Source organism: Copadichromis virginalis, linkage group LG3, assembly GCF_057382275.1.
Source record: "Copadichromis virginalis isolate Kocher_CV1m ecotype Utaka linkage group LG3, C_Virginalis_male_GT1.1, whole genome shotgun sequence".
NCBI lineage: Eukaryota > Metazoa > Chordata > Actinopteri > Cichliformes > Cichlidae > Copadichromis > Copadichromis virginalis.
The window spans coordinates 27,111,804-27,182,124 of record NC_140620.1 but is presented as its reverse complement, the minus strand read 5'-3'; the positions used below and the strand labels follow the sequence as shown (position 1 = coordinate 27,182,124).

The 70,321-nt window shown below is 43.1% G+C and overlaps 4 protein-coding genes across 7 annotated transcripts in view; 3 read left to right on the top strand and 1 right to left on the bottom strand.

Moving 5' to 3' along the window:
• The window catches only part of teni.1 (thiaminase I, tandem duplicate 1), a 14,743-nt gene extending 8,304 nt beyond the window's left edge, over window positions 1–6,439 (top strand). Inside the window, 7 exon segments of the mRNA XM_085439025.1 lie at window positions 1,864–2,008; window positions 2,011–2,084; window positions 2,204–2,287; window positions 2,394–2,557; window positions 4,739–4,843; window positions 4,917–4,961; window positions 5,099–6,439. Of these exon segments, the coding sequence (XP_085295151.1) occupies window positions 1,864–2,008; window positions 2,011–2,084; window positions 2,204–2,287; window positions 2,394–2,557; window positions 4,739–4,843; window positions 4,917–4,947 (603 nt within the window). The 3' untranslated portion in view covers window positions 4,948–4,961; window positions 5,099–6,439.
• Window positions 6,440–15,077: 8,638 nt separating this feature from the next.
• Window positions 15,078–34,563, top strand: LOC146713766 (uncharacterized). Of its 4 annotated transcripts, none has more exons than XM_085450199.1 (10): window positions 15,078–15,463; window positions 17,362–17,563; window positions 21,153–21,338; window positions 22,803–23,483; window positions 23,803–23,880; window positions 24,036–24,096; window positions 24,191–24,264; window positions 27,423–27,477; window positions 29,852–30,028; window positions 30,610–34,563. In XM_085450199.1, the coding sequence occupies exons 2-10, from the start codon at window positions 17,365–17,367 to the stop codon at window positions 31,283–31,285; spliced, it is 2,187 nt and encodes a 728-aa protein (XP_085306325.1). In that variant the 5' UTR covers window positions 15,078–15,463; window positions 17,362–17,364; the 3' UTR covers window positions 31,286–34,563. The 4 variants fall into 4 exon arrangements, with proteins under 4 accessions (XP_085306325.1, XP_085306310.1, XP_085306317.1 ...); XM_085450184.1 differs by having other exon boundaries at window positions 17,114–17,563; XM_085450191.1 differs by lacking the exon at window positions 15,078–15,463 and adding an exon at window positions 15,910–16,900 and having other exon boundaries at window positions 17,114–17,563.
• Window positions 34,564–40,734: 6,171 nt separating this feature from the next.
• Window positions 40,735–62,546, top strand: otud4 (OTU deubiquitinase 4). Its single transcript, XM_085450166.1, has 21 exons — window positions 40,735–41,117; window positions 41,518–41,601; window positions 45,041–45,091; window positions 45,174–45,220; window positions 47,132–47,204; window positions 47,479–47,560; window positions 49,432–49,594; window positions 49,927–49,978; window positions 50,056–50,152; window positions 52,150–52,214; window positions 52,304–52,404; window positions 52,489–52,589; window positions 52,667–52,832; window positions 53,052–53,184; window positions 54,134–54,205; window positions 56,097–56,775; window positions 57,485–58,135; window positions 58,705–58,745; window positions 59,144–59,810; window positions 59,916–59,992; window positions 60,528–62,546. The coding sequence occupies exons 1-21, from the start codon at window positions 40,977–40,979 to the stop codon at window positions 60,951–60,953; spliced, it is 3,969 nt and encodes a 1,322-aa protein (XP_085306292.1). The 5' UTR covers window positions 40,735–40,976; the 3' UTR covers window positions 60,954–62,546.
• Window positions 62,547–63,845: 1,299 nt separating this feature from the next.
• The window catches only part of abce1 (ATP-binding cassette, sub-family E (OABP), member 1), a 10,355-nt gene continuing 3,879 nt past the window's right edge, over window positions 63,846–70,321 (bottom strand). Inside the window, exons 6-19 of the mRNA XM_085450176.1 lie at window positions 69,975–70,112; window positions 69,817–69,886; window positions 69,340–69,436; window positions 69,128–69,217; window positions 68,933–69,054; window positions 68,682–68,806; window positions 68,203–68,299; window positions 67,775–67,834; window positions 67,642–67,700; window positions 67,291–67,401; window positions 66,717–66,859; window positions 66,169–66,291; window positions 65,978–66,089; window positions 63,846–64,228 (exon numbers count right to left, since the gene is read on the bottom strand). Of these exons, the coding sequence (XP_085306302.1) occupies window positions 64,181–64,228; window positions 65,978–66,089; window positions 66,169–66,291; window positions 66,717–66,859; window positions 67,291–67,401; window positions 67,642–67,700; window positions 67,775–67,834; window positions 68,203–68,299; window positions 68,682–68,806; window positions 68,933–69,054; window positions 69,128–69,217; window positions 69,340–69,436; window positions 69,817–69,886; window positions 69,975–70,112 (1,395 nt within the window). The 3' untranslated portion in view covers window positions 63,846–64,180. The remainder of the gene's footprint in view (window positions 64,229–65,977; window positions 66,090–66,168; window positions 66,292–66,716; window positions 66,860–67,290; window positions 67,402–67,641; window positions 67,701–67,774; window positions 67,835–68,202; window positions 68,300–68,681; window positions 68,807–68,932; window positions 69,055–69,127; window positions 69,218–69,339; window positions 69,437–69,816; window positions 69,887–69,974; window positions 70,113–70,321) is intronic.

Genomic DNA, 70,321 nt, shown 5'->3' with positions numbered 1-70,321 from the left:
GGTTTTTTTTTCGCTGTAAAAAGTTTTCTTCCCACGCACAATGCTAATGGACGCTAATGTTTTTGTCACTTTTTATGGAATCAAACTCAAAGTAAGGTCAGTACTTCCACGCTTTAAACGCTGCACGCTCATACTCTCTCCCGCACTCGATATATGATCCATTGTTGATCTGCACACAGCTGTTGTCACGAACGTCGCACTGGTTTACATTCTCGCAAAAAAAATCACGGTTTTAGTAACGCAGTAACGCAGCGTTCCTACGGTAAAGTAACGGTACTCTAATTACCGTTTTTGCAATAGTAATCCCGTACTTTACCCGTTACTTGAAAAAAGTAATCGGATTACAGTAACGTGTTACTGCCCATCTCTGCTCCTCCCACACCTGAGTTCTTTGCTTCAGCCAACATGTTCCTTGCTCGTTTCTCCTTTTTTCTAAACTGAGCACCTGATGGCTTTGAACTTTTCTTGTCCATCTTCCATTGGTTTTAATTTTGGACTCCAGTATGAACACAAATCCACCAACTTGAGGATCGCCACAACATAACCTAACAGACCTACACCTTAGTTCACAGATTCACTTTGTCTAGGGTTCTGGGATTTCACACAACCCAGGATTCAAATCATGATTACATAATGGGCTTGGATTTACAACATTATGAACCCCTTTCCACGGGTTGTGTTTGAGACATTAAATCATCAAAATATAAAATATAAATTTTAAATTGTTATTGATCCCTTTACCTCTAGTCCTAAAGTGTATATTTATTTTCTTACTCTTCTTATATATATTGTTTGTTTACTTGCACTGCTGTAACTGGAGCCTCGTCGTCTCGTCTCTCTATATACTGGACTGTATGTAGCGGAGTTGACAATAAAATTGACTTTGACTTAGGCAGCGAGCAGGCGCACCGAGGGCTCTCGCGCTCACTTTTCGCGTATAGAATTTCGATAAAACATCGGTGCAAATTATAAGTCTGTATCATAATGTCTGGTGTTTTCGTGTTTGTTGTTTTGTTTTATTTTGCGAGTTGGTTATTAGATGCTGCTCCAGCCACCAGTGAATCCCCCGCCGCCCCGCCCTCTCCTCCGTGTGCCGGTGTTGTGCCAAAAAGTGATTTCCAATGTTTCCGTGTATTTTTTATGTGTAATATCTTTACGTATGTTGGTAAATAGACTTCGGTGAACAGCGTTTACAAAGGGGTTATATATAGAATTAAAAGATTATCTGTTTTTTCAAGTATCTTTATAACTCTGTGTTATTGTACTCACATTATAACCAATCCGGTCCTTTTCCCCCACTTACAATATTTTTACTGAACTATTGTAATATTTGCTGCCATTTCTGCTGTCTTACTCTTACAAAAGACATTTTTAATGTTAATGAGATTTTTTTTTAACTGCATAAATAAAGGTTCTATAAAAGTCACCGCCAAAAACTGATTGCGGCTTCTACCTTGTTACACGAATGTTGTTTGTGGCTCAATATGACTTTGTGTCATCCATGAGGGATGCATTTGACATATGTTTCACATATTATAGGCCATCAAGTTACTTATAGCAGTTTAAATACGAGCAATCAGTTTTTGGCAAATACCGGAAATCAGTTTTTGGCAGACAATCACTTTTTGGCAGGCGCACCTCGCAAACGGAGGGCGCCGTTACTCCCAGCAAAAGGGCGATAGAAAACCAATCAGTGCCTGTACCATTCCTAATATGCGCTGGCTGATGTCGGGGCAGCATGAGAACGAGCAATTCCCCCCCTCCCCCCGATGCCCGTGATGCCGCCCCGGGCAACCGCCCGTGTCGCCCCTATGAAAAACCGCTACTACACACCTGTGTGTTCATGGCCCTAGTGGCCATTAGAGGAACTGCAGCTTTAGAAGTACGTTCACTAGTGTCCCGCCTGCTCACTCAGATATTGCCCCTGGCGTGGATTTGTTTGATGTCCTTTGGAGCAAAAGCGATGCACTAGCAGAGGAGCTCCACTCGTACTCCTTCCTCAGAGAGCTGTGACAGAGCAGTGCTACTCCAGCTTCATGCAGCAGGAGGCGCTGTATTTGACCCGAGTGAGAAGCACTCTGGAGGTATGAGGTCACCATGTTTATCCCAGAATCAGCGGCTGTGAATGTTCTTACAACCTTTTCCAGACCAGCTCTTTTCATAGACTTTCAGACTTCAGCTCCTTCTTTGACTTTTCTTGCAGGTCCTGATTCGTAATCGAGAGGAGACTGACGACATTAGGCCACTGCTGCTGGACACACTTAAACGCTACAGCAGCACAAACCAGGTGAAACCATTTTCCTGCAGCAGTCAAAAGAAAAACACACCACTGAAACAACAGATCATGCAAAATGAATTAAATTAATTGTGATTCACTCTGTCCTGTCCTTCAGAGCCTCCTGGCTTCACCTCCCCCACAGTGGCTCCATTGTCCTCTCCAACTGTACCACTCTGTGGTTTTGGAGGAGCCGGTTTATTGGTTAGTGGCTCTGTCGGCCCGGCCCTGTCTACGTTGCTTCCTGGCTCAAGAACTGCTTGAAGAGCTACTGATTTCCAGGTCCATGACTAACAGCTTCTTCTACCAGGAGTGGAGCAAAGACAGTCTGAAGGAGGTCAGACATATATATGTATGTATATATATGTGTATATATACATATGTATATACACATGTCTGACCTCCTTCAGTATGTATATGTGTATATATATATCTGACAATACTATAATATTGGCCATATTATATTTACATTACCACAGTGAGATGATTTTAGTCTCATGAACAACATTAACTAATTGTTATTTACTAACTAATCTTAAATGACTGTTCAGCACAGAAATGAAGCCCAACAATCATGTTTTACAGTCCCGTGGTCTCTGCCTCAGATACTCAACTAAAGTGATGTCATGACAACAATGAATGACCAACAAAACATTTTTCTCCTTCATTTCTGTCAAACAAAGCTGTATGTAACGTTTCTCGCGATTAGTATCATGGTTGCTAGGCAACCTGAACAGCGCGACAAAGGCTAGACCGTCCCATTTCACAGGCCTCTCACTTCCGCACTTCTCGTACTTATAGTACGCACCGTACGTAGTATGCATAGTGCGCGTCCTTCAAGCGTGCAGACCCTGAATTGGGACTCAGCCTTTGTGTATTTAAGTCGTGTCTTGTGTTGTAGTAGTTGCTGGTCCGTCTGTGTATCCACCATGCTTCATCTGTGTGTTCTCCCTGCTGTCCGTCGTCATTTACCGCTGCTCATCCTCCTTCGTGTTCAGGTCCTGGTTTGTGTTCAGTAGTTTAGTAGTCCTCAGTTTAAATAGTCTTCAGTCCCGTTTGCTGTTTCTCCATTTGCATTTTGTGTTCAATAAACCACCTCACCTTCACGAGTGCCTGCGACTTGATTCTCCTTTAATATTTCCACACGACTCACTCTACTCGCCGTGACAAGTACATGGTTGTGAAGCAGGTCATATAAAGCTTTTACTAATTTTCATATTTGGTGTGACCTTGATTGATTTTGAACTGATTTAAATTGAAGTTAAAATGCCTCGAGCTGTTATTGGTGTCTGCCATCCAGCGTTGGTCCAGTTACTTTTAAAAAAAGTAATTAGTTCCTGAGTGCTTATTACTTCTCCAAGAAAGTAATCCTGTTACTTTATTGATTACTTATTTTCAAAGGGAATTTGTTACTTACTTACTTTTTTAAAACATGATACACAACCTGGATAGGTAATAAAGCAATAGATCCTTAAGCTCAGTTCTATTTTTTCTGCATAATCCGTCATATAAAAGGTAATGAAATGAAAAAGTCTCCTTTTAAAACTTGTTTTAATCTTTTAACTTTATGCACATTGCATAAATATTAAGTTATATGCAACATTTTCCGACTGGAAGAAAATCTTTAACATTTAAACCAATTCTCTGCATATTCCAGCAAATAAAATAAAATAACTTTTATGTTTACACTCATTCTTTCAAACAGATGAGAGTAAAACACAGCAAAAAATAAAGTCAAAGATTCAGCGGCACTAAATTCTGTCACTCTTAAATCTACTGTCACATGTTTAGCAGGAGGTGGAGGTTTGCCCGGTGCCACAGAGGTCATGTCAGTGGGAGGATCTGTGTGAATTTCACATGCCCGTGGCAGTGCTTGCTCAGATTTGAAGTTTAATTTTTCTCTGTAAAAAGAAGTTTTCTTCCTACGCAGAGTGAACAGCGGATGCTAACGTTTTTGTCACTTTTTATGGAATCAAACTCAAAGTAATGTCAGTACTTCCACGCTTTAAACACTGCACGCTCATACTCTCTCCTGCACTAAGACACTCTCACAAACAAAATCACGGTTCAGTAACGCAATAATGCAGAGTTCTTACAAGAAATTAACAGTAATCTAATTACGTTTTTGCAATAGTAATCCCTTACTTTACTCGTTGCTTGAAAAAAGTAATCAGATTATGTGTCACTGCCCACCTCTGCTACCATCACACAAAATTTGGACATGATGTCTTGAAAACTGTGGACACTAGACAGACAAACAGAGCTGATTATATCCCTCGTCCTTTAGAAGGGTGAACAATGATGCAGAGAGGAAACACAGTGAGATCCTAAATGTTCCAGTTTTCCTTTTTCTTAGTGTACCATCTCTGCTTATCAACTTTTGAGCTTTTGTGTTTTGCTTTTCTTCTTGTGATGACAACAAACAGCCTTTTTTTACTCCCTCTTTCTCTCTCTGTGACACAGGTACAAAAAGGTGCTAAAGGAGAATCAGGATCATATGGATGCATTTAAAGCCATCAATATCTTCAGAGAGCACATGATGGCCCAGAAGGCTTTCTACAAGGCTCTGTAAGAACATATCAGTGCGCGTCTCTTTGTTTTCTGTTGCCTGGAGTTTCTAATGTGTGCGTCTCTGCTGCAGGGTCTGTTCATCTGAAGAAGGCAAACAATGAAGAAGTAAAGCAAGGTGGGTCAGCTTTACTGTAGAGTCGGCAAACTGTCAAATGAATTACCTTGATTATTCTTGTTTGGTTTCAAAGCTCAGCTCAGTCTTTCTGTTTTCAGCAGTTTTATGGACAAGTGCATGTTTTTTTTTGCCTGCAGACAGACGTCACTGCTGGGATGAAGGAAACAACTTTAACTCTCTTCAATCAAGAAAGCTTGATGCTGCGTACTGAGAAGCTTGGAAAGAAAAGCAACTGGACTTCTTTGTTTCACGTTTCATCTCTGAGGTGAAACATCTTCAAGAAACTCAAAGAGGTCCAGTCAGTATTCTTTTCAAGCTCTTTGGATTACCATGACCTGGATAACTGAGAACCTACACAGGCAATAACTACATTGTCAATTCTATTCTATTGAATTGCACAGAATCAGAACAACAGTCCTCTCGAGTCACTTTATTTCGTAAGGCAGACTATCTCACAGAGGTGTGCATCTGTTTACATTCTGGGTCCTTTTTCAGTATTTGTCCTCTTTTTGCATTCTGACACATTCAGGGGTGGTTTGTTGTTCTTTGAACTCTTCTCTATCCTCTTTTCTGAAATTCATGAAAAAGGGAACAAAATGTTCAGAAAGAGATATAAAATTACAGATTCACATTGATAGTTTTGGTATTATCCTACCTACAGACAGTCCTGGTAGACGTTGTCAAACCCAGTAACCTATCTCACAAATTTAAAGAACATGATCTGGGAATTAGATTCTTCAAAATGTTATGTGTTGTTTCTCCCCCCTTTGAACCAAATCTTCTGTTTTTTAATATACCTTGCCCAGGTTGTTTTTGCTAATGAGCAAACAGATTATGTATTAGATTTGAGATATGAAACATTTAATAAAAACACTGTAAAATGTTTAAGTTAAAACACAGTAATTTAGAAGGGAAAAATGTGAAGCATGAGAAAAGATAAAATCTGTTATAAAATCTGTTATGGGTTAAAGCATGTAAACCTATTCTAACAGAAACCCTAAATAAATAAAATAAAAATAAAACCCTCAAATAAAATAAAACCCTCAAATTCTAAATTTGTGCAAAGCGTTGTGTTGCCATTTTAATCCAAAGGGAGAAAAACCATTGAAACTCTTTATTCATGTGTGTTTATGTTTAAAGAACCCTGCATCGTAATAACAGACCATTTCAAACGGCTGTCTTTGTCTCCCCCTGCAGGCTTAAATAGGACATTGCACCCTTTTAAAGATCTGTGCAAAGTAATTGAGTACTACTATTAGTACTACACTTATCCAACTTTACTACTACCTTACATTATTACCAATGCTACTATTTAGGAATACTGTCATTGCTTTCATTTCTAATACTGCTACTGCTTCTACTCTACATTTGCAAAAATGTTTGAGCAAACACAGACAAAAGAGGACACGAAAGAAACAACTTTGAATCTCTTCAAGAGTATTCAAGACTGTTAAATTTGATGCATATTTTTAGTTTGAACTGCAACCTATGAATTAAATTTTATTTTTTCTGATATCTGTATGTCAAATTTTCTACTTGACTCAAAATTTGGAGTTCGGTATCTCGAATTTTCAACTTAACTATAACTAAACAATAACTAAAGTTGAAAATAAGCTGAAAGTTCATCATACTAACATTGTATTTTGAGATAACTTTCAACCTAACTCTGCCTGATGTTTTAATATATTCACAATGTTGTTGTTTTTTGTTTTGTTTTGTTTTTATCATCGATGTGATCAGGTCCTGGCCTAACATTTTTTATTTAGGGTTATAGAATTTGAAACATCAAGCAGGTGTTACAGAACACCAGAGGATTATCGCCGTTCTCTACTGTAGGGAAATACTCGATAGCTAATTAGCATTCTGCGTCAAAGATTCTGTTGGCAATAACATAGTGTGATTTAGAATACAATTATTTGGCAATAGCTACTTGCAGCACTGGCTGTTAAAGCGGTTTAAAAATGGACAAACCCTGGATATTTGCGTGAACTTGCTTAATATTAAACGCAGAAGTCAGGGTTTTTCTATTGGATGAAAGGCTTACGTTAAGAGACAAGCTAGCATTACCTAACATTGAATAGAAAAAACACAATTTAGGGTTAGATTACCTAAATTAAATTATCCTTTTTGCTAATGTTGATCATACTTTCCACTGATGGACATATTCCAGTTAGGGCAGATGAGCTTCATTAGATGAAGCTGTTTTTCTTCAAGCTAATCATTACAATTTGGATGTGGTTGAGGCAGAATAGTGGCAATGGCCTTTACTGATTTCTATATCTACTTCACTTCATGCAATACTAACATTAAACCATTGTACTGTCATAGCAAAGATTGAAAAAGAACATTGTGAATACCTTATTATTAATAACATAAGATAACTTTGACATAATTGCTCTGTTTGAACCAGTTATTTGCAACTGTTTACTTAAAGCGGAAGCCTTAGTTATACGTATTGAATATGATACATACGACAACAAAAATAAAATGTATTCATGGCCATTTTGTAACGTTATTGCGATAGGGCCCCCTTCTGATGTTTTTACGTAATTTGAAGATGTCAGAGACATTACATTACATTAGGGACCCCAAGCAAATGTTATTTCCATGGGCATCCTTTGTTGGTGTGTGGTGTCTATTTAAAGTTTCATACTAAGTAGTATTAATACAACCATCAACAACCAAGTATGGTGCAATGAATGTTTGTATAAGTTTCTTGTGAGACATCGTGTACACATTGCTCAAGAGTTGTCACTGAACGTGATAGAACTACAGGTCGTAAGGGGAAAATCTGCGTTCCCCGACTGGTTAGCGACTAGTTTATGGAGGTTGCTCGCTGTCCCAGGGCGAAAGTGATAGCTAAGAGGCTGCTGCACCAAAAACTTCATGGCTATGGTGACATGGTTTTCTGTGTTTGGATGGAAGATGGTAACTTGCTTGCAAAACTAACTACAAGCCAAGTGGTAGAAAACTAGAAAAGTTAACTACCGCAAGATGGTGACGTGAGCTGTCGCAGTGGTCCGCGGGCTGCACAATTTAGCAGCTTTCTTTTTTATTTTGAGTATTTTTATTTCACGTCTCCTCTGATTAGCAAGAGCACATGTGTAGTACAGTAAAACTGAACAGCTCATGGTTCTAGACCACACAAACCTGCACACTTTCTACGACAATGACTGGGACTCAATCCCCCCTGATATCTGAAGGAATACGGACTCCAACTTCACCATACAACCGCTGAAGTGGCACAGGCAATGGAGGCATAGGAAACAGAAGATGGGGAAGAGAGCGGGGCTAAGAGCTAAGCTAAGTGCTAACCCACACAGACCTGCTATTCCGAGTCTCTTCCTCATCAACTCACAGTCACTAAACAACAAGATGGATGAGCTACAACTGCGGACTGCCTCACGTTGTTTGGATTACTGTGCTATGATCACAGCAGAGACTTGGCTGGACTCTTTTACCCCAGACACTGCAATTGAGCTAGCGGGCCCCACTACATTCAGACCGGACAGGAGAGTGTAACAACAACAAAGACTGGTAAAGTGTTCCTGAACCAGAAGCCATGGCTCAACAGCGAGGTGCGAGCTCTACTAAGAGCATGGGACAGTGCCTTCAAATCAGTAGACCAACAAGTCTACAAAGAGGCACGCCAATCTCTGCTTAAAGCGCATAACAGAAGCCAAGCGCAAATACAAACAATGCACTTTAACACAAACAACTTCAAAAACATGTGGCAGGGGATCAAGACACTTACTGGCTACAAAGACAGTCACATACAAACAAACTCCATGGACATCACCTTACCTGACACCCTAAACCAGTTCTTCACCCGCTTTGACCAACAAAACAGGGACACCATCACCTATCCTGCTGTTTCAGAGAGGGACAAGGCCCCCATCCAGCTGGAGCAGCATCAGCTCAGAGCCGCACTGCGCAGAGTCAACGCGAGGAAGGCAGCTGGTCCAGACAGTGTGGCAGAAAGAGTGCTTAAAGCATGTGCAGACCAACCAGCAGAGGTTTTCACCACCATCTTGAACCTCTCACTGTTAGTCTGTGGTACCATCCTGCTTTAAGTCAACTACCATCGTTCCAGTGCCCAAGAAGAGCTGCTTGAATGACTACCGTCCAGTTGCTTTAACATCCGTAATTGCTAAATGTTTTGAGAAACTCATCATGTTGTACATCAAAGCTGTCATCCCTGCAAACCTCGATCCATACTAATTTGCAAACAAGGCAAACAGGTCGACAGAGGACGCCATGATAACAGCTCTTCACACAACCCTCACACATCTGGACAGTAGTAACATTTATGTGAGAATGCTGTTTTTTGACTTCAGCTCTGCCTTCAATATAGTTCAACCCCACAAACTGATTAATAAAGTAAGCTACTTAGGACTCAGTAGCTCACTGTGCACCTGGATATTGGACTTCCGGAGCGATAGACCCCAGAACATCAGGATGGGAGAGCACACCTCCTCCACCCTCATTCTGAACGTAGGTGTCCCACAGGGGTGTATCCTCCATCCCTTAATATACTCTTCACCCATGACTGTTCTTCAATTCACACCAGTAACACCATTATAAAATTTGCAGGCGACACCACCATCATAGGAGTGATTGACGACAACAACAATGAATCAGCCTACAGAGACGAGGTTCAGCATCCGAAACAATGGTGTGACAACAACAACCTGCATCTGAACACAGCCAAGACCAAGGAGATGGTCTTGACTTCAGAAGAACAAAGCGATCAGAGCACTCAGCCCAAGGAAGTACAGGGTGGGCCATTTATATGGATACACCGTAATAACATGGGAATGGTTGGTGATATTAAAGTCCTGTTTGTGGCACATTAGTATATGTGAGGGGGCAAACTCCTCAAGATGGGTGGTGACCAGTGTTGGTCAAGTTAATTGAAAAAAGTAATCAGTAACTAATTACTGATTACTTCCCCAAAAAAGTAATCCCGTTACTTTACTGATTACTTATTTTCAAAAGTAATTAATTACTTAGTTACTTAGTTACTTTTTAAAAACATGATTTACAACCTGAAGAGGTGATAAAGCGATAGATCTTTCAGCCCAATTCTACTTTTTCTACATAATCCATCATACAAAATGTAATCAAATGGAAAAGTCTCTCTTTTTTTTAACTTCTTTTATCAGTTTTAATCTTTTAACTTTATGCATCAAGCAAACCTGTAATTATATGCAACATTCTCTGACTTGAATAAATTAGTTTAACATTTAAACCTATTTTCTGCACATTCCAGCACATAAAATAAAATGTTTTTTGTGTTTACACTCAGTCTTTCAAATAGATGCAAGTAAAACACAACAGAAAATAAATAAAGTCAAAGACTAGCGGTCCTCTTGCTCTATTTTCACCTGTAAAGCAGAAGTGGGTTAGGCAGATGGGGCGACCGTGGCTCAGGGGGTTGGGATGCGTATCTGTAACCGGAAGGTCGCCGGTTCGATCCCCGGGCTCTCTGTCCTGGTCGTTGTGTCCTTGGGCAAGACACTTTACCCTACTGCCTACTGGTGTTGGCCAGAGGGGCCGATGGCACGATATGGCAGCCTCGCTTCTGTCAGTCTGCCCCAGGGCAACTGTGGCTACAACCGTAGCTTGCCTCTACCAGTGTATGAATGTGAGAGTGAATGAATAGTGGCACTGTAAAGCGCTTTGGGTGCCTTGAAAAGCACTATATAAATCCAATCCATTATTACCCATCTCTGGTGGTGACCATGGTGGCTATTTAGAAGTCGGCCATCTTGGATACAACTTCTGTTTTTTCAATAGGAAGAGGACCATGTGACTAGGGATGGGTATCGTTTAGGTTTTATCCGATACCGGTGCCAAATCGGTACTTTTGAAACCGGTGCTTAAACGGTGCTCGAACCGGTGCTTAAAGAATGGAGAACACAAACTTTGTCCAAAAACCTCTCATGTTCAGCTGTTTTTTGTTTTTTTTTTGCAAAAAGATAACAATGTTAGCCTTTTCTGCAGCTATGGGGCATATATGGTATCACTCCTGGCTGGAAGCAGTGCTTAAACAATGGAAAAAAAACACAAACTTTGTCCAAAAACCTCTCATGTTTAACTGTTTCCCACTTTTTCTTTGGTCATTTTAGCCTTTTTGTCCAGGGTGAAGGGAGTATCTGCCATCAAACAAGAGGACAGCCGCATGTAGCTATGATGATGTTTGCTAGTTCACCTTACATGCATTAATGTAATAACGTGGTTAGCCTACTCAATGTAAATTACACACGAACAACATTAAGCTACTCACGCAGAGAAGAACGGCTGCTGCTGCCATCATCATCCTCATCATTTCTGCTACACTGGCAGGGCTAGGGGCCAGGACTCTATTCTTCGTGTTTTTGGGGGATGTTGCTCCGGGTCCGATAACTGGCAACCCACCCGACGTGCACAGTGTGAGGTCTCGCAGCAAGCTATCAAATACGGCGCATTTCTCGGCTTTTAAAAAAAACGCTATGCGTCGCCAGGTGTTTCATCGGATTCGAGGTGTTACCTCCTTTGACAGTATCACAGTATCAGCTTAAAGCACTTGTTGCAGGCTGCTGAGTTTGCATATTTTGCTGTGAAGTACAGCCAGACTTTTGACCGCTTCGCCTTGGACATTTTTAATCTGTAGCTCTGCTCTAACTGAACGTACGTACCTGGCCCCGCCTACTATCCTCGGAAACGTAAAATGATTGGCTAGAAGTGTATCACAGCTCAGGAAAAAAAAGCACCGAAATAAAGCACCGAAATGTGCGCTGCTTTTCGGTCTGGTTACTACCGTTTATGTCAGAACCGGTGCCATCATGGCACCGGACACCGGTACCCATCCCTACATGTGACACATCAAAATTATTGGTAATGTCACAAGAAAAACAATGGTGTTCTTGGTTTCAATGTAACTTTATTCTTTCATGAGTTATTTACAAGTTTCTGACCACTTATAAAATGTGTTCAATGTGCTGTGTGTTGGATTGTCAATGCAATCCTCATCTCCCACTCTTCACACACTGATAGCCATCCAGTATCCGTAGTTTCCGTAGTTTCAGGTGCTGCACATCTCGTATCTTCACACCATAGACAAATGCCTTCAGATGACCCCAAAAGTCTAAGGGGGTCCGATCGGGAGACCTTGGGGGCCATTCAACTGGCCCACGACGACCAATCCACTTTCCAGGAAACTGTTCATCTAGGAATGCTCGGACCTGGCACCCATAATGTGGTGGTGCACCATCTTGCTGGAAAAACTCAGGGAACCTGCCAGCTTCAGTGCACAAAGAGGGAAACACATCATCATGTAGCAATTTCAAATATACAGTGGCCTTGAGGTTTCTATTGATGAAGAATGGACCCACTATCGTTGTACCCCATATACCACACCAAACCATCACTTTTGTTGTTCCAACAGTATTGGAGGGATCCATCCAATGTGGGTTAGTGTCAGACCAATAGCGGTGGTTTTGTTTGTGTCATGACCCTGTGCCTTCTCGGCTGACTCTGTATGGCTACAAGTGTTTTTGTTGTGCTGCATCTCTCTCTCTCCCCTCCCGCGCACTGCGCTCTACCAGGGCGGAGTCGTGACGGCTCCAGCCCCTGGCTCGGACACCTGCAAGCAATCATCTCACCCACTTCTGAAGGCGGCTGCTGAGAGTGCTTCCTCGCTGGATTATTGTGTAACACTCGTCAGTGTCATCACCTATCTGAGCCGTTTTTCGAGTTTCTGTCGTGCCACTACTCACCTGCCTTTCCTCTCTGTGCCAGAATTCTCGCCAGCCTGAGGACCGCCGTTGGTGAGCTAAAGCCGGAGTCCGAGCTACCTGAGCTTCAGTGGATTTTGTACCTAGCCCTCTTCTTCCCGTGCCTGTGTTCCCCGGAGACCCTCTTCCTGTGCCCCCTCACCTGTATATAGTCGCACCTGGTGTCTGTGTGTGTAAATAAATCACGAACTTTAGTGACGGTCTGACTCCGAGTCCCTCCTGAGCCTGACAGTTTGTTAACTTCACCGTTCACATAAAAGTTTGCCTCATCTCTGAACAAAATCTTCTGCGTGAACTGAGGGTCCTGTTCCAATTTTTGTTTTGCCCATTCTGCAAATTCTGTGTGCCGATCTGGGTCATCCTCGTTTAGATGCTGCAGTAGCTGGAGTTTGTAAGGGTGCCATTTGTGAGTAGCTAATATCCGCCAAAGGGATGTTCGACCAATGCCACTCTCCAGTGACATGCGGCGAGTGCTACGCTGTGGGCTCTTGCTGAATGAAGCTAGGACAGCCACTGATGTTTCTTCATTAGTGACAGTTTTCTTGCGTCCGCATTTTGGCAAATCCAACACTGAACCAGTTTCACGAAACTTAGCAAGCAGTTGGAGCATGGGAGATGGGTGGTCTCGTATGGTGTCTTGCATTGAAATCTGCTGCAATGACCCGGTTACTGCGTTCACCAGATATCAACACAATTTCGATCCGCTCCTCACGTGTTAACCTCTTCGACATGTCAATGGCTGTTGAAAGGCATGTATTTCAGAAAGAGCAAGTCAAAAAGAGAAAAAACAATTGAAACCTCTATTAATTCTCACCGCACACACAAGAAATTGAAAAAATAAAACACCAGCAATTATTGCTGGACTGTGAACAAAGAGAAACTTGTAAATAACTCATGAAAGAATAAAGTTACGTTGAAACCAAGCACACCATTGTTTTTCTTGTGACATTAACAATAAGTTTGATGTGTCACATGGCCCTCTTCCTATTGAAAAAACAAAAGTTGTATCCAAGATGGCCGACTTCTAAATGGCCAACATGGTCACCACCCATCTTGAGGAGTTTGCCCCCTCACATATACTAATGTGCCACAAACAGGACTTTAATATCACCAACCATTCCCATGTTATTATGGTGTATCCATATAAATGGCCCACCCTGTAGAAAGGGTAGAAGGCTTTACGTTCCTCGGGGTCCACATCTCGACCAACCTTAACTGGTCCACAAACATTTTCCACCAGGTAGGAGAAGCACAACAAAGGATGTACTTCCTCAGGAAGCTGCGTTAGGCCCAATTACCCCAGAGACTGCTAATTAACTTCTACCCTCTGACCTACTGCTCCACACTCTGGTTCAACTGCTGTACTGTGGAGGACAATAGGAAACTGCAATGGGTGGTGAGTGCAGCAGAGCGGGCAACTGGCATTTCACTAACCCCCTCAGAGACATTTATACTGGCAGACGTCAGCAGAAAGCTAGCATCATCATCAAAGAACCCTCGCACCCTGGACACTCAAAACACTCCCAAACTGTGTTTCATTGTTCTGGTAACAGTGACAATAAATATCTTATCTTATCTTATCTTATCTTATCTTAAACAAACAAAAAATGGACTTCACAGTTTCACCACTGCTTGGAGAGGAGTTGCCAAGTGTTTGCAGACATGCAAACTACAAGCACCAGCAGCGATCTGCTTCCAACCAAAGCAGTCAGCTATTTTCCTTGTGACCAGCAGTTTCCAGAATGGTCACTGACCACTCTGGAGCTTTAGCAGTCAGTTTCACCGCAGCTGGCATCAACCACTCACCAACCAGTCAGGGAGTGCAAATTTTTCTCTCTAGCAACCAGCGGTGGTCTATGGCGGCCCAGTGTCACAGGTCCAAAATGATGCAAAAGTTAATGTCACATGGTTAGTAGTCAGGTTACTGCTAAAACATGTGGCTAAACAGTTATGGCCACGTAGACTTGCCAAAATTTTAGGTTAGGTATGTAAAAAAGAAAAGAAAAGAAAAGAAATCCAAATTACTATACGTCTAAAATTGGACACACCTAAATAAAATCTTGAAATGCTGAGATAATAAATGAAAACTAAAACATTTTAAATAATAACCTGAATAATAACAACCTAAAAGTTCATCTTCTTTTGCAAACATTATCACTATTTGTATTGGTGCCAGCAGTTCAAGTATCGGTGTGTAATCTGAGCTGGGGAAAAGTTACTGCTGTAATACTGCATGCAGCCAACCTGATGCAGTATGTGGAAACAGGTCTGTTAGATCAGTGTTCAGTGAGACAGTGGAGCAGTTGCAGGATCATGTCCCCCTTAAGAGTATCCAACATGCAGGTTTCTCCTCATGGTTCGTGCTGATGGAGGCTGTTAACATGTTATGTGCCCTGTGCAGACACACGCTGCATCTCCCTCACACAGACACACACACAGAGAAAGAGAGAGGGAGAGAGAGAGCAGGAGGAGGAGGCGGAAACCTCCATCTGCCCTGCTCGGTGACCGACCCGTCATCCTCGGGCTCGGGGAACAGACGGATCGTCTCCTCGCTGTTGTCATTTTTTTAATTTTAACTTTCACATCTCTGGATGAGGAAACCGCGGGGAGATGATGTGACCACGGGAAAAGCGAGAGGAAATTTAACACGGAGCAGATCTTCAGTCTATATATAGGCTATGCCCCGGACTGCACCACCACCACCACCTGCCCCCCCTGGTGCCGGTAAGTCACGGAGGGAAGAGGAGGTGGGAAGCTGGGAGAGAACCGTGGTGTCCCGGGGCGGGTTGGTGCTAGCCGTGCCTGGGTATCGTTGGTAACTGACCCGTGAAAATGACTTTTGAGGTCTCGTGAGGTCGGGTTACCGTTCAGCCATGTTGCAGGAGATCGATAGGCGAGGGAGGGAGGGAGGAGGTGTGTGTGGGGGGGCCGTTGGACTCTTGACACCTGCCCTTGTTCCCCATAACTGAAGGCAGCGCGAGGGAAAACCGTTAAAAATGTGTAAATTGGCAGTTAGGCGGCTCTAAATGGCGTGATGACTCGGTGTGGCGGGGAGTCGGAGTGCCGTTCAGCCATGTTGCGGGGGGGGCTGTACAGGAGGAGGAGGGAGGTAACTAGCTAACAGCGGGGCTCCGGGGGCTCTGACTCCGACCGACCGACCGACACCGAGAGGGACGTGAGGGGAAGGGGAGGGGGTGTTGTGGAGAAGCTGGTGCCCGATGATTGTCGCCTCCCTGCCGGATGCGGCGGCAGCAGCAGCCCGCGCGGTGTCGCTTAGAGACGGAGGCAGGAGGCAGAGCGAAACGGGGTCGACGGGGGTAGTGAGTGAACCGAGGCAATGAAGAGCCTGCCAGCCACATTTGATTTATTAAATAAAATTATTTAGTGCAATTTTTTAATTAACAAGGACCTAAATGTTAAAAAGATGAAGCAGTGAATTTAGCAGGATTTTTTTTATTATTATTTACTATTATTATTTAATTGCTATAGAAAATAATTTTTATACACACACACACACACACACACACACACACACACACACACACATATATATATACATACATACATTATTTGCACAATATTTCTTGATTATTGACTTTTTTGGTGTAGTTTTGAGTCATCATGGCGCTAAAATATTTTGATTTGGGGCTGATATTCTGACGGGTCTTTTTTACATTTTTAAAATGAAATGTGATTTATTGTTTAAAATAGTTTTTTCAACAACAATCATGTTCATTTAAATTACGTGTGTTCTTGCAGCCTGTGTTCATGTGTTCATTCTTTTTTTTTTTTTGCACATTTAAATTACGTAGATATTCCTACAGACACAGGCATGTCAATTTTTAGATAATTTATTTTACTTTTTCATTGATCTTTATTTAATTACATTCCTACAATGGGACGCTGATAGATTATTATTTATTTATTCATTACATTTGTATTTATTTATTTGTTTGTTTATCTCTTTATTGTTAGCCTTCAAATGAAAGTATTTTCCTAGGATGCAGTCAATTTTTTTCCTTTCAGGGGCAAAAAGTGACCAAGGCTAACAGGCGGTGACAGGCGGAGTAGTTATTGATGATCACTGATCACAAGTGACGATTATTGTTTTTCAACAGGAAGGTCAGGGCAGGAGGTGACGAGGCAGGGTCCGTTACCATGGTGATAACAGATGATGATTTATCCCCTTATTGGGCCTTATCCATTCAATAATTTATTATTCACAGATTCACTTTGTTCCTTTTCTTCTCCTCCTCCTCCTCCCTTTATCTTCCTCTCCCCTGTTCTCTCTCGCCCTGCATCCTCGCTGCTTCCTCTTCCTCCCCCTCTCTCGTCCCGTTCCCCTCCGTTCGTCTTCCCTCCTCTCTCTTTCAGGTCACCGAGAGCCAGCAACAGCTCGCTCTGAAGATCAAATCCACCCTCGTTTCCTCTCTCTACGATGCTCTGCTCACGTCCATATGTTGAAGAACACACTCGTCTTATTTTAGCACCACTACCTTCCTCCTCCTCCTCCTCTTCCTCCTCTCTTGCCCTCCTCTCTTCTGAGTTTTGACTCCCCTTTTCACTCTCTCTCTCTTTGTCTCTCTCTCTCTCTTTCTTATTTTTTTCACACACGGAAAAAGAAAATGAAGCGTGGGTCGAGTGTGTTGCAGCCTCACTCTGCTGCAGCCAAACGACACGCACACCCTGCAAACACACACACAAAGACACACACAGGCGATGACGCACAAGCCGCAGGTTCGAGCCCCTTCCCAGCAGCCACCTCTCTGTTCAGCCCTGATGTCAGCACCAAGATGGCGTCTGACCTCCTCATCAGGCTGTCAGGTAACACACACACACACAGTGGGCACTAGAGCTGCTGCCTAATGACTAATCAATCAATTGATTATGTAATAATGAAAAGGATGGTTAGCTCCACCCCTAATGTCCAGAATTGCATCTTGTTTATGTCATTTTTGTGGATGCTAATTTGTGCTCACAAACACTACAAAAGTATGTGGACAGATCTTTGTACTGTCCTGTCGTGGGAAATGGAGTTGCGTGGGTGGAGTGAAACAATAATTGCACAAGAATAATACAGTAATACAAGAATAAATGAACAACAAGCCCATTTCCCATGTGTGTCGTCCACGTTCCTGTCACTCCCTATACTGTCTTACCTAAGGAAGGCAAAGAATGGCCAAAAATAAAAGAATATATATGATAACTTGCACGGTGTTTATCCCAAAGTAAAACGCTTTATAAAGAAAAATCTAAACATAATACAAGGTTAGTAAGTAAACCACCTACTCCACCTGTTCTGGTGGGACACAGACGTGTTCACAAGCAAAACCAGCTCATATACTATATCAACAAATGTATTCAATCCAAATCATTGAATTCAGGTGTTCCAGTCACTTCCATGGCCACAGGTGTATAAAGACAAGCACCTAGGCATGGATACTGTTTCTACAAGCATTTGTGAAAGAATGGGTCGCTCTCAGGAGCTCAGCGGACTCCATGGTGGTAATGTGCAGCCCGTTCTCATTCCCAATGCGTAAAATACCGACAACTTGTCATGTCATGTCTCATGGGAACACAAAAGGTATGTGGATGAAATTCAATGGAATGACGCTCCCGGCGGTAACTGACGTTCCAGCTGTGTATTCCAGCCCTAACCCTAACCTTAATCCTAACTCTAGCCATAACCTTAATGGTGTTAGATAGTGTTTTCCAAAGCGATTAAAGAAAACTAAATGTACATGTGCAGATTGAGTCCAAACAGTTCTCATGTTTCCTCCTGTTTCCGAACGCATAACATAGGAACATGTTGTGGCAGAAAGCATAATATACCGACGATTTGTCACACACAGTAATATGTTATGCTTTGGGAGTGGGAACGTGCTGAGGTGCCTAGTGCACGGAGATCACCAACTTTCTGCAGAAGGTATCAGTACTGACCTCCAAACGTCACGTGCCCTTCAGATAAGCTCAAGAGCAGTGTGCAGAGACGAACCACGCTTCTCCGTCTGGCAATCCGATAGGCGAGTTTGGGTTTGGCAGTTGCCAGGAGAACGGTACATGTCTAATGAGTTGAACCCTTATTTCCAGTGAAAGGAATTCTTAATGCTTCAGCACACCAAGACATATTGGACAATTTAATGCTCCCAACTTTGTGGGAACAGTTTTGGGCATGACCCCTTCCTGTTCCAACATGACTGCATACCCGTGCACAAAGCAGGGTCCATAAAAACATGGATGAGCGGTTTGGGTTTTGGAAGAACTTGACTGGCCTGCACTGAGCCCTGCCCTCAACATGACAGAACGCCTTTGGGATGAATTAGAGCGTGGGCAGACTTCATGTTAAACCCTGTGGATTAAGAATGGGATTTGACTCAAGTTCATGTGTGTGTGAAGGAAGTCGAGCAAATACTTTTGGCAATTTAATGGATGATCTCCACGTGTCCCCTCTCAATAGACATACCTGAAACACCTCACCTTTAAGGCACCCAGGAGGCATCCTTGTCAGATGTCGATGTGGAGGAGCTCCCAAATGACTGAGCTCCTCACCCTGTCTTTAAGGGAGTGCCCAGGCTCCTCATGCAGATAGCTCACTCTGTTGGTCACTCCACACAGCCTGTGGCCATACGTGAGAGCTGAAGCCTAACTCAATCAATCTTCCCTTTCACACTGTATTCACTGGGATTGGGCAGTCCAGGGGTATAATTTCCAGGGGGGTTAGGAGGGTTATGACCCCTCCAATAATCAGACCCAGCCAATATAACCCCTTTACTTTTCTTTACTCATTTCAGTTAATACCAGCAAAATAGTTGCATGTTTAATCATCTGGGAATTTATCCAGATTTATTTATTTATTTAGACAAAGATTCCCCCCCAGTGTTCAGCACAAAGTTACGCTCATGGGGCAGTCATCCCGTTCCTGCTGGGAATCACATCCTCAAACTTGGAGGTGCTCATTCCTTCCACTTCACATCTGGGTGCAAATCACCCAGCTGGTTCAGCTCGTTCGATGAGCCCAACTGAGCAGAGAGGTGATCTGGATGCAAACCCACCTTCCACTGTGTTTGTATGGGGACAGGATAGCCTGCAACAACAACATGTGATATCCCATACTCCTGAAACACCCCCTACGGGAAGTAATGAGGCCCACGGTTGGATGCCTTCTCCACATCCATGAAACACATGTAATTATGGCTATAATACATGGGTTATTCCACAGGATGTTTCAGTAATTTTCAGTACAAAGCGGTATACTGTGCCTCCACCTAAGACTGAATGCATTTTCACTATCTTCCAGTCAGCTCAGGTTTAACATGAAAAATAAAAAGGACGAGGCTGTCTCACCCTGAGTTTTCAAGGTCTACTAAAGCTATTGGTGCATACTCAAACATACCAATCAGAGCATACTGATGTAGAGCCACTTCAGAGATCAGAAAATGTTATTATTAAAAAGGAATTTTTGACCTAAAAGAAAATACGTATTCAGCCGCAGAACACATCTGAGCCTTATAACAGTGGTGGCACAGCCTGTAAGGTATAAATTAGCCCATCAGCATCACTAATAGGTGCAAATAATTATATTCTTTTACCACATGTGAGTACCCTGCAGACTTTTTACGATTATTTGCTACTTTAACTTTGCCTTTTTAATACAATAACAGCATGTTATGTTGCACTTATGAAATCATAGAATTAAAATAATGAAGATGATTTTGCGTTCATTTTATTTAATACAAAAAAATAAAACAGCTGTGAGGCAAAGGAACACATTTTGGCCTTGACAGAACGGTAGCATTCAACATCCAAGGAGTGATGGCTAAAAGCCTATTCCAAGGCACCCGGGAAATGAAAATGGTGGAAAAAGAATAACGATAATGACATTAATAAAGACAAATAAAATCAGTAAAAGGCAACATAAGCAGAATAAACAGGCAGGTTTTAAGGTTCTTTCACGGCTCTCCTCAGGCAGACTGAGGAGTAAACACCAGAAGCTGCTTCACCTCAGGTTTTTGTCCTGCTCTTTGGAGCAACTGAAAGCCCAGAAGACCTCAGAGACCATCGTCATTCACAGATCTGAAGCAAGTGGGCGGCTGCAAGAACATGAAGTACAAGATTTTTTAAATCAATAAAAAAACAAGCATCCAATATCAGGTCTTTAAAACAGGGTGATATGTCACTCTCCGGTTGAATACTATTACTCTGAGTTTAACTCCCATTGCAGTAAATTCCTGCTGCAGGTTTTATCTGCTGGAAATGAAGAGACGTGAGCGTGTAGGTGTCCGCGTACTTCGGGCATGTGTTGCAGGAGCCTGTGCGCTCTCATGAAGGCTTGAGTGCGGTTATCAGGCTGCAATTTGACCTCTGCAGTAATCTGTTTACAGTTAACTTGAATCAAATCACTCTCTGTCTCCAGAGGCCACCCAGAAGGCCCAGATGCATCCTGGGAGCCGAGAGGAAGCGGAGCAGCAGGATGAGCCAGGCGTCGCTCTCTCACCGGACAGCCCCGGGGCGAGTCCCGAGCCACCGTCCCTCACGCACACGCCTGACGGCAATACCGCTACGGACACGCTAGCTTCAGATCTGCTCCGGAAGCTAGCAGGTACGAGTTCGCCAAAACTGTGATGAGAGATACAGCACTGTGTAAAAGTCTTGAGCCAGTCCTTATTTTTTCATGTTATGTAGGGAAATGGATGCAGTGATTTACTGGAACATGTGCAAACATACACAGCATACAGCATATAAGGCAATAACAGAGTTTGTACAGTTCCAAGTACTTTGGAATGACCACAGTTATTCTTTTAGGCACCTTTCTTGTCATTTCTTGAAGTAGTCTTCAGGAATAGTTCTCCAGGACATTCAAAGCTCTCCTTTGGATCTTTCTTCTTTTTGTTCTGTTTTCTTCTGGTCTGAGCTCTGAGGAGGCCAATCCATGACTGATAATGTTCCATTTTGTGTTTTTATATCCAACTATACTTTGAGTGCATTGGAAGTGTTTTGGGATTGTTGCTGACAAATGAAGCTGCTAAATTTTGATGAATTATCTCATTACATACAGTGCCACTAATTTTTAGTGCAGTTCTTATGTAGTTTGGCATGCCCCAGCTTTTCTCACTGTTTCTCAAGAATTTCTTCTTGAGAGCCACGCTAACACTCACACAATTTCTGATGGGGCTTCAGTGAACAGTAGATCAATCAACTGAAGGTCCAAGTGCATCTCTCGACTCCTGTGTCAGGCCTTTGCTGTTTCTTAAGGACATGACTTTCAGATAAGCCTGCCATTTCTTTTTTTGTCCTCCACTTTTCCCGATTTCCCAGATTTGTTTGAGGATACACTGCACACCATATCTAGACATGCCAAGGTTTTAGCTAAAAAATCTTTGGGTATGATCTTGTTAGTGCAAAAGTGCTATGTTACGCCTGTCAAACTGTGTTATTTCTTAACATTTTTTATAGATTCAGCTAAAAAATAGGAACAAATAATTGTGTGTTCTTGCAACAGGCTGCTGGTAGCAAAGTGCCTAAAGACACTGATTAAAAATGGTTATTTGCCACGTTGTCTGTTTTGTATAGCCACAACACTGGTTCATCCCTTGAGTTAGGTGCCTTTTTATGCTTGAATGATTCACGGGTCTGCATTAAGTGGCAGTGTACAAAGAAACACTTTGAAAGACCTTCCGACAGCCTGGAAAACTACTGTTCAGCACCACAAAATATAAGAAAGTCTGACTTTGAGGCAAATATAGAGAGAAAAGAGTGGTGGTTCAAGACTTTTGCACAGTACTGTAAGTCATTTCTGACTGTTGGCTTTGCACTGGATTCCAGCCCTGCGCTCCCAGTTATAAGCCTACTGGTGTGGACGTCTTACTCACTTGTATTGGTGAACAACACAAAGTAGAGGTTCTATAGCTTGGAACCAGAACTCAGGTACCAGAGTCCAGCTGGACTGTCTGTTTTGTTTTGGGTTTTTGTTGGTTGAGGTCAAAAACATGTTACCTTCTCTAGCTTTGAATGAACTTTCACACACTGCTTCTAATCATTTATTATTATTTCTTCCCAATCACAGAGCGTCAGGAAGTGAATGGCCATGTAGTGAGACTCAAAGAAGAAGAAGAGCCAATGGAAGTCGACACAGTAGCCCAGAGTCAAATAGTAACAGAAGACGTTGCTCTGCCTGCCCCGAAAATGGTCAATCATCACATCTTCAGTGTTAAAACAGAAGATCGGGGCCTCACTGGGAACAAGGTGGCCGAGGAGTTGCACCCCAGAGCCAAAATGGCAGACCGGTGTCTCTTTGGCCTTAAAGTAGAAGGCAAGTTCTGTGCTGAAGGATGCCCGCCTGTCTCTGCAATGGCAGACAGTGCAGTCTCTGGAGCCAAACAGTTTCACTTTCAAGTGAACATGGAGGATGTCTCTGGAACTAAGATGTCGGACCACCTTCTAACTGGAGCCAAGACGGAGGACCAGCTTCTCTTTAAAGCAAAGTTTGCCGAGCGGCCTTTCTCTGGAGTCAAGGTGACCAACAAGTTTCTCTCTGGAGTCAAAACAGAGGACAAGTTTGCTTCAGGGGCCAAGATGGAGAACCAGGTTTTCTCCGGGGTGAAGATGGAGGAGCAGCTCTTCTTTGGAGCCAAGATGGAAGACCAATTTACCTCTGGAGCCAAGATGGCTGACCAGTGCCTCAGAGCAGTGCTGTGGCAGGACATGTCAGTGAACCTGGCGTCCACACTGCTGCACCAACTGTCAGGTAACCACGCAAGCTTTAATATTAATCTTGATTAAATCTAAAGTTGATTGTCGTGTTTTTACTGGTCAGAGTTGCTCCTTGATGCCGAAACATCAAATCTAAGAATACATAAAGCTGTCAAAAAAACAAATAAACGGAAAAACACAATCTTTCTTGAATATTTGTGAGTTGAATTTCAGAGATTTTTTTTTTCCCTTGAAAATATTTATATGCTCAGTTTTGTGCAGGTCTTTGGAGGTTTTTTCACTAGTAACATAGTGAAAACCCCAGTGATTGCCTGTAAGCGAGCACATGGAATCAGCTGACTTCCTTTAAACAGGAAGAAGCAGCTGTGTGAGCCGACGGGCTGGTGCAGAGAGAGCAGACCGAGACTTTAGGAAACAACAGATAAGAAACCGTGCGTATCAGAGACATGCAGCCTCAGAGGTGGAGGTAGCTGCAGAGAGAAAAGTGCATATTGTCCACTGTTTGGGTTTTAGCCAAACACACAGGTTGCATCATTTTTTTCGGTTTGCACTCGAATGCGTTTCTTTTTCTGTTGCTTGTCTGCAGAGAGGGTCAGTAAGTCCAACAGTCAGCTGGTGGACAGGATGACTCCACCCATCAGAAGCAGGTAAGTGCACACTTCCATCTATCAGCGGCATATTTTGACCTCTGACCTCAGTCATGATGGTATCCTGTATGTGTGCGTGTTGCTCTCTGTGTAGTCCTGTTTTGAAGGGTAACGACGACCAGCGCCGCTCTTCCCCGGCAGTGATCAGCTCCCAAACTCCTCCACTTGGTAATGGACTTTCAATTTTTCACTTTTCATTTCCAACAGCGTTTAACAGCAAGCCCAGACATTTGTATCCACGCACTGCAGCACATGCATACCATTCAGGCTTCTAAATGCTGCAGATGACTTCTGCAGGCTCAGCTGGGAGAGGGATCAGACACAAGGCGAAACAGTCTTACTTTTAGAGCTGTGAAGAAACAGAGTTTTACGTTTGTGTGCACAGTGTAATCGATTTTTGGGGGTTAGCCTCTCCGCTATCAAGGTCTCACTATTTGTAGAGGCCCGAGAAAAGTTTGAACCTCGATTATACCCCGCTCCTGACGCAGACACAAAAACCAGGAGACACGCCAGAGCGGCTTGAAGGCTGCTGGCAGAGTTGGTGGATTGTAATGCAAATTATCCACAGATGAGTCCAGTGGAACTGCAGTCCCTTAGCGGACTTAGGGATAGAGAAATTATGATCAAGGCTTTAGTCTAGGTGAAGTTTCCAGGAGTTAGATGACCTCTGCTAAAGATCCTGAATGTAACCACAGCCCAGCTGCTTTTATATAGTGCAGCGGTGGGCAAAGTCCAGGTTTTAGATGTGTCCTTAATCCAACACAGCTGATTTAAATGGCTAAATGACCTCCTGAACATGTTTTGAAGTTCTCCAGAGGCCTGGTAATGAACTAATCATTTGATTCAGGTGAGATCTAAAACCTGCAGGACACCGGCCCTCGAGGCCTGGAGTTGCCCACCCATGATATAGTGCATGGCTGTAAAGTCTCTTTATTTGGAGAGCTGATGTAGAAAATTGAAAGCTTGTATCTTGGTCAGGCTTAGCTACTAAAAACACAGCTTGGTTAAGTTGCACACTGCAACTACCTGGTAAATTTAAGGCACTACAACAAGTTTAATGACATCATTTAAGAATTCCATGTTTTTTGACACTTTATTTTGTAGTTTTCTGTTAATTAATCACACTGACATAATAACCTGGTTTGCACACACAGGTTAAGATTTACATGAGTGTCACAGTGTCTACATGAAAATACAGGAACTCTGCGAGGATGCTCTGCAGCTGGAGGAGGTGTAGCGCCTTGATTATTAACCGTCTCCTGGAGGTGTTTTTCTTTTCTTTATTAATGAGTCACGGCGTTATGGGTTGTTGTCATTGATGTGTTTGCCTGCCAGTCTCGGGGTAATTTGCAGTGATGGAAACTGACACTGTCAGTCAGAGTGGAAGGATTAAAGGAGCTGACGGCTGAAATAGTGATCCAGCTAAATTTACAATGAACACTGGCACAGCAGGAAGGATGTCAGGTACAAGGATGCGAGCTCCCAAACCTCCAGCTGCCTTTTTAACAGCGCGCACTTCAGCATTTACAGATAAGCCCGGTGATGTTATGAATTTTTAATGCATTAGTCTGACTCTAAATCCCTCCCTAGTCGGAGAGTATGAGGCATGACTCTAAAAACAAAGCTTCCAAATATAAAGTGTCACTTTTAAGTGATGGTCACTGTTGTTTCTATTAAAGATTAATGAAACAAGAGGAAACATTTGCATGCGTTTGATACGCACTTATTCAGTGTTTCCGACAGACTAAGTGAATATTATTGGTTGGTTATAGCGTTTGGTTACATATCAGGATAAAAAGTGTTCATGCTTTTATTTGTGCATCAGTATTATTAGTAACAGATTTTTATTTTCATTTTAATTGAAATCTTGAGTCCAGATGTAAAACACTGTTTTGTGCAAAAACCTGTTTACCTGAATTTCTACTTCAGAGGTTGAGAATGATAAAGTTTATCTAATAGTCTGTAACAACTTCAAACTTCTAATGACTGAGACGTGGAGCTGTGGCACTAGTCTTAAGTATGAAGGTAGCTCCATCGATTGGAGTAAGCTACAAACCACTGAGAAAGTCTTTTGTAGACCACCTGTTCATGGTTTCTCTGTTAGACAGACTGGATTTTAAGTATCATCATAGCTAATTCTGTCACATGCTGCTTTGTGGACCTGTTTTGAAGCCTTGAGTTTGGCGTTTTGGGGTCACCAAGAGCTCGATTCATATTCCCTGCTCGTTAGTGCTAAAATCCAGACAAAAAAACCTAGAGTTTCATAAAAAATGTAACCATGGGTTACAAGTAACCACAGAGCCGGCCGTATTCTTTGTCAGATAAGTCCATTTAGAAATCAGAATCCAGTTCAGTTATTAAGGTTAGTGGGGGTGAAGCAGAGACTGTTTAAGAGATAGACGTAGCTCTGTGGTTGGAAAAATAAACCTGCATTGTGCCTGAAGGCCAGCAGTGGTTTCAAAACTGGTTCTCCGATCTGACCTGTGTCAAAGCTTTTCTCTTATTTTGGGTTGTGTTTAATAGAAGAATAGCAGAGGTTTTTTGGTAAATCCTGTAACACCAAAATGCAAGATTATAAAACCATTAAATGGACCGATTCTTATATAGCGCTTAAAGTGTGTGCTCATTGGCTAACAATGTATAAAAACCACAAGTCATTGCAAACAGCTAGCTGCTTGCATCAGGTCAGGTATTTAACTTTAAGCCTTAATAAGAAGCAAATTTTGATGCAATAAACGTGTTTGTTTCTAACACAAATCTATGAGAAGTTACTCACGTCTAGAGGCAGCCTCAAGTGGCCATTTGAGGAACTGCAACCTCTGAGCGTTTTTTTGTTTTTAAATGTTTTTTTATGACCGTCATAAAGTTTAAAACTTCAACTTTTTAAGGTGCTCGACCAAAAATGAAGTCTGAGCTCGTGACTTTATTTGGATCTGATTATCACCCTCTGTGTTCTCTGTGCTCTTAGCCACCACAAACACTTTTGATCTCCTCCACTGACAGCTCTCAGCAAACACTCTCACTGAATGTGTGTGTTCAGTTTGCCTGCATTGTCTCTGTATCATTATTATTATTATTGCTATTATTATTACTTTTTAATGACTGCATGCTGCCTTTGTCTGCGTTATGGATGCATGCTGCTACTGGAGTGCCCTTTGGGTCTATAATAATAAAGATGGTGGTGAAGTGCGCTGACAGAGGCTACAGTCACACAGAGGTTTAGCAATAATAGCTTCCAGAGGGGCTCATCATTAAGAAGTTCTGCTGTGTGTAAAAAGCAAAAATCACGCAGAATAATAAACAAATGCTCTTCTTCTTCCTCACAGAAACCCAAACCAGCCTCAGCAGACACCAAACCACAGGTTGCTCTTACTTTTTCAGGTAACACACACACACACATGTTTTCACATCTTAGTGAGGACATTGAATTGACATAATGCTTTACCTAGCCCCTTACTCTAACCATACCCTTATTGTAACCTCACTCTAAAACCACATTTTTGAGCCTCAAAAATGCCTTCAAATTTGTGAGGACGGGCGCTTGGTCCCCACAGGTACAGTGGCATGTTTTGGTCTTCACAAAGATGCTTAAACAAGTACACACACACACACACACACACGTACACCTTTACTCCTATATCTGTGAGGACCCCCTTTAAGATAGCTATATAGAGTCAGTGAGGAAGTGCACTATCTCTAATCTTTGAGTTTCAGCCTGTTTTGGGACTCACTCTTGTTTATAGCTCTGTGAACGGTGATCCTAAATGTTGCAGCATTTTATCCAGCAGTAAAGCTTTCGAGCTGTTTTCTGGCCTTCTGGAGAGACTGAAGTCCCCGCTTATCTTCCTGCATAGCTGCAGCTCTGCCGGATTCTCCATCTCAGTGTATTCTGCCAGCGAAGGCGTCTTTGAACATTAACTTTCTGGAGATGTTTAACAAACCGGTGGGAGATTTTTTTTTTCATTAGCAGGAAGAAATTAGTACAAAGATTTCAAAGCTCTGGATTTTTTAAAAAGTTTTTATCCATGCTCGGCTCGATTTTGGAGACACAACCTTGGCATCCTGGAGGCAATTTTCATGGAGAAAATTATGGTGGATTAAAATGGAGTGTGTCTGTGATCTGCAGGAACTCAAGTGTATAAAACGACACAAATACTTCTTAGTGAGTGTACGTGTTGGTGGTGTGCAATAAGGCTTTGATCAGAAAGTGAGGCAAGAATGAAGTACGCTCTGGATACTGTAAGCAGGCTAACACATATACTATGTATAGTGTGGTAAACTAATTGAGTCCTTTTGTATTATTCTAGGGCCTTTACTTCACAATATAAGGCATCTGTTTTTGAAGTGTTGTGATTTGGCACTTTAAAAATAAAATTGCAATTTGAAGAAATCCAAATTCAAATAAAAAATTGCCCATAAAAGTGTTTTTGGTGAGAGTGGGCTGACTTCATCTACAACATAACCCTTACACTCACACTAACAACTCAAAAAGAAGCTTTTAATATAAAAAATGGCTTCATTATAAACTAACAAAGCCGTTACTGAGAGTGTGAAAGGCATTGAATGCTATTGTACTCGGCGTCCCGCTCCTTCTTCTTCTGTTGTGATTTTTATCTGTGTTTCGGGCTCCACTCTTACATCAGGATGTGTGACTCGATCAGGATTAGCGTGCTGCCACTTTTGGGAGCGATTTATTGCATCGTTTTACAAAACTACAGTGCATCTGACAGAGTTAAACCCGAGCCTATTTTTGAGCGCCAGCTCTCAGCCATGCTTCATGGCGGTGGACTCAATCAGCACTTTGACATCCTCGATGGGGTTTTTATGGTCATTTTTTCACAGTTGCAGTTTACGTTTAATGAGAAATGTAGTTTTTCTCTCAGCTTTCCACATTAAAGACACTGTGAGGTGTCAGCCTGGAGAGTTTTGTCCTCCCGTTACTCTTTTCGTGACGGGACTTGTGGTTTTGAGCGCCTCTCTCATAGAGAACCATCATAAAACTTCCAAAACCAGGAGCACCTGTCTCCCAGAACTAATGCCACACATGAAACACTGAAACACTGACGAAGAGGTGAGTTTTAAGAGGACATGGAAAAACAAACAAGGTCAAGCGGAAGTTGTCGCTGCTTGTAGTGAAAGCGTTTTTTGTGGCTCCATTCTGTGAGTTTGTTTAAGGAATTGAAGAACCATGAAACTGTTAGTACTGTTCACCTGATGTTTGTCTACCTGTGCCCTCTAATCAAGCTAATCACTCATTGTTACATAAACGAGGTTCACTATGATCTGATTATCTCCAGCTGTCATGTATTTCACCTTCTCTTCATGCTAAAAGTGAGAAATGAAATCATTTCCTGGTGTTATGTCTCATTCTTAAACCCTCTCAGATCTGAAGCGTGTATATAAATCCAAACCAGCTTTATCCATAAAACACTTTAAACAACAGCTGAACAAAGTGCTTGAGATTAAAGATAGAATAAAAATACAAAAATATAATAAAATACAAAAATAAATAAACTAATAATAATACATATATATTTGAAAACAAAAGTGCATTTCAAGCATAATTACAACAAAATAATAACAAGTTAAAACCAACTGTAAAAACCAGCCAAGCGCACGCTAGAAAAACCTGCACCTGATTGGTTGCTGTCCTCTCCCACAGTGAGTCCCGCTGTGACCGCTTGGAGATTCATAGACAAATATCTGTTACCGTCATTTATGTGTTACAAGCTTTTGTCGTGTCCTTGCCTTCCAGGTGTCACGTGTGCGGTTTTGAGACCGAAGGACAGGCCCTTTTCCAGAGTCACATGACCGAACACCGCCAATGGGAGCACAGATCCTTCTCGCTGCACTGCTGCGTGTGCGACCACTCGACCAATCAGGAGGCAGAGATGAGGGCTCACGTCTGCACGCACATTCAGGGCGAAGTGAGGTAGGTGTAAGGATCCCTAACGACCCCCCTCCCCCCCGGATACGTGACCACACATCCACGTGTCAGCACATGATTACATCGTTAAATTTAAATTTACTTAGATTTTTGAGTTGTTTTTAAGCGAAACAACCCCAAACCTTATATGACAAATGACGATGATGATATTTTATCTTTTGGACAATATTTTTACAAAAATCTATCATATCAATAGTAAAAATAATCATGTCTGCAGTGCTCCTTTGAGGCGTTAATACGACCTTACAAACGGTTTTCTGTGTATGACTTATTAAATAAGTGGAAACATCTAATAAAACGTACTTTAAACATAAAAAACCTTTGAGGTGAAAGTCGAGGCTGAACAGAATCAGTTTCTAAATCTTTGCTCAGTTACTGATATGAAGAAGTAAACTGAACTAAACAGTAAGATAGAGGTAGAGCTTTTATTGGTACATTTAAATTCTTCATTGAATGGATTTAAAACGAATTTGTTGATGTTAGATGCAGGTGAGCGTGCTTTCTGTCAGCATCCTCGTGTAATGTGTGGGTCATTAACTCCTCCCTCTACCTTTCCTGACTCCCAGATGCCCTGTTACCCTTCCTGCCACAGCCTCCACCTCCAGCAGCGGTGCTCGTTCAGTTGCCACGGCAACCCAGCCGGAGACAAGCACCTCAGAGCATCGCTGCCGCATCTGCCAGAGGTCGTTTCCAGGGCAACAGGAGCTGCTGGTTCACTTCCAGGGTCATCGCCAGGGCAACCAGTACCGCTGCGACCGGTGTGGCCACCTGACCCGGACAGCCAACAAGCTGGTGGAACACGTGCGCGTGCACACGGGGGAGCGACCGTTCACCTGTGACCTCTGCCCCTACAGCGCCAAGCGGCGGGACAGTCTGCGCCTGCACTGCAAGGTCAAACACGCTGCGCACTTCTTCAACGGGGGCGCGACGGACGCACCCGCCGACGTGCATACGCACCGGTCATACGTGCATGCAGACAATCAGCGCTCGAACAAGCACGTCCAGCGGCTGCACACACCGCCAAGCGCTCACACTGCTGCATCCTCCTCCTCTGTTCCTCCTCTTCTTCTTCATCCATCGCTGTCCGACCGCGCTGGATGGAGGGATTTGTCTCCTCTCCTCCCGATCACGACCCTCATCTCTCTGAAACAGCGCTCTCCTTCATCTTCCTCCTCCTCCTCTTCATCTTTCTCTACCAAACACTCTTTTCTTGGTTACCTCGGCCTGACAACTTCTTTGTAAAGCCTCCCTGCTTTTGGTCCTCCTCTCTTCGTCTCCTTCTCTTCTAATTTCTCCTCTTCCTCTTCTTCCTTTTCTCTTCTATCCATCCTCTGGACTCTTAAAGCGATGGATGTAAAGCTCTGTAATGTATCCAAGGTACTGTCACTCAGCACTATGTATGAGAATGTCAAACAGCACTGAAAACACACCGATAAGGAACGTTTTTGAATTTATTCAACTTTTGCATCATGCTCGTGATTTTTGCTGCATTCCTGCCTGCTTTAGCCCGTCATATAATCACTGAACTCTTAGCTATTTAACCGTGTGACATATTTATTGCCTGTCTCTCTTGTCCTCCAGAAACCTTGAACTTAAAAAGTCGAATTTTATTATAAATTGTTCTAATCAGAAACACGAGATGCTGTGAAGTAAGGGTCATTTATTGAGATGATGAGATAATGTTGAGGGTGAGATAGTTTGTTTTTCTTTTAAAACACAACGTGTTTTTTAGACATTTTCTTTAAAAAAGCAGCGGACTTCAAAAAAACATGATTAAAGGAAGAAAATAAGAGTTGTCAGCATTTCTAGCAGCTCTTTAAGGCAATATCTATATGAAGGTTTACTTAACTGTTTACTTTGAGTTCAGCATGCTAACTGTTCCACAGTACAATGCTAATATAGCAGGTATGATGCTAATCGTATTCTATGTTCTTATTTTGTTATGTGAACATGCTAACTTTTGCTAATTATCGGCAGTGAGAACAAGCTACTGCTACTACTGAGAATGTCCTTAGTTCGGTATGCTTATATGTTAATTTTTGCTAATTAACCGCTGAGGCTAATGGAAATGTCTTTAGTTTTATTGTTGTATTATTTGCTTATTGCTGCTGAGACTTCGAACTTTTTTACTTGGTATAAATGTCTTTAGTCTAGCTTTTTAGCATGGTAATGATGGCGATTTAATACTAAAAAAATGCAGTTCAGCTAAGAGTTATATATATATATATATATATGTCTTTAATTTAGATTGTTACTGCGCTAATATTTGCAATTTATCACAACAAACAATGCTGCTTAAATTGATGAGAAGGGTGTTAGTTTAACATGCTGTTTAGCACTAAACACAATATACAAGTGAGGCTGATGGGAATGCCTTGTGCTGATTTTTAGCATTGATAATGTTGGCCATATCTTGCTGTGGCATGTGAACATGCTAACCTTTGCTAATTTGCACTAAAAGAAATCACCACTTAGGCTGATGGGATATTATCAGTTTATCATGCTAATTTGCACGAATGATGCATTCCAGTTGAAGTTGGAATTTCCAAGTTCCCAGTTGGAATTGGACCCCCCTCTCAAGTTGGATTTCCAATAGAAAGTGAGACCAGCCCCACCAACCCGACTTCTCAATCCCAAATGGTGGCTCCGAATCGCTTCGTAAAACTTTCATTCGTGCTGCCAGTGTTGTGTATCTGTGCCTGACTCTAGCCTCAAATGTGTTGCAGGGGCGTTTTAAGTGCAAAAACACAAGCGTTGCACTGTGTTAATAGTGATGCACGAATGGCTCTACTTTGCTTAGAAGCAAAACTAATCCTGGTATCCCTTGCTTTTCTGACTTTAGTACTGGAATACATTCAAATGAGGAGTGACATCACTCCCAGTATTGACAACCGACTTCTGAGTTAAATGGATTCACCATAAAAATAAGCTATTGATGTTACTGGGATTGAGAATGTCTTTAGTTTTGTGTGTTACGTGCTAACCTTTCAGTTTTGTATAGGCTCAAAGGGATGTCTGTAGCATGTTAGTATCTTAAACTTTCGAAGTTAGTACTATTCACACGCAATATTCCTGAGGGGGTTTGAAACTGCATTACTTTAGGGTGCTAACATGATCATTTCCACTGAAGTTATGAGAATATAATTATGGTGCATTCCAGATTAAGTCGAACTTTCAGAATTCCCTGTTGGAATCGTTGTCTCAAACACCCCCTGAACCTGGAGTTCCAACTGATAAAGTGGGAGAAACCCCTATATAAAAATCGAAAATGGTGGCAGTGAATGGAAAAAGTAGTGAAACTGTAATACTTTCTATCTGTGCCACTACTGACTTGCTAAATAAGCCATATACAGAGCAGTGAGAACGCTCTGTCCGTGAACGTGCTGCAGCTACATTTTTAAGCACAAAAACCAAACATTATGCTGTGTTCCTAGTGATGACATGAATGACTGCTTTGCTAAGAAACAAAACAAATCCTGTTTGTCGTGCTTTTCTGACTTTAGTACTGAAATAGACTAACTCTGGAATAACTTCACTCCAGAGTTCTGAATTAACTGGAATGGGACATTACCGTAGGGTATTAGCATGCTAACACTGGCTAATGAAAGCAAAAAAAAACACACAGCAAGGCTATCAGTCCTCAGCTTATTGCGTAAACATGCTAACATTTGCCATTTAGCATTAAACAGAGCATCTAGCTGAGCTGATGAAAATGTTACTAGCTTTATTATTTTATCCTGAATTTGGTTAAAGTCATCAGGATGTTTGTGTCAAGTCTTTAATGCTCCATGTAAATCCATCCAGCCAACAAATGTGGAGATATTTCCAACAGACCAATTCAGAGAACCACTCAAGGTTTAAATCATTGGTGTTTCACTGAGTTCATCTACAACTGTGAGTGAAAGCATTTTAAACCAGATGCTGCAGCCGAAGTATACTTTTTATAATCTGTTGCTTATTGTCTTAGCCATTCTAATCGTAAAGTCTATATTTTCTGAGAGACCATCTTCACTTGTTGTGTCTGACTTTGGTATTGTATTACTGCAGAAAGCTCACATTTGATGAGAACACTTTATTTTATTTGACTTGTTGCATGAATTATTTAAAGTTACCATCCTTCAGTCTGCTGCTTCCACTTCAATATTGGAGGATTTTTGGGGTTATTCGTGGTTTCTGGAGGACAGTGATGATACTTCTAATATTTGTGTTGTATATTGATAATGTATTTGTGTTTACATGACTACATGGGGCTCCTGGGAGTCTGAAATGTCTTAATTTAAGGTTGCACTATATGTAGACAGAAGAAAAGTCAGTTTAGAACACTTTAGCCTTTTGCAAAAACACTTTAAGTGTTGGTTTGTTTTGTAACTTCGCCGAAGGAAAAGTCGAAACCCACAGCCAAATAATTACTCTGCAGATTCAGTCCCAGGGATCCAGTTTTTGTTAAATTATCCAGTACTAACAGCTGATCCACGACTGGTATGGGGCAGGGACAGCTGCTCAATAAAGTGTCGAAAATATGTTTTTTCAGTGAGTATTATTTATTAAGGTTTAAAGCCGAAGAGCATCTTTCTTTCCTGAGGCAGGGAACGGCTTTAGTTTGAAGACAGTAAAAACCCGAAGTTGTATTACCAAACGCACAACACAACCTAAGCTAGCTTAAAAATTCTTTTAAAAGGAAGAATAATGCCCACTATGATTATTTGGTGATTGTCCCTTCTATCTGTTCCTACTTTGATAATAGCATAGCCACAGCGGCCTCACAGTGGGTGAAATGTCTTGCAGATTACAGGATTCAATCAAAATCTTATCTGTGATTGTTATTAGTTATGACAACAAAAGCTTATTTTATTCATAAAACATAACATTTTGCTTAAAAATTAAGACTTTCCTGTAGATTGTCTGGGCACACAATGACTTCTTTATGCTCAGAGCCAAATTTCATTGCACATGATGTTTTTGTTATATTTTCCACTGTTTTAATTATTTTTATGACCTGGTGGAAGCACTCACCGTGCCATTTATCTTTAGGAAACAATTAAATTCACAAAAGTGATTGTCCTGGTCACAACAAGACAAAGTTTGAAAAGAGTAATATACACTTGCCAGACACTTTACTAGGACTATTTTACAAACCGCCGATCTGCTGGGATTTTCCTTCACGCCCATCTCTAAACTACGGTTTACAGATGGAAAAGAGAAAATATCCAGTGAGCCTCAGTTTTCTGCATGAAAATGTCTTGTTGATGTCAGACATCAGGGGTGAAGGGTCAGACTGCTTTGAGCTGATTTGAAGGCAACAGTAAGTCAAAGAATCACTCATTACAACTAAAGTATGCAGAAGAACAGTGGCTACTGTAATCACACTACATTTTTCAGTAATGTGGTGTATTACTGCACAAAATTCAATAATATGTTGGCAGTGATGTTGTTACTTGCGTTAAGGTTTTTCAATTATCTGCAGGTTGGGTGGACGGAAAGAAAAAACAACTGCAAACTTGAGCTACATTGAGGTGATTTCAGTTCATGTGTGGGAGGAGGAAAATAGTGGGCCGGTCTGCAGCAGAGACATCGACATTACCTTTATTTTTATTGCACGAAAGAACGAGAGCACAATGGTGAAGTGCAAACTGCACCCAGGACACAAACAATCACATTATGCTGCTAACACAACTTTGGCTCTTTGCAAACATCAGCACAGACAGCATGCTAACACAAAGTCAGCAAGCAACCCAGAGTGATGACAAACCTTAGTGCATGCAGACTTCAGTCCAGCAGCCAGAGCCTGAACTTCAACAGAGTCAGTAATGAGCAGTCTGGACTATAATAATAATAATAATAATGATGGATTGGATTTATATAGCGCTTTTCAAGGCACCCAAAGCGCTTTACAATACCACTATTCATTCACTCTCACATACTGGTGGAGGCAAGCTACAGTTGTAGCCACAGCTGCCCTGGGGCAGACTGACAGAAGCGAGGCTGCCATATCACGCCATCGGCCCCTCTGGCCAACACCAGTAGGCGGTAGGGTAAAGTGTCTTGCCCAAGGACACAACGACCAGGACAGAGAGCCCGGGGATCGAACCGGCGACCTTCCGGTTACAGATACGCTTCCCAACCCCCTGAGCCACGGTCGCCCCTATAGTCTCCATTTGTGTCTGTTCATGTTTTTATAGTAGAATCACGGTGGAAGTCGCTTTGGGCACAACATGTCAAACATGAAGCAGACGGGATACAGCAGCAGAAGACCACACCAGGTGCCTGCAAGATAAGAGCAGGAAAGTGAGGCTACAATTCAAATCGAACAATACAAAACTGCAAAAGTGTTGCCTGGTCTGAGTCTCTTTAGCATTCGGCCATAATTTGATTTAAACGCCATAAAATCATGGATCCATCCTGTCTGGTATCGACGGTTAAGACTGGTGATGTAATATAATCAACAATCTTCTGGATACACTGTGTGCTCCTTAGCACAAACTGAGAATCATTCAAACACCACAGCCTACCTGAGTATTGTTGCTGACTGTGTCCATCCCTTTATGGCCATAGTGTACTCATCTTCTGATGGCTGCTGCCAGCAGGGTAACACACCATGTGGCAAATCATTTAAAAGCGATTTCTCGAACATGACAATGACTCACTGCACTCACTGACCTCCACAGTGATGCAGTGTATCAGGAGGAAATAAAGGAAGCAGTGAAACATCTATCCTCGGTATCTAGAGCATGTGACCAGCGCTCATTACAGATGCCATGCATACATGTTGGGCTCTCTTCCCTCAGAAACCTTTAGTGAGTGAATGAAGGCCAACAGGTGTCCTTTATAATTGAGCTCTGATCCGGCAGCTTGTTGAGGGGAGGTCAGGTCTAAGATCACGTTCACCAGCGCTTCTCAGTGAGGAACATTCACCTACGCTAGTGTTACATAATGTGTTTGTAGAGCACTGCAGCACGTCAACAAGGCAGGAACCTCATCAGGGGACGCTTGGACCCAGAAACGGGGTCGAGACCTCATCACTCAGGTTGGGTCTGCTTCAACAGCTGAATTTCACACAAAGCAGTGTAAAATACAACGACACCCTGAGCTCATCTTTGCCTCTTTTTTTCCTTTTTCTCTGCCGCATCCTGTCACTGTTTGCTGCCATGATCAATGAAGCTTAATTTCATCTGACTCGCCTTTGCCCTCGTGTCTTCCTCCCTCACGTGAGAGGAAGATCGTGTTACAGAGGAAGCTGAACCTGTTAACTGGGGCAGGGATTCAGCGTGGCGCCTGGATCAAATTAAAAATAAATAAATAAAATTTCATGGAGCTGAAATATAAACTCTGTCAGATTGGCTGTGCAGAGAGGGAGGGGCAGAGTTTTTACACAGAAACCAGGGATGAAGGTCACACACCACACTCACCAGGCGAGTGGGAGGATAAGTGTCAATCGCCACAGGTCCTGTCCCCTCCTCGCCAGTTGCCACGGTTACCTGGCATGTTGTAAGTCCCCGTGGCGGCGAGCGGGCGGCCCTTCTATTGGCCGGGAGCCGCTCTGGCCTCGGCGAATCGCGGAGAAGCGTGAAGGCCGCACTCACACAGAGGTCATTATTAGATTTGAGTAAATGGCATTAGAGGCGAGGAAGAAGAGGAGGAGGAGAAGCGTGTCAGTTAGAGGTGCAGTCAGGCTGCCAAGGACGCCTCACGCGTTCACAGAGGCAGAAAATGTTCACACGTGGACGAATACGAGCACTGAATAATCATTTAAAGGCACTTAGTGCCAATGAATGTGTTTAAAATGACTTGAGATCTTTTAAATTGACTAAATCTGTCAGCAGAATGTGAAGAAATAACTCCAAGGTGTCTGTGGTTGGTGCTGTAGAGATATCAGCTAAAGCTGAGCCGAAGCCAGGCTGTACCTTTCATGTATCACAACATCAGGGGTCAAAGGTGAAGTGAAAGCAAAGAAGGTGGACACAGATTCTGGCCTGGATAAGTTGTCTGCTTGAACATGCAAACAGATGCTTATTTTTCCTTCACTTCACCATTGTTGTGTTGATATTTAAAATTAAAATTTAATTAAAGGTAAACAATTTACTTTATTTCACTTCTATAACTTCATAAATGCAACAAAAACATGTTACTAATGCAAAAAAAATGCTAACTTAACGTACTAAATATCATAAATAGCCGGCTTCACAGTTACAGGATATGTCGCCGTCATTAGAGGCCCAGATATTCTTACAGATGTTTGTTTGCTTTGTTTTTTCAGTTGCTGACATTTTATATTCATTTAAGAGTAAACATGACCCTTGTGCTGCTGGAAAAAGTACATTTCCTGATTTGGGGTTTTGATAAAGTCTGTGTCTAATATAAATGAGTTTTAAAGTTTAAAAAAGCAGCACAGCAGTGAAATGCTGCACCCTGCTGGTGAAATATATAGTTAAATTGTGCAAATACAAAAAGTAACTTTACATTTATTCTAAGGTTATTATAGTTGCCTATAACTAAATTAATGTCTGACTTAAATATGCCGAGAAAACACATGAAAATAACATCAAGCCATTCAGGACATGTCACAGATAAAGACTGTGCTTTCTGACATGCCAGAACATTAGTCACATAATGCTTTAGAAGTGATAAAAAACATGAATCACCTGCACAGTTTTATGAATTTATGGAGACCGAAACTGTTGTTCGTGTCAGGCTGTAAACATGTTTATTTCTGCTCTAAAGTTACACATCCTAACATGGGAGTCAGTGGGGAGTGACTCGCTGTTGCAGGCAGCCTCAAGTGGCTGTTAGGTGAACTGAACTGCTGTTTTTGGTAGTAAAGTCTTGGCTCTGGTCCCATTTTTTGTTTCAAACCAGCTAGTTTTCTGCTTGATCATTTCCTTTTTCTTTGCACGAAAGTTTTATGGTACAAAGTTTGAACATTTCACTGGAAACAAAAAGGCTTGAAAGTGGGTTGATGGACCATTTTTCAAAAATGTATATTTTCAGAAGTACTTTTGCCTCACAGCAAGAAGGTTGTGAGTTCCACTTGACCACGTGGCCTTTCCGCGTGGAGTTCGCATGTTCTCCCCGTGTTTGCGTGGGTTCTCTCCAAGTACTCCGGCTTCTTCCCACAGTCCAAAGACATGCAGTTAGTGGGTTTAGTTTAAATGGTGTGAATGGTTGTCTGTATTTCTGTGTTACACTTGTCCAGTTTGTATCCTGCCTCTCACCCTGTGGTTGCTGGGATAGACTCCTAACGGTAAATATGCAAGGCTTTAATGTACTAACTGGGATTCCTGCTAAGCCTGAGAGGTTGGAGATATGGTGTCCCCCGCTGGCTGGTGGAGTTGAGCACCTACAGCATGCACTGTGGCTAGCATTAACTAGAATGCTTATTGTTAACATGGCTTTTAAATTAATGCATGCCTAGATAAGAGGCATCCTTGGGCTGGAATGGCGATCTGCAGGCACAGTCATGAACACTCTGTTCAGTCAACATGCAGCCTCTCTCCGAGCGCTCTACTGGAGTGAAATCGATACCACAGCGAGTCACAGGAAGAGATGAAGAACCGCTGACGGTTGAAAAAGTGAAAGGGGGACTCAAAAGGACTGAGAGAAAGAAAAGAAAGAGTCAGGTGACCGAGGCGCTTCCTGCTATTTCTATATACTTTATTAAGACTATGCTGAGCTGCTGAGATCTGCACATTTTACATTTGGTTCAGGTCATAGATAAATACATAGATAAAATATGACTGTAAAACGCCCTGGAGAAAGCTGAATACAACACAACAAAAATGGTTCTATAAAGGAAAAGACAGCTTTTAATTTAAATCGAACAGGATGAAATAACTCATTTTCATATGAGTATTTTGTTTATTTATTTATTTATTGCTAATAGCTTTCTCTTTTTTCATAAGAAGAGTTTGAAACTAAATAATTGTAGGCTCTTATATATCTTTCTTTGTAAAAACGATAAATCAATTAAAGGCTCTAAAACGTTGTCATAATCTTACCCACCCGTCTCAGTTACATTAAAAAATACCTTCACGGTTTTTTTTTTGTTTTTTTTTGAAATTATGTAATTTTATCACCTCATTGTTCAAAGTTTAATTAAATTAAATTATACGCAAGACGATGTGAAGCCTTTGTGTGTTCTTAATTCTGCGTTTTGTATACAGTCAGTGAATCCACCTAAGGATAGATGACTCAAGTACTTAAGACATAAGTAAGCTGAACCTAGTCCAGTAATAAAATAAAATGTGACTCTGAAAGACTCCGTTTTCCTTTGAATTTATAAAAAAAGAGGTTTTATTTATATTTAAATTTTAATGATTTAATTAAATGTATTATTATTATACATTTTTATTTTATTTCATTGGTTTTTATTGAGCTTGTTTATTTTTTTAAATTATTTTTTATGTTTCCATAAATGTATCCTGTATCCTTTTATTTTGATAGCAACTGTGGAAGTCTTTGTTTTATGATGAATTATGTCAGAAAACCTGCGAACAGAACTTTTTATTATGTTGTACTAATGTACTATTATTAAATTCATCACTTCAGTAACGAATTTTATACACCGAGGAGTCTTAGAGTTAATTTCGCGATGAATTAATCGAGTGTTATTGACAAATGGAGGCTTTTACTTTGTAGAATCTGTTCCGTTCATGTTTGACAGTGAAGGGGGCGTGTTGTTAGCTGTTAGCCTGCGTGCTAACCGTGAGAGCTAAAGTTGACTTTCACTTTCTGAAGCTGGGATTCTTTCAGCGGGATGAACCGGGCTTCCAGGAAAACGAAACTGGACGCTGTCACCGCTGACGCTAACTCATTTTAGTTCGTAGATGTCGTTATGTAACTCTTTTTGGTGGCGATATTGACAACTTTTAGCGCAAAGTTTCGCCCCGCTTGACGTCCAAAACACGCAGGTATCTTTAGCGGCTAGCACCCTGCTAGCATGGACGGCGGCGGAAGCATGCAGAGTATTGACGAGAGGGGTGTCGAGAAATTAATGGATGACTACTTGAAATCGATCGGTTTGCATCGGAAGAAGATAGCCAAAGACGGGTCCTGTTTGTTTCGGGCTGTCGCCGAGCAGGTAAAACGGGAAAACTACAGAAAATGCTAACGTTAAGTAAGTTTTTAGCTTAGCACAGGTGAGAAGCTGGGCTTGGTCTGTTTGGTGTGCAGCTGCGATGTCCTAATGTTAGCCGAACAAAAGTTATGCCCACAAACTCTGGTTTCAGCGTAGACTCAGACCTACATCTACAAATGAATAAACTTTAAATGATGAAAAAAAATTTAATTGTGGCTTTTTTAAATCGTACTTCCGGCTTGTTTACCCAAAAGTGTCTCTGCTAGGCTTCTGACTGCAAAGGTCAGCTGTTTACAACTTCTTAACGAATTGTAAATGTAATATTTCCACAATATATGTGAGAATATTGATATTAAGTATGTCTGTTTGTGTTTATTGTTGACCTTTGACCCCTCCTGTGTAGGTGCTGCATTGCCAAAGCCTTCATACTAAAGTCAGGGCGAAGTGTGTGGAGTTTCTGAAGCAGAACAGAGACACCTATGAGGCGGTATGTACAGTGTCACCAAAATAAAACAACATCATGGGAGAGCAAAGTGGTTTTACTTTTCGAACTAGAAAGTAGATTTGTGGTAAAAAAATAGCTGCCAGGGAGTATTTTTTATTTACTGAATTAGAATTCATAGAAAGGAGGAGAAATTTGTGTTAAAAAGAAACTGAAACCATATTGTGTGGTTTGAAAAGTAACTAAAGGGAAATAATAAACAGGTTTATTGGTTTAAGCAAATTTGTCAACCCAGTAGTCATCGGGAGGCTTTGGTGTTGATGTTCATTGACACTGGGATGTCCATGTGTCGTGAGATATTTTATTTTTATTGTAATATCTTTTGTGAACTTCTTAAATCTGTTCACACGATGATGATAAAAAACGACTACAACGAACACTGAAACTAGTCAAACTAAACTGAAACATGCAAATGCCCTGGAAACTGAAGTGAAAGTTAAAGGGTAAAACTTCAATAACTGCACTCATACCTATGAAAAGACATCAAAAAACACATAATTTAGAGTCAGTGTATCATATAGGTTGGACACTGTGTATATTTTTGTACATTACGGACAATTTCAGTTCTTTATCTGTACAGATACCCATGTATACACTTACCGGCTGCTTTATTTGGTAGTACAGGGTTGGATGCCCTTTTGCTGTCAGACCTGCTTTAATACTTTGTGGCACAGATTCAACAAGGAGCAGGAAACATTCTTCAGAGATTTTGGTTCATGTTGATGTGATGGCATCATGCTGATTTCCTGCTCAACCGCATCACAAAGGTGCTCTACTGGATTGAGATCTGTGGAGGAAAAGTGTTGAGAAAATATTCTGAACCCACTATCTAAATGTTGCAGCAGAAATCAAGACTCGCATTAGATCAGGTGATATTTCTCCAGTCCTCTGTTGACCGTTTTTGGCGAGCCTGTGTTAATTGTAGCCTCAGTTTCCTGCTCTTAGCTGACAGGAGTGTGTGCTCGGTATGGTTTCATGTGTTCTGCATACAGAGATGCTCTTCTGCATGCCTTGGTATTAAGGGTGTCATTTGAGTTGCTGTTGCCTTCCTATCAACATGAAGCAGGCTGTCCATGACATCGTCAAGGCATTTTTACCAAGAGACCTGCCGCTCACTGGATATTTTCCGTTTTTGTTTTTGTTTTTTTCGGACCTTGAAACCACAGAGATGGTTGTGCTGAAAAATCCCAGCAGATCAGCAGCTTCTAAAATACTCAGACCAACAACCATGTGCGTTCAAAGTCACTTGAATCCACTTTCCTCCCAATCCCTGGGCTCAGACTGAACTTCAGCGGGTCATCTTGACCAGTGTACTTGCCTGAATGCACTGAGCTGCTGTCATGTGACCGGCTGACAGGTGTACCTAATGAAGTGGCCAGTGAGTATAAATTCAGCTGGTGACCCGTTCGTACTGATTACACACAGCATTCAAACAAAGGTGATTGTTAAACATTATATATATACTTCAACGAGGCGGCTCGGTTTTGTCCCACCCGTGTGTTATAATTAATCCTGGGAGGTGTAAACATCCCCTCTATGAGCTCTGAGGCTTCGAACTAATAAATTACATGAATAATAAATGTAGATGTAACAGGTGCTTACACCATGTCTGCTCAGCACTGAGAATTTGAACTTATATTTAGAAGTAATTTTCACTAAGCATGTGCTTGCATTCTCCATCTGTAACCTGTTATTGTAACTGAGAGGTTGTTTTAATGTATCTCAGTTTAGTTAAAGATTTTTTCACTATTCAGAGACGTTCAGTTGTAATTTATCTTCACGATGGTGTGGCTGGTGGTTGTCGGGGACTTCACAATAAATCAAAACAAATGTGTCCCGAGTCTCAATAAGCAGATGTACCGAAGCCTCCCGACACTGTTTGTTTTGACAAATATGACGACGCTGAGCAAAGTTAATAGTTCTGGTATTTTTAGGGTTTGCGTTTCCTCTTAAAGAGCCGGACCGAGCTGTTATTCAGTTGCAGTCGAGTTAATCATAAGTCTGTAAAGTAAGACAAGTAAAAACATGAGAGAATTTAAATTTTTTTTCTTTTTGTTTGTTTAGTTTAGCTTTATTCTCTTTAGTGACGTCACCCTGTGGCCTAACATTGAGAAAAGAAGCTGCTTTTGCCTCTCACACAAGCCGCAACTTCTCTATTTATAGCAGAAAACGTGTGAAAGCTCGAGCTTTCGGTCTTGTTTTAATGCAAGAGCTGCACGTAATCATGATCCTGCTCGTTTCGTCGATAAATAATATAAATTACCATGTTTTATTTTTTTTAAATGTCTTGTTTTTGTTTTCAACAGCTGAGAACTGAAAGTTAGTGAGTTCACACCAAATGTGAGACAGAAAAGGCTCAAACGTTTCCTGTCTGAGCAGATTTTTGGCTGTTTTTGGACCCTCAAACTGCTGTCGAGGAGTCGATTTACTCTTCTGTGAATCACAGATCACGGTTGAGTGACTCTGCGGGTTTTCACTCCCTGAGTGACACATGAGAGGAAATGAAAGCAAAAGCTGCTGCTGGTGTTGTTTTTAATAGTGGTGATAAACTCGCTCTGCTGCAGGGCTTTACTACATTTCCCAGGGTGCCCTTTGGGCAGCTGGCAGAGCAGGAGCTGTGAGCTGCTGTCAGAATGGGGCATAGAGGTGGATCAACAGCATTAAAGCTCCACCTGTCATGTTGCTGCCTTCACTTCCTGGAGGAGTGGAAATGTTTTAGGTCGCATTTCAAAAAACTTTAAAATAATTTCTTGTGTGTGTTTGTTTGTTTTTCACTTGCTTACTTCTTAAATATCTTGATGGAGGGAGTACAGTCTGATAGATTATTTTTTTTTCTAAATTCATTTTTAACCTCCTAAGACTTAAGGCATGCATTTTTAATTTCTCTTTGATATTTGGGCACATTGGGGCCCGATGAATGTAAAAACAAAGAATTACCAGATTTTTTTCTTTTTACCAAATTTTTGTTTCTAAGAAAAATTAGATCCACATATGAGGATATTCATTTAAAGGACAGTGGCAGTATAATGTCCTCGTAAGTGGATATCAGGTCCTTGTAGAGCAAAATTGAGTATTTTGGTCTAAATAACCCAAAATGTGATGTCCACATACGTGGACGCCAGGTCCTAGGAGGTTAAAAATATCTTTCGACAGCATGTCATTGGCTAAACGTCTAAATTTAGTTACCTCTGACTGCGGTGTTTTAGGTTTTGTGTGGCCTGGTCGGCTGTAAACATGTTTATTTCTGCTGCAGAGTTAAACATGGTAACACTGGAGTCTGTGGGGACAGACTCGCGTATCCTTTAGAGGAAGTGGCGGTTTTATTTTGGCTTTGTTTTCAGCCTCACACATCATGTTTTTGTTTTTTTGGGAGAACTGAGGAAGAAAATTGCCTAAAAAAGTCACTGCTGTTTTTGTTTTGCAGTTTATTGAAGGTGACTTTGAGGATTACCTGTGCAAGCTTCAGGATCCACAGGTAAAAACACCACACGCTCTTATTGTTCTCACATGCTGGGTCATTTTAATATGAAAGCTCATAAAGTTTCTCTGTTTTCCAGCAATGGGTGGGAGAGGTGGAGATCAACGCGCTGGCCGCCATGTACAAGTGAGTGAGATCAGAGGTCTCTGAACAGAGAGCTGCACTTTAACTCGACAGAAAGCCTAGTGGGAGTTCCCACAGTGTTTGAGCTTTATTCACTGTGGATAATAAAGCTTTACGCTCACTGGCCACTTCATTAAGTATACCTATTTAAATGCTCGTTAACACAAATGTCTAATCAGCCAATCACATGAAAGCAGCTCTGTTTATGTGTGGAGAAATGGTGAAGACGACCTGCTGAAGTTCAGTCTGAGCATCAGAATGAGGAAGAACAGTGATTTCAGTGACTTTGAGCGTAGCGTGGTTGTTCGTCTGAGTAGTTCAGAGACTGCTGATCTGCTGGGATTTTCCCCGACAACCATCTCTGTGGTTTACAGAGAATAATTCAAAACTGACAGATTATGCAGAGAACGCCTTGTTTATGTCAGATTTAAGAGCAGAATGCTGATAGGAAGGCAACAGTAACCCAAATAAGCACTCATATTCCAACCAAGGTATGCAGAAGAGCATCTCTGAATGCACAACACATTAAACCATGAAGCAGCAGAGGCCCACACTGGGTGTCACTCCTCCCAGCTCCCAGTACTGGTTTCTTGAACCAGTTTATTATACTCACTGGCCTCCACAGTCACCAGACATCCAACAGAGGACCTTTAGGACGTGGTAGAAGCAGAGATTTACACGCGCAGCTGAAACCTCACCTAACTGTGTGATGCTGTTGTGTCACTGAAACCACAGGAATGTTTCCAGCAGCCTTTTAAACCTCTGCCACGAAGAATTAAGGCAAACAGGTCCAGTCTGGCACTAACAAGGTGTATCTAATATAGTGGCCAGTGCAAATGTGATACTTGGATATTTTATTCACATAGTAACAATAATCACTCGTTTATGAGACATTTATGTTTTGTTTTGTTACTAAAAGCTAAAATCACCTCTGTCAGCATCCAGGTTTCAAACTAGTCTTTTTGAGTGTGTGCTGCTCAGTTCTTCCTCCAGTTTCATTGGTGCAGGTTTTGAGCAGAGGACCAATGCCGTGTGAGGTGTTTTTGATAATATGGCAGTGCAGTTTCTAAGCGCCGATAACGATGTGTGCAATGATCCTAGTGACACTGTACTGCCACCGCTCAGATGATTTTGATGAAAATGGTCGTAACTCGTTGTCTGTGGCTGTAAAGAGGCGCCACATTTACTTTAGAAGGTTTTGAAGCTAAACTTGATGAAAATCTTCTGCCCCCATGACCTGGACGCAAATGAGCAGAAGAGAATAGATGGATTATGTTTGGGTTTTTACCCCTTAGCTCTAAAAGACTGATGGGGTCACGACAAGTCTTGGACGAGTTTGGATCTTGGTGACCTCGACCTCAAGGTCAAAGGTCAAGTTTTCTGAAAATAACTGAAGAAGGAAGTCACCAAAGATTTTCCCTTTGAGGCAGCGCTGCCAGCTGTTTTGGGAAACTGCACGTAATGAGACAAATAACGTTTCTTTTTATTTAGTTTAAAGATGTGCACCCAGACCTTCACCTTTTGTTTGGACGCACAGTCTGAGACGTTCACGGAGTTTGACGATGATCTGCTTGTGAAATGTGTGTGAACGAGGCTCGGGGGTCTTAACAGGTCGGCAACGACCATCAGTCTGTCGACACGGCAACACTTAAACCCTGAGTTAGGCTTTAAAGGGCATCTCAGTCAGATATGAAGCAGCATCCCGAGGTGGCGGTGAAATCATCCCAGGTGTGACAGCTTTGGCTCTCTGGGTCCAAACGTGCGGAAGCTCGTCCTCATTTATAGTTGGAGGAATCTGCGTTCCTGCCCCCGAGTTTAGCATCAGATGGTGAAAACGATGAGTCACCAAAGCTTCGTCATCTCATTTCATCCTCTCCTCTCTCTCTCTTCGTCTCTTTTGATCTCTTCCTGCAGGAGGGATTTTCTGATCTTCCAGGAGCCCGGCAAGCCAGCCGTCAACATCACAGGCAACAACTTCAAGGACAAGGTGAGGTGGACGCGTTCGGCCGAGCGTTTAGTTAGAGACACGATTTGCATTTCCTGTCGGAGGAAAACTTTCAGAAAATACACCAAGCTGTCAGGCGGAAGCTTTGAGACGCTAACGGCGATTTTTCAAACGACACAGCTTGTTATTTTGTCTTTACCGGACATTTTAAAGCAGGAAAAAAAGATCGGTTCATCCCCGAAGCCTTTCAGGCTCTTCTCGCTTCAGTTTCCACTCTTTTATTTACTGAAGCCGAACCGTTTGTTTGCCTCTACAGGTGCAGCTGTGCTTCCTGAACGGGAATCACTATGACAGCGTTTATCCCATCAGCCGGATCAAGAACACCGCACTCTGCCAGTGTGAGTGTCTGTGATTTCATTTGTTTGTAAAACAAGGAGAGCGGAAAAGAGTTTAACTGATCCTGCAGATCCTCTCAGGGAGGGTAATCATCACTGAAGAGAAGTCTCAGTGAATTCATAACAAACAGATGAGAACATCAATCAAAATGTGGGCACTCGGCAGAGAAAATGAGAGAACAGAGACCACATTATAAACCAAACACCACATAGTCAGTGTAAGGCTGCGGCACTCCGAGGAAACCCTTTCAGCTCAAGTCTTCATAACACTTCTTAGTCAGTGTGCAAGAGGAGCAGCGTGAGTCATTAACCACGCTGCTCAAACTGGTTTTGTCTTAACTCTGCTAAAGGTGAACAATCACAGGAGAGCCTGCAGAGCCTCTGATTCATGCTGCTGTGTGTCCAGCGTTTAACACTGATGTCTCTGTTTGACATCTCTAACAGTCGCTGTCGTCTAATTACTGCCCGTTAATTTGATGTAACGTAAGCTTGTAGTGTTTCCTGTAGTGTAAGTTTCTGAAGTCCAGCGACCCGACTAAACTGACACTTTGCAGCATAAACACAGAAGTTAAACTCAGTCTGTGAGCAGCTCGCAGGTGTCTGCTGACTCAGAACGTTTTCTGTACTACAAACTAGATTCACTTCACTCACCCTGTCACAGACACACATTCATGCAGCACTATCTAACATTACAACACAGTCAAAACGTGGGGGTTCAGGATACTTGGACCAAAGGAACAGATTGATCTTTCGATCTTCTGGTTGGTAGATGCTTTACTGCCTGAGCCCTCGTATCACTTTCCCCCTTAAATCTTCACCTCGGGATCGTCTATCAAACGTATTTGTTACCTCTGATGTGAAGGTCAAGTTTTTCATGTAGCGTTCTGTCTGTGAACACGATATCTCTAAAAGTGGTGAAACCTTGTAGGGGTGTAGAGTGGGGTCGTGGCCCACATCCACCCAGCGTGTCTCACTGAGTACCAGCTCAAACATAGTTCAACATGGCAGCCCGAAACTCCCCTGACGTCATTTGTGTGCGACAGAAACACAACACAGCAATGGAGGACGTCAGGGTGATGGTACGCCTGCTGCTAAAACCCACCTTGTTGCTGGACCACGATGTTGTGGTGCAGCCGTCTTCCTCATCGTCGGGTTTCAAAAATTCTTGTGAAGGCGTTACGCTCGTGACTCACGTGGTGTTTTCACTTCTTGGCCAATCAGTGACATTCTGTCTTTTGACGTCACATTTTCGGAGTGAAACCCTGGCTGAGTAGGTACCGGATAATACCAGCTAATCGCCACATGGGCCGAGCAGCAGGTATACCTGCACCCCGATGCCCTCCATTGTTGTGTTTGTGTCGCGTACAAAGAGCTTGTGGGGCTTCGGGCTGCCTTGCTGTAACTGCTTCGCCTACATTGAGGTTTCGCTCAGTTGTAATAGAAAACGACTGAAACAAAGTAGAGTGAAGCCAAGTAGATGCCAGTGGAAAAGAGACTACAGGCTATTCTTCATACAGGCCCACAGCAGGGGTCTGATGCTTTGTTAAAAAGGTGGCAGTCAAAGTCGAGGCTCGCCCAACATGACAGTCTTGTATTATTATGTGATTGTTCATCATAATCAAACCATCCACTTAAATGCAGCCTGCAAAGACAGTAAGTCAGTGATTACAGTTTAATGAAACTGGATGAGCCCACAGAGCGTGGGTTACCCATTCACTCACTTTTTTTTTTTTCTTGGTTCAAATATTGAATTTCTGTCTCGCCTCTTATCAAAAGTTAGACTTCAGGCTATAATTAGACCTGTGATTCACACGAACACGGCAGCAAACCCCAGAAAAACCCTCATCCCGAGTCTCCGTGTGATTCTCCTGCAGCCGTCCTGTACGAGCTGCTGTACGAAGGCGTGTTTAAGGTGGACCGCAGCTATTTGGGTTCCTGTCAGCGGATCGGCCGACCTGCCGACCTCCTGAGCGACGACTGCATGCCCGCCTGCCCCAGCAGCGACGACTCCGACCTGGATGTAGACGAGGCGCTGTGGTAGGAAACTGGCATCAAGCAGCGGTTTATTCACCTGCATGATAACTTTTACTGTGAAGGGAAATGAGTCAAAATCCAGCACCTTGTGCCTGATTTTTAGTAAACGAGCACTCACACTTCATTTTTATTTACTGGCAGTGAATTCACAGGCTGCTGGTTTTGTTTACTTCCTCATCGTTATTGATTTACTTTTGTATACTAAAAACTGATTACCTACTTATTTGGACATATTGACACTTTATTTCCTTTGTAAGTGTTCTCAGCTCCTTTTATCAAACACAGTAAAACTTTAAGGCTTTAATAATCTCATGATGTCTGTTTTTGTGGCTCAGGGTGGAAAATGGAACCAGCCCTACCTCCACAAAGCACAACCAAAGCTACAGGGTAACATTCATAAAACACATGTTTTATAACAACCACACAGGGTAGTACTGTCACTGAAGTGTGTGTGTGTGTAACAGGGCCGTGGGCGTGGGCTGCCTCAGAGGGTGAGGCGATCTTTGAACCCGACATTGCTCAGAAATGTGGAGTACGATGTCTGGCACAAGTCCAAGAGAGGTGACACACACACACACACACACACACACACACACACACACAGAAAAACAAAGCATGCGTCTAAAAGTAGTCAGATCCCAGGGCGATGTCCAAAGAAACGACCTGCTTCACTATCAGTTTGTCGTGTGTAAGTTCACGCGAGGTCACCGTTACGATGAAACATGTTTGTTGAACATTTTCACAGGATAAAAATAACTAGAGCAACACGAGTTTAGAAACTAAGTAAAATTTAAATACACATTCTTGTGTTTACACATGTGCGTGGGCTGGAGGGATGTGTGGTATGCAGCACATTAAAGATGTGAGTGGTGTAAGCAGCAGTCTGATGGTCACGTATGGGTCAAGAACACTTTCATAAGTTATAAGAACGTCCGGCTGCTTGGACGGGTGACTGAAGACGAGCAGACCAGAACACTGCTTAAAAGTAAAGGCTGGTTTGCATCGGTTATAACCGGCCATGTTGGTGGTACTATTTCCTACAGTGGTCTGACAAAAGCAAACGCGAGGATCGTTTAGTTGGGAATTTGGCTGAGCTGAGAGCAAACCGATGTGAGCAGAGAGAGGAGACACTGGTTCCTGTGGTGTTGCAGGCACGCCACTGTTAGAAATATGCTGGGAGTGCATGATGTGTATCTGTGCTGGTGCATCACACCTGAGTGAGTGCTGGTAATGTGTGGTAAGCTCCCACTGAAACCACAGGAAGTGCTTCAGGTTTCTCAGGTGTTACTGTGGTGCTGGATAAATGCTGGGAAACCCTGTCAGCTGCAGAGGTCACAATCACATTACGTATAAATATAGACTCAAAGGAGACAGTTTTATATTCATTAAACTAACTCAGACTTCAAATAGCAGCGCAGACTCACTGTTGAGATTTGTCGTCTTGGGCTTGGTTTTCTTTCGGGGCTGCTTCAAACTGCCCGCTGATCGTCAGACTGTAATGTTCAATGTGGACGCTTTACAGAGTTGAACGTTTGGGACAACTTGCAGTTATGGACTTTGTATTGAACTCTCTGCACACCAATGGGATTCTGTTGGGATGTTCCCGAGGCTATGACCCTGCTGTGAAGCGCCAGTTATGCTGACACGGTTTATCAAAGCTGTCATTCACGGCTTTGATCCTCTGACTTTTGGATGGCGTCCTTCGTACATCAGTGATTATATAATATAAACTAAACTCCTTCACATGTCGAACATGTAAAATTAGTCAGACTCGCCTGATCTTAACTACAGCTGTTAACGCTGACTGCATCACTTCACTGGGCAGATTTGAGGCTTTTATTTTTTCAAACCATTTTGTAATCTTTTTTTCAAACACGAATAAACAGATCTGACCAATCAGAGCGCTGCATTTGGCAACGAGTCCGGGTCAGCCGGCTCTCTGAAATTATTTCTTTGCCAACAAGAGTTCATATTCCTCACGGCACGTCGGGGCTCGATGTCAACTACATTTTTACCTCTTGGCCGTAACTGATCAGGTCATAACCCCAGTGGGCCTGCAGGTGAGGTGGACACCTGAGTTTGTGACTGCAATAATGCGAGAACGAGGCATGAATCCTGATGAGGTCAGAGGGCAGAAGTGTTGAGGCTGTGTACAATTTTAACATCTACTAAGAGAATGACTGGTACTGGCTCTGAGCGCCGTCCCGGCTTGTCGATGAGGCGGGACGTCTGTGCCCAGCCTGATCGTTAAAGCGGAGGACCACTGCTCCACTTAGCTGGACACAGCTGTTGGTGGCAGGCAGCAGCAGCTGGATGTGATAACCTGTGTTTAAATATGCAAAACAGTGGCAGCGTAGCAGGTGGTGCAGACGCTGAAAGTGTGACAATCAGCCCTGTTTTTGGATTTTGTAGGAAGATTGAAAACAGACGTCAGGCTGGGGATAAAAGATCTGAAGGGGAACTTTGAACACTTTTTGGACTCAAAGTGATCAGAAAATCATTTTTTAACAAAAGTTAAAAGTGAATGTTTCACATTTTATTTTCTTTTTTTCTTTTAGCCCAACAGAAGCTGGATTACTGCATCGCTGCTGGGATGCAGTTCACTGTAGGAGACCGCTGCCAGGTGTGTGTGTGTGTGTGTGTGTGTGTGTGTGTGTGTGTGTGTGATCCTCCTCGAGTGCATGTTTCACGCTGTTTGTGCGTCACCTGCAGGTTCGTCTCGAGGGAACCAATCGGCTCTACAGCGCCGTCATCAAGGAGGTGCCGGCCAATAACCAGCCAGTGACCGTTTACATAGAAGATCTGGGCAGGAAGTAGGTCGCACTAACAGCACGCACACACGCTCAGTGTCGTGGAGGTTGCACAGACGTGACAAATCTTGTTATGTGTGTTTTAAGGCAGGTGGTGCCTTTGTGGAGTGTCCGCCCTCCCAGTGATGACAGCGGGTGGAGCAAGGTGGGCAACCGTGACAAGAGGCTCAGCAACGGGCACGGAGGAGGTGAACACGTGCGCGCACACTTATGTTACAGGTTTATTGCATGAGTGCAGTCTGTGGAAACTCTCTTTCTCCTTCAGAGTGGGAGGAGCGGGGGAGAGGCCGAGGAAGGGGGAAGTCCGTCGGGCCATCGTCGTCCTCTGGTTCTCAGGCAGCGGCGCCGGGCTCAGGGGGCCGCACGCTGAAGCAGCACTCCTGGCCCCCGCAGGCCAATGTAGAGGAGCAGGGCGGGGCCAAAACCAGCAGGTGTGTCATCTCTGTTTGTATACATCAGTGCTGGATCACACAATGACACGATCACTGAACCCCTCCTTCATAATCTTCCTCTATGGTTTATATAAAGCATAAATATCATTTTGAGCTCGATTATTAGTTTATTTATTTTGTAGTTCTTTTCATTTTACGCTGCTGTTGTTGCTCTTTGGATTAAATAAAGTTCTTCTGCATTTCTGTGTCTTTCTACAGGAAGTCCGTGGGTGCGGCGGAGGTGGCGTTCGGCCTGACAGAGGAGCAGCGATTGGCCAAAGAGGAGGAGGAGAGGAACGTGGCGTTGGTGGAGATCCAGCTCAGAGACGAGCACAGCTTCCCCGCACTGGGCGTGAGTTCACATGAGGCTGATTTCATGATAGGTGCAGATAAACCTGAACGTCCTGCTGAGGCTGGGTCGGCTGGTTTGAACCCTTTTAGAAAGGCAGCGAGCTGATGTTTAAACATCTGGGGCCAGATTCACTGACGATTCCCAGACAGCGCAGAGAGGTGTTCAGTTTTACGGCTGAACGCAGACGTTTTAATATCGAGAACAAAAAGATGAGACATGAGACTTTTTTCTTTCTTTGTTTTAATTACATTAAATAGTAGAGTTAGCAGAAAAACTGTGTGTTGCAAATATTCTCCTCCACACTTTTATTTTTCTCCTGTTTTTTTCCCGTTTTTCTTTTCTTCACTGCTTCTGCTCCTCCTGTCAGCTCTGGCTTTGCTGTGTTACACATGTGAACAATATTAAAAACACCAACAAGAGGAGCCTACAGAGAAAAGCAGACCCAGACATGCACATGAAACGGGGTCAGTGCCTCTCACGTGATCGTGTCACTGTGCTCTCTTTGTAAATACCAGCAGTGTCTTGTTTTTGTTTGCGCTGATGCAGCGTGTTGCTAAACATGGCCGCTGGTGGTTACTGAAAACTTCAACAGGAGCAGAACAAATCAAAGTCTCCTACAGAAGCAAGCAAGAGGTGGAAACTCATCTGTAAGCTGGAGAAACAGAAGCCGACATGGATTCTGACCTGTCGAGGAGCCTGCAGGCGCCGTGTCGTAGTTTACTGAGAGTTTTATGTTTATTTTCTACAGCAAGTGGCCCATATGGTAAAAATGTTTAATGAGCTCCAGGCTCGCTGTTAGGACATGTAAAAGTCTGAAAATGTTCCTCAGAGGCTGATACACGACGCTCCGGGAAGAGTTTGGATTTAATTCATCATGCTCACGCTGTTTCTTGTTCAGCAGATGTTTTTTAGTTTTTAATGTTTCTAATGTTTGTTTTTCTCCCCTCAGTCTCAGCCGGGGACGCAGGGAGAGGGAGGGAAGAGGAAAGGAGAGAAGAAGCGATCTCAGAGGAACAAGACGGTGAGTTCAGACCACAAACGGACACAAACAGGGAGACATGTTATGATGCAGAAACGCTCTCAGGGCCATTTCCTCTGGTCCGAATCAGCTGATGAGTTTGTAAACTTGCAGCTTTTCCCTCGCAGTTTCGTTTGTTTGCACACAGCGAAGTCCAAGCGGACCAGAATGCATCACTACAAACTACGTGAGAGCATTTCAGTCTGCTCATTGGCCTGATGCGTCTGGTGTGGAAGCAACTAAAGGAAATACAGGAAGAAGATGCTGTGTGAGAAAATGGAGAATTGATTCATTTCCCAGCTAGTTGGTATCCCGCACAGACCGCTGCACATCTGTAGGACCTTCCAGCAGAGAATACAAAAGAACACAAGCTTACGGGGCGTGCTGTAGCTCAAGCTTATAGTAGTTGGTTTGGATCGCGTTCACACCATAAACGAACCGCTGTGTTCGTTGTGAACTGTACTTTGGAGGTTGTGTTCTCTGTACAGTGTTCACATCTGCACAGCCTCGTCAAAAGGGGAAAACTAACCAGAGTTTGATTTAAACAGACTAAACACCCTAACATTAATCACCAGCACAAAAAGGCACCGCATGGTATGTGACATTGTTCACATTCAGCTGTGAATGATTTCGCCTGCTCAGTTAGTGCGTACATGACTGTTAATGGGAGCAGCCGGTGAACATTCCTGTCTTCATTTAAGAGGTTTAATGCAACGATCTGCATTTAAAGTTAAAAGCATCCTGGTGCCGAGGCTCAGTGATACACTGATGCTAACTTTATTTGTAAAGCACCTTTCACACAGACGACTGACAGAAGAAAAAGGGATGAAACAAAATAATCAGCAGTGACACGAAACTCAAATTAAAAACACAAAACATCAAAGAAATTAAATTAAAATGGAAAGGCCTGCAAGTAGAATTAGAGTACATGAAATTAAATTGAGAACAATTAGAAAATGAGATGAAATGCTAATAAAGAAAATCAAATTAAAAAGCCTATCAGGAAGCTTTGTAGGAAAATTAGATTGCTGAATAAAAACTAAAATACTTAGAAACTAACAACAATAAAACAGAAGATGAATACAAAACATAAGTTAAAATAAATTAAAATAACTAATCGCACGCTGTCAGCTCGTGAGGCGTTTGCCGTCCTCTGAAAACTACGTACGTCACAGCATTCAGGAGCTTCTTTGAGACTGTCCTTCCCTCACATCACTGTGGACCAGTTTTGACCTGATGTCTTTACAACGTTGCTTCCAGTCATTGAGGTTTACAGATGGTAATTTATGCAAAGCTCTTAAGTTTTCACCACAGCCCTCCATGGACTTCATGGTTGCTTCGTTTTTTTAGCCATTCGGTTGTAATTTGGCTTGGACCATCGTCCTGTTGCATGACAGTGTTTGTGTGTCAGACAGCTGACGGGGGCCTACATTTACACAGAACACTTTTGTATAAAGATGGCTTCATGTATGACTCAATGACTGGTGCCCAAATCATCATCGCTCCACCACCGCGCTGACTTTGTTCAGATGTAACATAAGCTGTGCTGCCATGCTCTTTAAGAGAGACGGCAATCGTTCCAACGAGAAACGATGTGAGAGCGAGACCACGAGGTGATTTTTAAATCGGTAAAAAACCTCTGAAAATGAGAAAAAGCCTATGAGTGCACGAGTTCTAGTTTGCTTCGTACCTGGGACTTCAGTAAGGAAGCTCTATGAAGAATGTGGTCACTCCATATATGATCTATCAAATCTGAAGTTTCCACCTGACCCCAGAAGCTGAGCAGCTGTTTTTTTTCTGTGCATTTGGTCGTTGAAATGTTACCTGAGACCTTCAGGGACCGTCTGGAATTTAAAACCTGGAGTCTGATCGCTGCTGCTCTGTCCTTTTACAGAAGAGCCCCGTTGAAGATGTCAGAGCTCCGTCTCCTTCTGCCCTGGACAAACCCACACCCTCCACCCCACCTCTTACAGCAACCTCTACAACCACTACACCTGACACCATGACCAGCCCCGCCCTTCCTGCTGCTAAACCTTCTGACTCCACCCCCTCGGGGCTGAATTTTGTCAAGGCCTTGATGCCAAATGCGAGCCCCTCTGTCAGCCTGCCACTCACTTCTGTAGCTCCGGCTGCTAAAACAAACACACCTTCCTACGCCTCAGCCACTGCTGCGCCGGGCTCTCCTCCTCCTCCTGCTGCTCCTCCTGCTGCTAAACCTTCTCCAAAAGGCGAAGCACCGCTGCCTCCCTCTGTCCCATCATCTGCCTTCTCCTACAGCACCCCCGTTCTCCCCGCAGCTTCACCCACCTCCTCCTCATCCTCTAAACTCCCCCCTGCATCTGTTCATCTTCCTAAGCCAACCACCTCTCCTCCTCCTTCCTCCTCAGTTCCTCCTCCCACTTTCATCACTCCCATTGCTTCCCCACCCACAGCTGCACCAGGCTTCCCCGCCGCCCGCTCCTCTCCACCTATCACTTCTCTCCTCCGCTCTCAGACTCCACCCTCCTCCTCCTCCTTAATTCATCCTTCAGCTGAAGTCCAGGAGGCTCCACCTGCTCCACCTCCAACCACAAGTAAGAAATCTGTTCAGTTTCAGGCTCGTGTCACAGTTTAGACTGCAGGCTGTCCACAGAAGTAAATACACAGATATCCCCAGACTGACACAGAGTAGCAGACTTTCAGTTTAAACCAGTAAAAACTATTTTTAAGTTTATTTTGGGGGTTAAAATCCTTTTGAATCAGATGCGCCTTTCAAAATAAGAGCTTTGTTTATTACCATTCCAGCATTTTTGGGGTTGCTCAGGTGGTTCAGGCTCTGGGTGTTTAGTAGTAAACAATTTAAATGATGGCTATAGCCAGTGTGGCTAGGCTTTTTGGGGCTAGTACCCAGCTAACAGTGAAAGTGGCCACACCCCTTATAATTCTCAACTGTAAGCCTTTATAAAACTCCAGCAGGTGACGTATGAAAGAAGAAAATAGAGGTAGAGTTGTTCTGAAGGGTGAAATGATCAAATGTAACAGGTTTATTTCTGTTGTTGGGAAATTGAAGATTGTTTTTCAGTTTTCAGCGAGATTTTAATAAACATAAAGTGAAAATCAGTAACGTGATTAACAGACAACAAATATATTTGAAGTTTAATTGAAAGATATTTGTTCTCACCCCTTAGTTTGTGCTTAATTTTGACTGTTTTGTATTTTTTTAGGCAGATAATTGGTAAATGTATCAGCAGCTGGCACGTCAGTAATTTACTTTGGTCTTCATGTCTTCTCTCTTTCTTTCAGATTCTTTACCAAATACTGGAGGCCCTCTGATGGCATCTCAGGCTTTCCAAAGTGAAATTCCTCCACCTGAGGTCCAGACCCAGGTCTCTGTGCCCTCAGCTGAGGAACAAGCAGAGTCTTCTTTACCCCAAATCCAGACTGAAAGTCAGGCTTCTCTACCACAAATCATGGGCCCACCCATGATGCTGAGCGAGCCCCAGGATCAGCCGCAGTCTGGCACAGAGGCGCCTGTCCTGCCTCAGACTGACCTCCAGCCCCACATTCAGACCTCTTATCCCACTCCTGTGGCTTCCTACCCCCAGGCCTCCCTTCCCCACCCCCCCGCCCAGGCTCCTCACCCTTCCCAGGTCCCACATCCCTCCCTTTCTCTCTCTGCCTCCACCATTGTTCCCCAGACCCAAACCGAAGCCCCACCACAACAGCACCAGTCTGCACCCGAGTCTCAAGCTCCACCTGCCTCGGAGAAGCTATCCCCACCTCACCCCCCTCATACTGCTCCTCCTCAGCCCCTCCCCGGATCCGTCCCCCTGCAGCAGATGTCCCAGCTCTACCAGGACCTCCTTTATCCCGGATTCCCCCAGGGAGAGAGAGGCGAGATAGCTGCGACTCCAAACCTTTCTTCCAACAAGTCCGGGGACGACCTGCCCACAGGTGAGCCACACCAAAGAGTCCTAAGATGATAAATAACCACGTCAACTGTCGCCATAGAAAACTGAACAATCAGATCAGCCATCAGAGCCATGCCTGTGTCGTGCTCTGAGACTCACAGCTCTATATTCAAAGACGGTGCTGACTGTCAAAGTAAAACGAAATAATGAAAAAAATTAGGCATGACAGAAGTGTTTCAGCAGATTTGAAAACATGAGAAAATATCCACATGCTTTAGTTTAATCAGCACTGGATGTCCTACACGGACTCCCTCAGCGGGAAACACCTGTCCTTCCACAAAAACTGCTTTTGACCCATTTAGGCAAAGAAAATACTCACAGATGTGCACGAAGGCCACCATACAGGCAGGGTCAGACATAAAGAACATGCTGGTGCTTCCCTGTGAGACGAAGCAGCTGAAATAGACTAGAGATGAGTTTTGTATGTTAATGGTCAGTGTTTTCATGGAGCAAAAGTAGAGGCTGCGATGTGTCAGCGCAGTGAGCAACACCATGAAAGAGATATCTGATCAGGATTTTGTATCCTTGTGTGTTTTTTGTTTTTCTCCTCAGACGTCAACATCTTGAGGTTTTTCTTTAACTTGGGCGTTAAGGTAAGACGTAAGCCTGGACCAACAGACACACAAACGCACACCCACAAGACACAGACCAGGTTTGGAGAAGAGGATTGAGAGTTGTGTTAAAGTAAAAGCCCATCATCTCACATTTCCTGTTAACAAGTTGATTCATCGTGTGCTGTATTTTGGGAACATTTGGAATAAAAACAAAAAAATACAACCACGTAAACAATGACTTCTGATGCAGCATGCCCAGTTGCCTAGCAACAGGTATTGTTTACACAGATTTTAATGTGGTAAATTATGTAAAAATAATGCCAAGCACTACAAGATGTACTTTAATTTTGTTAAAATAAAAGTTATTTTTGATGCACTTTTAAGTAAAATAACGAGGGGCTGATGCTGAGTCCTGCCTCTGCTCTCTTCCTCTACAGGCCTACTCCATGCCCATATACCCACCATACCTGTACCTCGTCCCCCTGCAGCAGGCCCATGCCATGCAGCCCAAGCCATCTTCCCGTTCCCCGTCCCCACAGTGCCTTCCCTCTAACACCCCCAGCAACACCCCCACCAACCCGCAGGAGGGCTATCCGCCTCACCAGTACCCTCCCACTGTAGCACCGGTGCCCTCTCAATATGACAACCAGGCTGCGCTCGATGAGCCCCCCGGTCCGGCTGAACCCTCCTTCAACCAGGCCAGGTATCCCATCACCCAGCCACAACCCCCCAGGATGCCATGGCAACAGATGCCTGCACGAAACCCAAGCTACTCAGTTGGGTATCTTTCCCCACCTCCACCGTACTCGGGTCCCCCGCCTTCATCTCAGGGTTACCACCCAAATCAGGGCGCGGGGGTCCCGGTGTACCCCACAGCCATGGGTCCGTACAGCCCCTCCTCTCTGGCATATCAAACTGCATCCACCCACCAGGAGCTCCAGGTGAGCCAGGGGGCGATGCAGCAGCACCAGCTTCAGGCAATCAACGGGGACACGATGCCTGGCCACGGGAACATCCACATCTCCAGTCCTCTGGAGAGCGCCGCTGCGTCTAACATTCCCACTACCAACAGTAACCGATCAGTGATGGTCCCATCCAATTATAGTAAGCAGGAATTCTGGGAGATGAAGTCCTTACATTTCAAAGTGTTATGGCTTTCTTTTAACTGTCAGGTGGAAAATTTTTTAATTCATTTTGTTTTCCTGATAGGCTTCAAGAGAGATCCGGGGGAGAGTTTGCCACGAGCAGTGCTCCTGGTGGATCCGCCACTTAACGACATGCCCATAGTACGTATATTTCTGAGCAACTTGATAACCTAATCAAATTAACTTCGGGTTTTGATTTTGAAACTAATATCTAATAAGTAGTTAGAAGTGGCTTTTATCTTTAAAAGATCACTGAAAGGCATCCTTCAATTTCCTGTAAGCAGGTGTTGGCTTTTATTATGGAAATCTGACAGTTTCCATAATGTGTCACATTTCTGAACTCCCTGGTAGCTTTTCATAACAAAGTGATTTGTTTTAAAAGTTGTTACGTCAAATAATCTTGATGAGATCTTAAGAAATTGAGATCCCATCAATTGAGATCCCCCCCCCCCCCACTCAAACCCATCCTTTAACATCCTGTTAACTAACTGGCTCTTAGTATGTAAATCTGAGTGTTTAAAGAAACCAGTTAAATTTCTCTACCCTGTGGCTTTTATTAGAGAAAGTCTGACATTCCAGAGCGTCCTGGTAGCTTTTTATTACTAGGTGTTTTATTTTGAAAGTCATGCTGCATCATATCCTCTTGTAACAGGACCTCCTTCTGTCTCGCTCTCAGGTTGCTCTGCTTTCTGATCCGCACTTTAAGGACATCTCCATGGGAGCTATGAAAGGCAGCAGCAGCAGCCCCGGCTCTCCGTCGCAATACCGTCCCCGGAAACCAGTCCATGCCACCAACGTGTATGAACAGAGCCAGAGGGGCAGCTACATGAAGCCTGTCACCATGACGGACAATCATTCTGTGGGCTGCAGCACGGAGGATGACTGGGAGGAGGTGGAGGGGTTTAAAACGATGGTGCCAAACTACAGAGGGCAGAGGAGGCCCTACAGAGGAAGAGGAGGGAGAGGAGGCAGAGGAAGGGGTGGCTACGATCCAACCAGGGACGTGTACAGGAGTAGACAGGAAAGAGATATGGGGGTAGGGTATAACTATATTCAGCCTAACCCTGCCCACATGGGATGGGCTCGCGAGAAACGGTATTAGCTCTGAGCCAATGAGAGAAGAGGACACAGGTGGTGATTTTTTCTTTCTTTCTTTCTTTTGCTTTTTTCTGGAGATCTGATTGGTGTAGACCGGCAGCCATGGAAATGCAGTGTGGACCCGAGTCGGAAAATCTAAAACTCCATTTGTGTTTTGCTGCCTCTAAATCAACAAGCTTATTGCTTTGTATCAAAACATAAACACTATCCTCCTCTTTTCTTTTAAGTGCATTAGCATAGCATGTTAGCACTATTTCTTATCACTCAGACGAATGGATTCAATGAATGTCGAGCTCAAAGTTTGTTTACGAGGATTGTGAATGATTTAAAAAAGTTACCCACTGTGTTGACATGATGAATGTATGGGTTTCTTTACTGGTTGTGTTTGAGATTTTGGGAAATATGTTTATTAGCTTTCTTGCCTGAGAGGAAACGCTTTCATGTCTGTGGCAGTTTAGCTTAGCTTAGCATAAAGCAACGGAAAATCAGCGAAGACTTTGTTTTTTTTAATGTAGCAAAATGCTACTCAATCTAATGACACTGGCATAGAACAATACTCATTTCATAAAGATATATAGTAAAAAAGGCATAAATTACCATTGCTATATAAATACATTTTAGTAACTCTCTTAAAACCATACTCTCCCCTCTATTTCTATTATCACAGTTTAATGCTAGCAGCGGGAAATCAGTTATGACTGTAAAGTATAATTTTCTATGATCTATAAAAAAAAAAACTTTCATAAAACCATACTCTCACTTGTACATATAGTTATTTAGCACAGCTTAGCAAAGCTTGTTAGCTAGCTTAGCAAAAAAAACCTTGAGGTATAAAGTAGCATTTTCCTATTTCCTATATAAATCAATCTTTTAGTAACTCTCTTAAAACCATATGTTTTTTTTTGTTTTTTTTTAATCTTTCCACTCCTATTTTTACATCATGCTAGTTAGTTGAGCACAAAGCAGTGGGAAAAGCCATGACTGTCGGGAGAAAGTTAGCATTTTTGTATATAGATAACATCTAATAAGTTAAACCAAATTTTTTCCCACTTTAGTTTTTACACACAGCTAGCTAGCTTAGCACAGGTGAGCCCGCCAATCCCCAGATTCAGTTTTTGCATACAGTAACAAGCTTTAAATGGGCGTGCTCGCCTAGCTGTTTGTGCCCATGTCTCTATGCTAAGGTAAGCACAGACACAAAGCGCTCTGTCTGCTCCTCTCTCTAAAATTATTTACAGAAGTCTTCCTCTGATGAGTCAAAGATAAATTTGTCGTGTTTGTTTTTTATGTTGTTAATACTGGGAGCTCAGTGGATCAGTGCGGGGGGAGCAAAAAGCCAAGGGGAGCGGGCTGGAAAGGAGTGTAAGAACTGCTGCTGCTGTTAGCGCCCATCAGGCTGTTGGTCACTGTGAGTTGTGCTTGGACATTTTTCTTTCAGGTCCGTCTGCTGGTTTCTGGTCGTCTAGCCTCAGATCCAGTGCCTTATGTTTGCTGAGTTTACTTCTCTGTGCTCGGAGAAACACTGCTGTATAGAACAAAAACGTGCTGTTTGGATTTGATTTTCTGTGTGGTTAAATAAATAAACCTTTGGCTCAGATGCTGCCTCTGGAGCTGTTGGTTGATTTTTGGGTGAATAAAATTTCAGAATCTTTTAGCATATTATTAGCATATCGTAGTAACTATTGCAATGCACAACAAACTTCAGTGAAGTGCCGTGAAGAACTGATTCAGGTCATCAAACTTTATTATTAGACAAAGATAACATGAGTAAGTACAATGTGCAGTTTTTAAATGATGCAATGAAATCTCTGATTAACTACCTTGTTTTGAAAGGCTTAGCTCAATGTCACTTTTGGGCAGGCTCAACTTGAGAACAAGGGAACGTAGGAGTTTCATACTAAAAATCTCAGTGACCATAACCTCAATGCCAAGTTTTCTGAAATTCTTGTGACAGTGATAAGTCAAGGAGGAAGTCACCGCAAACATTACCATTTCCTTTTCTCTGTCTGCCACAAGGCTAACTCAGAGGCCTGCTTTGAATCCACCCTGAGGCCACTGACTGCATGCCGTCACAAGAAACGCTGAAATAACCCCACACATTGTTTAATCTCTACTCTGGAGACCTCAACATGCCAATAACAGGTCACAGTTACAGCGCCACCCAGTGGAAGCAGGATGATATGTATCATAACATCATCCGGTTAACATGAAACAAACATGACGGTCTCTGCACACCATGTGCAGTAACAGGCATACACTAGTTGTTTATTTATAGCTGCCCTTTCTCCGTGACTAAAACGTGATGTGTTTAGGGAACGTCCGTAAATTGCAACTATCAAAAAAACAAACTTATTGGTGAGGCCCTCCACAACAGTCCCAACTTCTCATGTGGCCCCTTTGTAGAATTGATTGATCACCTCTGATCTAAAGGGTGTAGAGTTCATGAAAATGCTTTTAAACCATATTTCAGCTCCTAGGTGTCTGCAGTTAGCACTGCTGCCTCACACCAACAAGGCTCAAATCCTGGGGTGTGTCTGGGTACTCTGGTTTACTTCCAGTCTAAACACTTGCAGTGACTGGTTTGGTTAACTAGTGAATCTAAATTGCGTGTGGGTGTCTAGCACAGTCTGAATAGTTGTCACTCTCTGTTCCGCTCCTCACCCCCAAATGGTCACAGCAGATGGCTGTCCCTCCCCAAGCCTGCTGGTCTCTTCCTGTTAAAAGAGTGTTTTTCCTTCCCATTGTCACAAAGCGTTTGTGGTGATATGATTGTGGGGGGTTCCTCTGTGTTGTTGTAGGGTCTTTATCTTTTTTGTGAATAAAACTTGAATTGAGTTGTGTTAGCCTCGAGTCTGTAAGGTGTTTACAAACAAAGACACACACGGAGCATTCCTGGTTCAGGAAGCATCAGTTTATTCTGATTGTAAATGTACGGGTGTTAAAATATTCTCGCTGCCTCTGAATTCAGCCGAGCGTGTTCAGCCTGACGCACGCACACACACACACACACAACGCAATGCACTTTTTAAACACTTCACAACATTGCTTGCTATTGAATGCAGTCCGGTACATATAGGCTGATGTTTCTTTGTTTTTCTTAAATGTTTTTTTATTTAAAGTTTTAATATGTCTGCTGTTTGGCAGGCCGGCCATGAAATGTTGAGGTTATAACGCTTGAGCGTGCGCCCGCTCCAAGATGCGGCTGGGTAGTCGCCTTTGGTCAGGTGGGTCTTAGTCGTCCAGGAAGAAATAGTTCCCACTCTTCTTCTGTTCCGTGTCCTGCAGAGAGATGAGGCAGAGGTCAAAGGTCGGACTGATTCCTCCTCACTGACATCACCGTTTGGATTTTTCTGTCTACCCCCCTACATAAAGATTTCCATGTAGTGCAGCAGCATATATAATGCTGGGAGGGCTACACTTTCTAATTATTATCTCTAAATAACCCCACAGCTGAGTGGACGACTGCAGCTCAGCACAGTAAAAGCTCTTAAGTGATCACATGTAACGGTAGAAGAGCCTTCAGTGAAACCGGAGGAGCACTGTGATGCTTCCTCGGGTTTGAACAGATTAAGAGAAAATACTAAATGCCTCTGAGCGGGTCAAGAGATTAGAACCGTCTGCTCAAATCCAAGGCTTTGGGCAAAAACAGTGAATCGTAAAAAACGTTTGCTTGAAGGGGCGGAGCTAAAAGTCCTCAGTCTCTGCAAACTTGCACGTCGCCTTGAAGCCGGCAACTGATTGCCTGAGAACATTCCAGGGTCCAGTTGCCTAGGTAACTCTCTAACACTTTTACTACCAGGTTGTATGTCGGTCAGCGGTGTTCTTCGCTCTCATTGGCTCGCCTGTAAGTTGAGTCAAGTCTATTTTGGTTCCCACCCTCCTCGTTGCACCAGCTGTTATTTCGTCGAAAGTCACTGACTTTATGATCTCTGGTCGCCCTGTCGCTTCCAGCGTGTACGCAGCTTCATCTTTATCACATATTATGTCATCCTGTTGCCTAGCAACCACCTTCCAGTGGGCTAAAATGACCCATTTGGAGTATTTATGCACCGCAACACTTTATAACAGCATCGCATCGGTTTAATTTCAACAAAACTTGTTGATACAAAACTTGTTATGCATGACATATGTCATCCTGTTGCCTGGCAACAATGGACTAAAACACAGCAAATCACACTGCAGCATGAGTATGTGCAACCAAGATAAATTAGGATTCTTTTGACCTGAAAAGCTAATGGTCTCCAAGAAATAAAAACATGGAGCTGGAAATGAGCCTGAACCTAAATATATTCATTAAAAATATATTTATAATATATAATAATGCTTTCCCTCTCTATAGTGTACTGGTTTAGATTTGTATTTTAGTTTCTTTGATTTATTTTTTAACAAATGGGTTTTATTTGTTAGATCAGCTTTAAAGAAACGTCCTTTGGGTTGAATCAGGAATGTTGTAAATCAAAATAAATAGAGTTTATGGATCTACCCGCTGCATCTTTGTCATGTAAGACTCTCAGATCTGAAGAAAACTGATTTCCGCCTGGCTGAAGCACGGCACCAATCACAGCTGGACTCTGCTGCGTGGAGCTCTGTGCATCCCTGACACCTGTGAGGCAGGGCACAGGTCACGATGAAATCACTACAGCTCTGTATCATTTATACCGGTGTTGACGGGCGAGGACTCGTCATGTGTCACCACTGACATAAAACCTCCACATCACCCCGGAGGAGGAGGAGAAGCCTCAAACTGGTGCCCCTCAGTACGATCATTGAGCGTCTGCACTGACGTCACTAAAGCGCCGATAAAAACAACTACAATCATAAACTGCGTCAGCAAACTGGCTGCAGCGGCACCTGTGACAGGTTACCAAAATCAGGAAATGCACGACTGGCTGAAACCACACCCAGAAGTTACTTTTTAATATTATTAGTTCAGTGCTGCATTTTCGTGTCAAGAGTCCGTCCGTGTGTGACGGTCAGTGTGTTTAAATAAAGATTCAAATAAACATGGAGGTTGGGTCGTGGCGTTACCTTGATGGAGTTGAGTTTGTTGATCCTCGGCCTGAAATTGTTCGGATCTCTCCTGAATGTGATCTCCAGCAGCGACAGGAAGCGATTCATCCCAGCCAGCAGACCCTGAGGCCTGAAAAAACAAACATCACGTTACCGTGGCGGCGGCCGGCGAGCTGACGAAGCAGCTTAGACTCGACGGTTCATCTTACGTGTTGGCTGAAGTCTTCTTGGAGGGAAGCCCGTCAAACACGATGACTCTGTCGGCCAGGTAGGTCGCCATGATGAAGTCGTGCTCCACCACGAATGCTGTCTTCTTGGCGTGGAGGATGTACCTGCGAATAAAAGACGTGTCACAACAGCGCCACACACGGGCAGAGACACACGACAACAACGAGGCCTTCTAATTAGACCGTTTCAGGTCATCCAATGTGGAAGTTCTCCTTCTTAATTACATATTTTGAGACATGACAGACACTTCTTACCATCTTCCACCGCTGCAAAGATTAACCATTCAAATAACAAAAATACTGTTGAGCTGTAAATCATGCAAAGCTACTCACAGAGTCCAAGAATGAAGCTGAAACGAGGAGATTACCTGAAATATGATTATTAAGACGCGCTCTCGTCTGACTTTGTATCAAAGTAAAACTGAAAAGAAATCCTGAGTTTTAAGCCGCTCGCTGTGGATTCGTTGACGCTTGTGTTTGAGGATAAACAGGAAGGGAGCTGCTTGAGGAGCAGGGAGAGGAGCGCATACCTCTTGATGACTCTGGCGGCCATCAATCGCTGCTCGGAGTCCAGGTAGGCAGAGGGCTCGTCGATGAGGTACACGTCGGCCGGTTTTCCCAAACAGAGTGTGAGGGCGACTCTCTGCAGCTCACCTCCAGACAGGTTCTGCACCTGTGGGCGGAGCAGGCAGCTTCATCACCCCGTCTTCATCGTATCTCATTAGAAAACGCTTTCTACCCTCCAGTCGGCTCAAAAAGTCTCCTTACATTTTATTTTAATTATGTTTAAATTGAGTCTGATGACACACAAGTAACAAAATAAAATGGAAAAAGATGGATCGGCGCCTTATCCAGGACAAAGATCAGGTTAGTGTGTTTGTGTGTACCTCTTTAGACATCTTTGCGGGGATCAAAAATTACAACGTTACTCTACTTGTGGTCACTTATGAGGACAAAGGGCCTGTCCTCGCGAGTTCGAGGGCATTTTTGAGACTCCAAATGTGGTTTTAGTGTCAGGGTTACAGTGAGGCTGATGGTTAGGGTAAGCGGCTAGGCTAGCATTAGGTTAATTAGAGGGCCGCTAATTGTTTGTCTCTCTCTTACATCCTGGTCGATGATGCTCTCGATCTGCATCGGCTTCATGACGTCGGTGATGAACTGCGGGTGCGTGTAGGCGTCTCTGATCTTCTCGTGCAGCAGAGCTCGGACGCTGCCCTGAAAACGTAAAACACACTCGACTCCATCAGAGTCCGGACCTTGGTCGCTGCAGATTGGTTTTCATGATATGAACAATGGTAAAAGTCTGGTTCAACTTTATTTAAACTTTTTGGACTCTGAACCCTGGATTTCTGTAAATTCAGTTTGCTGGCTAAAATCAATCAGCAGGCTGAAAGCTGTGAAACAGACGGATGGATGATCCTGTCATGGGTCCGCGGTTAGAAAACGAGAGCTGACCTTGAACTTGGGGCTGATGGTCTGAGGCTTGTAGCTGACGTTCAGGATGGGAATCTCGCCTGAAAGACAGAGCTCAGGGTCAGTGGGTGCGTCCGGTTTAATCTGGCTTCATCTGAGAGAGAGAGAGACTCACCTCCTCCGTCAGGCCTGAGCCCACCGGCCAACATCCTGATGAAGGTCGTCTTCCCTGTGCCTGGAAACACACATACACACTTTCAGACGTGCACGTGTCAGCTTTTCCATTTTTGTGGGAAACAGTCAGAGGAAACAAGATGATCCATATTTTTATTATTTTCCTTTAGTGCCATTTTAAATGAGCTCGTCTGAGCTACGAGATTTTTCATATTTTGCAACTTTTCTTCTCTGAAATTAAATAACTGACTTAGAAAAATTACAGGTTCACACCCTTTAAATTAGATTTTTTTAAATTGGCTTGGAAATGATAAAATGTGTGACGGCCTCCAAAGCTGCTTCTGAATGAAACATCTGAAAAGTTCAATTTAAAACCATTTTTAAACCTTGACCACAGAGATTTAGACTAAAACCCTCAGCGCAGCTCACCATTCTCTCCCAGCATCACCATGATCTCAGAGTCTGTAAACTCTCCTCCTTTGATGTCCAGCGTGAACTCGCCCATTGTCTTCGACATGTCCGGATACTGAACAACAACAAACAATCAAACATTCAACAAAGAAGCAACTCGGCTCATTTTCTTATGCTGCTTTTTTGCAAATTGTGCAAAACAATATTTATTTTCATTTTCTTGCACTTCATAAAAATTTGTGTATCTCAATAATGAACGGAGTTGGTCCTGTGGTGAGCTTTAAAGGGTTAATGATGACATTTCTAAACCCACAAGATCAAAAAAGCTCAAGAAAGAAAAGGAATCGGCAGATAGAACTACAGCCCCGTGTGACGAAGCTTTTATTTTGAAAAGAAAAAACGTGACAGGAAATGAAAGTGGTAGGGGAAGAAAAACAAAAAGAAAACAACGAGCCAAAGCAAATGAGCAGTGATTCAGATTAGGCACATAAACTGACCTGGTAATGCCTGAGTCTCTTCACCTCCTCCTCATTGGCCGTCTCGGCCACCTTGAAGACCAGCGACGTCTCACGAAACCTGAGATTCTCCGTGGGGACGTAACCGTCCAGGAAGATGTTGATACCTGGAGGAAGGATGCAGGAAGATCAGGACATGCTTTGGGTCCACTTAGCGACAGTGATATTAAGGACAAATACCACCACTTGTTTCTTCACACTTTTACAGAGGTGTGGTGCAATAACGTTTTTACCCTCTCTGACGCTGAAGGGCATGGTAACGACTCCATAGGCGCTCGGGACTCCGTACAGACAGCAGATGAAGTCCGACAGGTAGTCCAGCACGCTCAGATCGTGCTCCACCACGATGATGTACCTGCAACGCAACATCACGTTTAAGAGCGGCGGTGCACCTCCAGGGATCAAACCGAAGCTTTGAAGTGACAAACCTGTCGGGGGTGATGAGTGAGCGGATGGTGATGGCGGCCTTCAGCCTCTGTTTAACATCCAGGTAACTGGACGGCTCGTCAAACATGAAACTGCAGCAAAAGAGCAGAAACAAGAGGACGGCGGTCAGTCTGCGAGCTCGGCTCTCAGCTCACAGACAAAACAATACGTTTGTTAAATATTAAATAAATAAGCTTTCGGGCTGTTTCCTCACATGTCAGCTCTCTGGATGCAGACGACAGCACAGGCGAACCTCTGCAGCTCTCCTCCGGACAGATCCTCCACGTTCCTCTCCCGCAGGTGACTCAGATCTGCAGACAAACACAGAGATGCAATTAGAAATGTTGTTTATACACAGCATTAAAAAAAATCCAAAACAGGGGGAAGATCCCTGGGATTAAACGCTTATTTTAAGAATAGGAATAGTTTCTGCACACAAACTGGTTTATCAGCTCCACACGGAGACACACGCTTTCTTTAAATATGACCCATGAAATAACTCTGTTCCAATGAACTGTGATGTGTCACATGGTCCTCACAAGAGTAAATAGTGTGTATCAACCTAAAAATACTAACACACGACTGTGTTTGTTCATAACGGCACTAAACTGTTTACAGTCGGCGTGTAAACGCTTCCACATGAAGGTTCTTCAGCTTGTAATTAAGAGAGTGTGTGTGTGTGTGTGTGTACCAAGTTGTTGGCAGACAAGGTCCTGCGTGTCTGTGTCATCTTTCCTGCTCAGGATGGCCCCTACTGACCCCTGTAGGTGGAGACGAAGAATTACAACCGGCCATCAGAGTGAACGCCCATGCCAACAGGAACGATATATTCAAGGAAAAGTCGGGAACCTTGACGGTCTTTGGGATCTGGTCGACGTACTGCGGCTTCACGATGGCCCGCAGATCGTCCTCCAGGATTTTGGTGAAGTAGTTCTGCAGCTCGGACCCTCTGAAGTAGGTCAGGATCTCCTGCCAGTCTGGAGGATTCTGGGATTTCAAAGTACGGATCATTAAAACACAAAGCTTCTGACAACGAGGTCAATGTATGGAAATGATCCCTGAGGGTGAAAAACTCCGGGGTCTGTATCAGATCCAGGATGATGAACTGAGTGTCTGCACTGAGGCCTAGTATAAGAAAAAGAAGCATTACTTTGAATGTGAATCATGCAAAGCTGGGCTGACAGAGTCCATGTAAC

What these genes read in the sequence shown, in the direction of transcription:
- LOC146713766 (XM_085450199.1), top strand. Translation starts at nt 17,365, where the DNA reads ATGAAGCGTGGGTCGAGTGTGTTGCAGCCTCACTCTGCTGCAGCCAAA. An exon ending in ACTCCACCCATCAGAAGCAG is followed by an intron (nt 24,097 to 24,190) that starts GTAAGTGCACAC and finishes CTCTCTGTGTAG; the next exon opens with TCCTGTTTTGAAGGGTAACG. An exon ending in CTCCCAAACTCCTCCACTTG is followed by an intron (nt 24,265 to 27,422) that starts GTAATGGACTTT and finishes TCTTCCTCACAG; the next exon opens with AAACCCAAACCAGCCTCAGC.
- otud4 (XM_085450166.1), top strand. Translation starts at nt 40,977, where the DNA reads ATGGACGGCGGCGGAAGCATGCAGAGTATTGACGAGAGGGGTGTCGAG. An exon ending in CAGCAACGGGCACGGAGGAG is followed by an intron (nt 52,590 to 52,666) that starts GTGAACACGTGC and finishes TTTCTCCTTCAG; the next exon opens with AGTGGGAGGAGCGGGGGAGA. An exon ending in GATGGTCCCATCCAATTATA is followed by an intron (nt 59,811 to 59,915) that starts GTAAGCAGGAAT and finishes TTTTCCTGATAG; the next exon opens with GCTTCAAGAGAGATCCGGGG.